This window comes from Narcine bancroftii, chromosome 12 (genome assembly GCF_036971445.1).
Source record: "Narcine bancroftii isolate sNarBan1 chromosome 12, sNarBan1.hap1, whole genome shotgun sequence".
Taxonomy (NCBI): Eukaryota; Metazoa; Chordata; class Chondrichthyes; order Torpediniformes; family Narcinidae; genus Narcine; species Narcine bancroftii.
Genome location: NC_091480.1, coordinates 13,795,352 through 13,867,440, shown reverse-complemented (window position 1 = coordinate 13,867,440; position 72,089 = coordinate 13,795,352). Strand labels below are relative to the sequence as shown.

General features: G+C 42.1%; 1 long non-coding RNA gene across 1 annotated transcript; it reads left to right on the top strand.

Moving 5' to 3' along the window:
* Positions 1-22,653: 22,653 nt before the first annotated feature.
* LOC138747100 (uncharacterized) lies at positions 22,654-56,943 on the top strand. The gene is made up of 3 exons (XR_011347306.1): positions 22,654-22,819; positions 38,204-38,263; positions 55,972-56,943. It is a non-coding gene; the product is annotated as an uncharacterized lncRNA (long non-coding RNA).
* Positions 56,944-72,089: the final 15,146 nt, after the last annotated feature.

Here is a 72,089-nt window from a genome sequence, read left to right as displayed (position 1 = left end):
GGATTGGAACTGCTGGCATTGTAATAATGTATTGCTAACCCCAACAATAACCATGCAGTCTGAACTGGCTACTGCTTTAATATTCAGAGACCTGGACAATTCAACTGCAAACATGAGCTCTCAACCCATTATGGCAGCCAGACATTTCAAATTCAAGTAACTAAATAATGAAAGGCTGCTGCAAAATAGTTGAATTGTGATATTTTGCCAATCATCTTCATTCTGTTGTGAGAGCTCTGAGATCCAGCATGTGCCAGATATGACAAATACTGATTAATCGAATAGAGAAAAATCCTCGTTATCTGGAATTCGAGTAACCGACAGCCTCAAGCAACTGGCAAAAAAAATTGTGGAAAATAAATAGGTCAAGAATACGTGGATTTAAAATAGGTGCCCCCTAGCTGTTAGTTTGCCAATCCACGTTACTCACAATCTCAAGCACATGGAAAATTCACTGATCTACCAAGCCCGAGAGGTGCTGGATACTAGGGGTTGTACTGTACACCAATTAAAAAAAGACTTGGATTGGGAGCATCCTCGTCCTTCTCCTCTGGGACAATTGTAATTGTAATTTTGTAGTAATTTTGCACCTCGTTCTGCACTATACTACTGCCGCAAAACAGCAAATTTCATGATGTATTTTCTTGGTGCTAACTCTTCTTTGTCAGCCGATCCACATTACAAAAGCTTCTCGTCATTCGGAATCATTTTGGTAAAGTACGACTTCTACAGGTGCATCTCTGAAAGTATACTCTCCCCGAGACTGGAAGAAGCAGCTCAGAACATCTGGAAATCTCCATCTCCACTACCAACTCCATCGAATGAATAGGATTTGCATATAGGACAACCCTGGAATTTCCACCTAAAATGTTGGTTTTGAGTGATGCCCTTTGTATAAGACGACATCAAATCTGGCACTTACCAATGACCAGTGGATGCTGTTATAATAAGCATATTACTATATTTTAATAACAAATGATCATTTAAAGTTTAAATTTTTTTTGGATATTTTAAAATAAACTACTGTCCTCTCCTGTCACAGGCACATGTAAGGAGTCGACAGCAGTCAAACTAGGCAGATGGACCCCGTCGTAGAGGAACGCTGAGACTTCATAAGTTATTAGCGGAGCAAGCACAGGATTACGTTGGAGCTGGCAGGTGTTGAGATGTCATCGTCTAGGTAAGAATTTTAAACCCTTTGTATAGGACGACCCATTGTAAGGGGAAATTTTTGTTTTGGATCATCCTATGCAGTGGCATAAACAGTGCATCTCACTGAAACACCGAGAACATTGCTAATGCTTCATTGATAAGTATATCTATTTCTTCCCTCACATACTGCTGTCATTTTGAATTATATATCCAGTTTTGTACAATAAGCTACTGACATGTAGGAAATGGTATGAGTCAGAAATAAGCACAAATTTGAAACATATTCATCAGCATAAATAGGCATCTGTGAGTCGTGCAGTGGTTGTCGACATTTCCACAGCTTTTCCATTCTGAAGTAATCCGAATTTTCAGCTCAATGCAAGATATTTTACCTAACCGGTTTAATCAGTTTATTAACAGCAAATCCAGAAACCACAGAGCAATGGTAAACACCACAAGCATTTCCACAGAGCCAGTGCTGTCATGCAATGTACGGTAATTGGAATAAAAGTGTGACACATAGACAGTTTAGGATCTAGGTTAAATGTGTGTGAAATATGGAATAGGTTCAGTGCATTGTAAGCATGTGCTAAGTTTCAAATTGATTATATGCTAAAAAGCAAAACAAACAAAATCTGTACTGTCTTTGATGGTTAACAAATAAATGTAGATATATTGTCTGCTTGAACTGCCGAGAAAGTGTCCACATTCCTCAGTCTATTATATCTCTTGTCATGGGCAAGTAAAAATGGAGAATACGTTGAAATTTTCAATCATAAATGTGTCTGCATCACACTTATGAAATGTGGACGAGCTATAAATAAGACATCCCAAATTTCCAAGGCTCATTGACCGTTCCACTAATAATTTCCAATTCACATCAGCACAGCCCCACCAAATGGGGGTAAAACAACAAAACAACTGTAGCGGTAACAATCAAAATATGGGATATGCAAATCAGGCAAATTACGGTGAAGGAAGTGGATTGCTGCTATAAATTTAGACACAACCTGCGTGGATCATAAAAATCACTAGGGGCTATTCCTGATGATGTGAAGAAGAGAAGGCATGAAACTTCATCTTTGGACCATTGCCCACCCAAGGACTCCTGCTCCGACAACTGTCTGAAATGGAACCAGCCACCTGAAGGCAAATCTGACCTTGCGTTGTCCAAATCACCAATGCTATGGCCTCATTTTCACCTCAGTAAATCACCTTCCCTCAGCTGATCTGCTATTTCTTACCCCTGGATAATTATTCAAATGTACTTCTGGCAAACTAGATTAATTTCCCTTTCCATAAACCCCAGGTTATCCAAGATCATCACGTGCGTACCAAGTCCTATTACCATCATCTCTGTGCTGGCTAACTGACCTTGCTACCAGTTTTAATTATCTCACCTTTTACCATGTCCACGCTCTGTCGACTTCAGTAACTTCCATTGTCCCCATAACCCTCCAAAGTATCTATTCTTACCCCAATCAAGCCAGGCAAGCATTTCCAACTTTAATCGACCCAACATTTGCTGTCATGTCATCTGATGCCAAATCAGATCTTGAAATTCCAATTTCCCACCCCCCCCCCCCATTTTCTCCTTTCCACAGTCCTTCTCCATTAAAACTTATCTTTATGTTTTCCACTCCTCCTACAGCCTTGAAGATTACTATTATTTTTGTTGCATAACGCTCCTGTGAAGTGTTTTGAGATAGTTTTGTGATGTCAGTACTCTGTAATAGCCCCTGTAATGCCGGAGTCAGTATCAGCCTGGATCTGTCTTTACGTTTACTGAACTTGTAACGATCAGCTGAGCCACGGTTTTCATTATCTTCCCTTTGTCGTGGAATTCACTTGAGAGCATAGTATATCCCTACTGTTTGGTTGTCCTGCACTGAGTTGCAGGGGGCTGTGGAACAGTCACCTTTATACAGGAGACTGTGGGGAGGGGCCACAAGTCCAACCAGCTAATAGGCATGCTTGACCAGATAATTATACATTACAGTGGTTTATCACAATCAGTTTGCTAATTGATCTGTTGAATGATCACAAAAATCATACAGGATGGAAACTATTCATGAATTTGTCTATGCCATACCAGTCCAATCACATGATTGTTCCTGATTGTGCAACAACTAATGCCTTTTCATTCTCGGCTCTTTTTTGAATAAAGTTATATTTTGAGTTTCACTAAGAGCGGAATCAGAATCATGATTTCCTTTATTTAAGGAAAAAGGCCAGAAGCCACTGAATTGACTGAAAGCACACGAGTTTAAGTGTATTGGGAGAATGTATCCTTAGTTTGCCTCAAGTGGGCAAACTGTAAACATACGATTTTCATTCTGACAGATTTGCTGCTCTAATGCAAAAAGTAGATCCTTTCCTCCACAATATGACTTCTTCTGCTAACTACATCTTTAATGTCATCAACCGCAGCTCCTCTGCTGAAGTAAAATATCCTCAGGGAAGGAAAAGCAACTCACTAACTCTTGCACCACTGCAGCAGCTTGTGTGTATTGTATCATGGGAGCCACTTCAGCTACAGTAGCCCAATTAGGCTCTATGAACATTATATCAACTCAGTGGTGGGTGTTAGGATGAGATCAGTGACTGAATGTTTCCTCAGGGAGGGATTTGGTGTGAAGAGATGATAAAGCAACATTAATCATTGATCATGACGCTGGGTAATATGGAAGGAAACTATGTTACTGAAATGGACTTATTTGGGATTGGTAGATGCCTGATAAGTATATTCTCTGGTTGTTGAGACTTTCTCATACAGTCCCTAACTAATACACCTACATTAAAAATAAAGTTTAAAATACAAAAATACACTGAAAAAACTTCACTAACGTGAATATATAAACCTTAAAGTGTTTACTTTATTTTCAGTCACATTCTTTGAAAACTTTTAACCATCGTTGCATCTGCAGGTTCCTCCACCTCCACGGACCTACCAGAAAGATGAAAAATAACACTATAGATAGTTAACCCACCTCCCCCAAGTTTACAGATAGAGCCCCTGACTGGGGCAGCTCTTACTAAGCAGAGTTAAGGAGACATTTTAAGAATCAGAATTTATTGTCATGAACAAGCCATGAAATTCATTGTTTTGCAGCGGCGTCACTGTGCAAACATTCATATAAACCACCTTACAAAAATTAAATAAAAATAGTGCATGAAAAGTCAAAGTAAGGCTGTATCTTTGGTTCATTGGTTATTCATGAATCTGATGGCAATGATGAAGAAACTGTCCTTGTACCATTGAGTGCTCGTCTTTAGGCTCCTGTACCTTTTTGCTGATGGTAGAAGAGTCGAGAGAGCATGGCCTGGGTGGTGGGGTCCTTGAGGATAAAGGCTGTTTTCTTAAGACACTGCCTCTTGTAGAGTTGTGGTGATATTGCACAGCAGCACTCACAAGGGTCCTCGATGGAGTGAAGTCTGGTGTCTGTGATGACATAGGCCAAGTTTATAATCCTCTAGAGTCCATTCTTGTCCTGAGAGTTGATGCAACCAGCCAGAATGCTCTCCATGGTAACCTGTAGAAGTTTTCAAGAGTCTTTGGTGGCACACTGAATCACCTCAAACACATCACAAGGTATAGCTGCTGGTGAGTCTTCTTCATGATTGCATCGGCATGGAGGCTCCAGGACAGTTGCACGGAGATGTTGATAGATCCTCTTCACTACTGAGCCCTCGATGAGGACTGGATTATGTTCCCCTGACTTCCTCCTGAAGTCTACAATCATCTCCTTGGTTTTGCTAACATTGAGTGCACAGTTGTTGGTGCAGCAGAGAGTTAAGAGAGTCATCCCAATGGCGAGCGGCATCAAGCAGCTCTTCATCCTGGGCGACACCATGGCTGTTTCACGCAACTTTATTCAAACAGCTGCTACGAGCAAAGCACGACCAAGGCCCTTTGTTGGCTGAATATTTGCTCCCATCTTCACCAAAGGCTGATGTGTTACTTTAGAGAACAGTTACAATTTTAAATGTATATTTTTTACTTATTATTTTAGAATTATTCTAATTTAATAAATTTATTTTTCTCAATTTTTGTTTGCAAGTTGCTTAAGGCAGCCAGGTTGCTTGAATTCTAGATACCAGGGGTTTTACTATACTGTATATGAATCTATCAAGAAGTTAAGAGAGTGAAGCCCACATTGGACAGCCATAGGGTTTCAAGAGCAAGGATGCTGAAAGGCGATTAATGTTATATCTCGTGTATTAGTAAACAGCATGCTACCCTGTAAAATGCTGAGAGACCAAATCCTTGTATTCTTTGGACATGGGTAGGATCATGCCACATTAGAGAAATGTGATTAACTCTTAGTACTTTGGAAAGACTTTCCTTTATCTTGCTAAACAGAGGTAACACAGGATAGAGCATTCCAGGGTGAGAAGGCTGGAGAAAGCCTATAGGAGGAACACTTATCCAGATTTCATTTCTTTTCTTCTTTGGCTTGGCTTCGCGGACGAAGATTTATGGAGGGGGTAAAAAGTCCACGTCAGCTGCAGGCTCGTTTGTGGCTGACAAGTCCGATGCGGGACAGGCAGACATGGTTGCAGCGGTTGCAGGGGAAAATTGGTTGGTTGGGGTTGGGTGTTGGGTTTTTCCTCCTTTTGTCAGTGAGGTGGGCTCTGTGGCCTTCTTCAAAGGAGGTTGCTGCCCGCCAAACTGTGAGGCGCCAAGATGCACGGTTTGAGGCGTTATCAGCCCACTGGCGGTGGTCAATGGGGCAGGCACCAAGAGATTTCTTTAGGCAGTCCTTGTACCTTTTCTTTGGTGCACCTCTGTCACGGTGGCCAGTGGAGAGCTCGCCATATAACACGATCTTGGGAAGGCGATGGTCCTCCATTCTGGAGACGTGACCCATCCAGCGCAGCTGGATCTTCAGCAGCGTGGACTCGATGCTGTCGACCTCTGCCATCTCGAGTACTTCGACGTTAGGGATGAAAGCGCTCCAATGGATGTTGAGGATGGAGCGGAGACAACGCTGGTGGAAGCGTTCTAGGAGCCGTAGGTGATGCCGGTAGAGGACCCATGATTCGGAGCCGAACAGGAGTGTGGGTATGACAACGGCTCTGTATACGCTTATCTTTGTGAGGTTTTTCAGTTGGTTGTTTTTCCAGACTCTTTTGTATAGTCTTCCAAAGGCGCTATTTGCTTTGGCGAGTCTGTTGTCTATCTCATTGTCGATCCTTGCATCTGATGAAATGGTGCAGCCGAGATAGGTAAACTGGTTGACCGTTTTGAGTTTTGTGTGCCTGATGGAGATGTGGGGGGGCTGGTAGTCATGGTGGGGAGCTGGCTGATGGAGGACCTCAGTTTTCTTCAGGCTGACTTCCAGGCCAAACATTTTGGCAGTTTCCGCAAAGCAGGACGTCAAGCGCTGAAGAGCTGGCTCTGAATGGGCAACTAAAGCGGCATCACCCTCCGGGCGAAGGGTAGGCGACGGCGGCCCCGATCCGGGCAGGAGCAAGGGGGAGACGGCGGCCCCGGCCTCGGTCGAGTGGGGCAGGCGGAGGCCCCGATCCGGGCAGAGAGTGGGAGGCGGCGGCCCCAGTCCAGGCACAGGGTCATTTCTTTTAACTTTCTGCCAAACTCACGATTCACAGTATCACGTTGTGATAGTACAGATTCTATCACCAATGTGTATATGTACAGATTGTAGTGTAGGATGACTCTGATCGTCTGAGAGTGTAGCCACGCCTACTGGCAGGTCTTAAAGGATTGCTCCTAGCCAGACCAGGTCATTCTGGACTGGTCGACCTACTTGTGATATGCTCCAGTCTTTTAGTTAATAAAAGTCTTGGGTTGGATCAACGTCTTTGATTCTTTCGACGCGCTCTACACACGTTCTGCTGTCAGCAGAGCACTTAAGCACTGAACTTCCAGAATAACATTGCCAATATATTGCTTAATCCCAACATTCCACTCTTGTTAATGGATAGCAGTACATAAAATAAGCTCCTGCTGTAACACTGCTCCATCTAACTAAAGTTGCAAGATATTTTTACCTGGAATCTCAAAGGACATGTTACACAATGCTTTAAGATAAGACATTTGCAGATGCCTGGGATTTAGATGGAGCACAAATGATATGTCTCTTAAGAATGTGCACAGATCAGAACCTACATTGTCAATGTATTGAAAGCAATGAGGTCAAAGAAATATACAATCATTACATTTCTCTGTTCTCTACAATGTTACCCTTAAACCCATGTGCTTCATCTACACCTGAGGTTCTCAACTTTTTCATCCCACTCACATACCACTTTAGTATGCCATAGGTGCTCTGTGATGAGTGAGGGGTTGCTTAAGATGGGAAGTGGGTGGGAAGGGAAGGTTGAGAACCACTTTTTAAATCATACCTCATTGACCCATTATGTGCACGGTTTCATAACTCCAAAGGAAATGGGCCAATGACAATTTTTTTCAAGTAAAATATTTCAGTAACAATTGGGTCTAGAGCTGTTAATCTCAACCTTCCCTTCCCACTCACATACCACCTTAAGCAATCCCTTACTTACAGAGCACCGATGGTATAAGGATTATTTAAAGTGGTATGTGAGTGGAAATAAAAAGAGTGAGAACCACTGGTTCTCAATGTTAAATTAAGATTTAACATTGTGCTTCTAAACTGTGGTACCCGAGAAGATGTTCTTCACTCATAGAAGAGGAATTTTTCATGAAACTACAGCAAAGAGTAACACCAAAGCAAAGTCTGCATTTCAGACCGAAAGATGTTTATATCAGGACTACTATTCTTCCAGGAAAAAAAAATGAAAAGGCATCAATACAAACAGAAGTTCAGTTTCACAGACCCTTACATTTTGCTGTGACAATCCCATGGCAACTCAATCCATAAGGATGGCGGGTTCCAGGGGAGCAGGGCACCAGAGTGGGAGAACACGCCTCACTGAGAAGGTGAAGACTATGTTTTGACAATAACCCCACCAACAGTGCGAGTATAAGACAGCTTTAATAAACTAATATGTACACTAAGAGGTCTCTTCTCTCTGCAAGACAAACATGGAAGGCTCGACTAGCCCTGGACTGCTTTACATACAAGGTCACCGAGATGACCCCTGGTGACCTAGTGGTTTAATTACATATCACCACAGACTAAACAGAGTCAGACACCAGAGCAGTGGACCAGTGAGGAGCTTGGCGCCCAAAGTACACACACAGGCCAAGAACTGCCTGCAGACTAGCTTGAGGCTGGGACTCGCGGGGGTACCCATGGAAAGTAGGGCTCCCAGAGGGCCTCTGACATTAACAACTTTGATTCAGATGCAAATCACTGAGGCGGGAGGGGTTCAGAGGTAGGGGCTGAAGAGGGTGTCTAGATGCCTGGATCTCTGGTTCATCACTGGAGCTGACAGAAGGTCGTGCGGCTATGGAGGTTATGGGAACACGAGGCAATGACTTTAGAGGAGATGGTGGGATCCGCGGACACTCAGTCTCTGAAGGAACTCACTTTTGCTTTTCTTTCTCTTCTTGGTCAGGATGCTGGACTGATGCTGCCTCTGGGTCCCTTTAGGAGCAAACAAACAAATTTAATGTATTCTGTACATGACAATAAAGACGCCTTAATATGAAAGGAACAATTATCTCATTGAACATTATTCCTTGGAAAAGGATAGGAAAAATAAAGCAAATAAACTCTTCTCATTCGTGAATTTTCTTGGCATGATTTTCAGGTTTGATGTTTCCTTGGTTTTTTTTTTGTTGACATCATTTTAATTTTTTAAAAATTTACATAAATCACAGTTACAAGCCATTTCAGCCCTCGAGTCCATGCTGCCCAATTACACCTAATTGACTGACAACCCCCCCCCACAATATGTTTTGAACACTGGGAGTAAACTGGAGCACCCGGAAGAATCAGTACACACAGTGCGGGATTCAAACCTCAGTCCCGATCGCTGGCGCTGTAACTGCGTTGCGCTAACTGTGCCATTTCGCCCACTCTCCAAACTTCCTAGCACAAAAGATTGAGAAGGATGATTGTCTGGAGGAATGCTGCAGTCGGTAATAAAGCACTTGATAAAAGATATTTAAAGAAGTCGAAGAGCTCATTAGACTTGGACTCTAGCTGAGATGTTATTGCCCTGAGCTGTCACTCAACTGAAAATTTTGATGATTCAATTATTGCTGTCAATACCATTCAGGTCACTCTGTGGAAGGGGTCCTACACTGGGTGAAATCAGTTCACACATTGTGTCCTATTTGTTCAGTACTTTCTGGTGTGTGAAGTTGCTGAGCTGGGTGGAACAGCAGTTTCACTGAGTAGCTCTGGGAACATCAGAGTAGTTTAAGTGCCGCAAAATCAAAACCAAAAGCAAATTAGTAGCCTATTGCTTTATAAAGGCAGGAACGTCTCTGACAAATTTCCCACCCGTGGTTTCAAGACTCACCTAATCTTAGATGATCTGTTGAAGATTAAAATAATTTGAAATCTTGACATTCCTTCCTGTGAGCATGTTGCTTCTATTATTAAATGTCCTTGCTACATTTCTTCTTTGGCTTGGCTTCGCGGACGAAGATTTATGGAGGGGTAAAAGACCACGTCAGCTGCAGGCTTGTTTGTGGCTGACAAGTCCGATGCGGGACAGGCAGGCACGGTTGCAGCGGTTGCAGGGGAAAATTGATGGGTTGGGGTTGGGTGTTGGGTTTTTCCTCCTTTGTCTTTTGTCAGTGAGGTGGGCTCTGCGGTCTTCTTGAAAGGAGGTTGCTGCCCGCCGAACTGTGATGCGCCAAGATGCACGGTTTGAGGCGAGATCAGCCCACTGGCGGTGGTCAATGGGGCAGGCACCAAGAGATTTCTTTAGGCAGTCCTTGTACCTCTTCTTTGGTGCACCTCTGACACGATGGCCAGTGGAGAGCTCGCCATATAACACGATCTTGGGGAGGAGATGGTCCTCCATTCTGGAGACGGGACCTACCCAGCGCAGTTGGATCTTCAACAGCGTGGATTTGATGCTTTCGGCTTCTGCCATCTCGAGTACTTCGATGTTAGGGATGAAGTCGCTCCAATGAATGTTGAGGGTGGAGCGAAGACAACGCTGGTGGAAACGTTCTAGGAGCCATAGGTGATGCCGGTAGAGGACTCATGATTCGGAGCCGAACAGGAGTGTGGGTATGACAACGGCTCTGTATACGTTTATCTTTGTGCGGTTTTTCAGTTGGTTGTTTATCCAGACTCTTTTGTGTAGTCTTCCAAAGGTGCTATTTGCCTTGGCGAGTCTGTTGTCTATCTCGTTGTCGATCCTTGCATCCGATGAAATGGTGCAGCCGAGATAGGTAAACCGGTTGACCGTTTTGAGTTTTGTGTGCCCGATGGAGATGTGGGGGGGCTGGTAGTCATGGTGGGGAGCTGGCTGATGGAGGACCTCAGTTTTCTTCAGGCTGACTTCCAGGCCAAACATTTTGGCAGTTTCCGCAAAACAGGACGTCAAGCGCTGGAGAGCTGGCTCTGAATGGGCAACTAAAGCGACATCGTCTGCAAAGAGTAGTTCACGGACAAGTTTCTCTTGTGTCTTGGTGTGAGCTTGCAGGCGCCTCAGATTGAAGAGACTGCCATCCGTGCAGTACTGGATGTAAACAGCGTCTTCATTGTTGGGGTCTTTCATGGCTTGGTTCAGCATCATGCTGAAGAAGATTGAAAAGAGGGTTGGTCCGAGAACGCAGCCTTGCTTCACGCCATTGTTAATGGAGAAGGGTTCAGAGAGCTTAAAATAATTTGAAATCTTAACATTCCTTCCTGTGAGTATGTTACTTCTATTATTAATGTCCTTGCTACATACATTGTGGCCAAATGACTCAGCTGCATTTTAAAAGGAATCAGTAAGTGTGAGAAAATTCCTTGATACTGAATTCACAAAGAAGCATCTTCTCAGAAAGAACACTGAATCTTGAAGGTTGAATTTGAAGTAATTCTGCTCTGAATTCAATTTAATGTCTTAAAAGTGAAGGCAGCTAGATTGGACAGCTTGCCCAATTATTGGAAGGGACTGAGATTAATTTAACGCACATTGAGCGATTCTGCACTCATTGCATTTTCTGACAAATTCACTCATCTTTTATTTGAAGAACTTTCTGCTTTCTCGATTCCTTAAATGGTCTCCTTTCTTTGAGTGAATTGACTTGGTTTGGGGCACAATAAACTGTGAATCAAATGCTCAGTCTCATTTCCAACCCACTGGCTCACACACTCATCAATATCTTCCAGGGCCCTGGTGAGACCTCACCTGGAGTATTGCGTCCAATTCTTGTCCCCATATTTAAGAAAGGACATACTTGCTATCGAGGGAGTGCAACGCAGATTTACAAGGTTAGTTCCCGGGATGGCAGGATTGACATACGTGGATAGGTTAGAAAGACTGGGATTATATGCGATGGAGTTTAGAAGGATGAAGGGAGACATGATTGAGGTATTTAGGATTATCAAAGGGCTTGACAGGGTGAAATCAGAGCAGATGTTCCCAATGATGGGAGAGACTGGGACTAGAGGGCATATATTAAGAATACAGGGAAGGCCATTTAAGACAGAAATGAGGAGAATTCTTTTACCCAGAGAGTTGTGGATCTGTGGAATGCATTGCCACAGAGCGTGGTTGGAGGCAGATTCGCTGGATAGATTTAAGAGAGAGTTGGATGAGGCACTTATGGGCAGGGGAGTTAAGGGTTATGGGGATAAGGCTGGGATTAATTATTGAAAGAGAAAGATCAGCCATGATTCGATAAATGGTGGTGCTGGCTCGTTGGGCCAATTGGCCTACTCCAGCACCTATTGTCTATCGTCTAATTAAAATCCTAGGAAGCAAGAAAAATTAATGCCCTCTGCATGTAACAGGCTTCTTTGTCCCTTGACTAGACACAAAGACAGCAAACATTGCAGTCAGGAAGATTTGGTGTGCCACCAAACACTCAAATTTCTACCAGGTGTTCTGTGGAGAGCATTCTGACTGGTTGCATCACTCTCTGGTATGGAGGCGCCAATGCACGGGACAGGAAAAAACTCAACGGCGGCGCAGTTGGCGTAGCGGTTAGCGCGACGCCTTTACAGCGCTACCGATTGGGACCTAATTTCACACTCTTCAAACTTCTCCCTGACTGTAGAAGGAATAAGAGCATGTGTCTGGGGTGCAATGGGTCCTTCGTTATGTTGGCTGCATTTTGTAGGTATCTGGAGGTGTAGGTGCTGTTGGAAGGCAGGGAGGCGCTCGTGATGTTCTGAGCTGCATTCACCAATGTCTGCAGCTGCTTCCAAACTTGGATCACACGGTGATACATCCAGCTAGCATGCTTTTCGTTCATTATTATAATACAGTTGTATAAGTACTACTGGATGTAACTGGTGTAAAAACATACCAACACATACATAGACATAGCACACATATTTACTAGTGATTTTTTTTCTTGCCTAGTCCCACTGACATGCACTTAATTCATAGCCCTTCAAACCTCCCCCCTCCATATACTTTCCAAATTTCCCTCACCAATGTCTTATACAAATTTAACATGACATCCCAACTCCTTTACTCAATATTTTGATTTCTGAAGGCCAATATGCCAAAAGCTTCCTTTAAACCCCTATCCACAGATGATGCCACTTTCAGGTAATTCCCAGATCCCTCTGTTCCACCACACTTCTCAGTGCCCTACCATTCACCGAGTACATTCTTTCATGGTTTGTCTTTCTAAAATGCAACATCATCTCGCATTTGTCTGTATAAAATTCTATCTGCCATTTTTCAACCCACTTTACCAGCTGGTCCAGATCCCTCTGCAAACTTAGAAAACCTTCTTCGCTGCCCACAACACCACCAATCTTTTTTTTTTTTTTTTTTTTTTATTTTTTTATTTTTCACACCATAAATCACAATAGCCATGCTATACACTTTTTCTTTTCCACACATTTACAGTGACTTTTTCTCCCTCCCCCCTCCCTCCTCCCAAGCCACCCCCCCACCCCCCCCCCCTCTCATCCATTTTAGGTATACAATCTAGGTTGCATTAATTCAGTTAGACAATGTTATTATTCAACAAAAATACACCAGAAATTCTACTGAGTCCATTCTTTTCTTTTCTTCTCCTTCCATCAACTTAGGTAATGTTTGTTCCCGGTAGGTTTTCGCTATTGTATTTAATGTAAGGCTCCCATACTTGTTCGAATATTTCAATATTATTTCTTAAACTATATGTTATTTTTTCTAATGGAATACATTTATTCATTTCTATATACCATTGTTGTATTTTCAAATTATCTTCCAATTTCCAGGTTGACATAATACATTTTTTTGCTACGGCTAGGGCTATCTTGACAAATCTTTTTTGTGCATCTTCCAAGTCAATTCCAAATTCTTTATTTTTTATGTTACTTAGGAGAAAGATCTCTGGATTCTTTGGTATATTGTTTTCTGTTATTTTATTTAATATCTGATTGAGATCATCCCAAAATTTTTCTACTCTCTCACATGTCCAGATTGCATGAATTGTTGTTCCCCTTTCTTTTTTACATCGAAAACATCTATCAGATACTGTTGGGTCCCATTTATTTAACTTTTGCGGTGTAATGTATAGTCTGTGTAACCAATTATATTGTATCATACGCAGCCTCGTATTTATTGTATTTCTCATCGTTCCAGAGCATAACTTCTCCCATGTTTCCTTTTTTATCTTTATATTTAAATCTTGTTCCCATTTTTGTTTAGTTTTACCATTTGTTTCCTCATTCTCCTTTTCTTGCAGTTTAATATACATATTTTTTATAAATCTTTTGATTAACATTGTATCTGTAATCACATATTCAAGGTTACTTCCCTCTGGTAAACTCAAGTTGCTTCCTAATTTATCTTTCAAGTAGGATCTCAGTTGGTAATATGCCAGCGCTGTATCTCCAGTTATATTGTACTTATCTCTCATTTGTTCAAAGGATAAGAATCTACTTCCTGAAAAACAATTTTCTATTCTTTTAATCCCTTTTTTTCCCCATTTTCTAAAGGCAAGGTTGTCTATTGTAAAAGGGAGTAGCTTATTTTGCGTCAATATTAGTTTTGGTATTTGGTAATTTATTTTATTTCTTTCTACATGAATCTTCTTCCATATATTGAGGAGATGGTGTAATACTGGAGAAGTTCTATGTTGTACCAATTTTTCGTCCCATTTATATAATATGTGTTCAGGTATCTTTTCCCCTATTTTATCTAATTCTAGTCTCGTCCAGTCTGGTTTTTCCCTTGTTTGATAAAAATCTGATAGGTACCTTAATTGTGCGGCTCTATAATAATTTTTGAAGTTTGGCAATTGTAAGCCTCCTTGTTTATACCATTCTGTTAATTTATCTAGTGCTATCCTCGGTTTCCCCCCCCTCCATAAAAATCTCCTTATTAATTTCTTTAACTCTTTGAAGAATTTTTCTGTCAGTTGTATTGGCAATGCCTGAAATAAGTATAGTATCCTTGGAAAAATGTTCATTTTAATACAGTTTATCCTTCCTATCAGTGTTAGTGGTAGCTCTTTCCAATGCTCTAAATCGTCCTGTAATTTTTTCATTAGTGGATTGTAATTGAGTTTATATAATTGGCCTAGATTTTTGTTTATTTGCACACCTAGGTATCTTATTGCCTGCGTTTGCCATCTGAATGGGGATTCCTCCTTAAATTTTGAGAAATCCGCGTTATTCATAGGCATTGCTTCACTTTTATTTACGTTTATCTTGTATCCCGACACTTCTCCATATTCCTTCAATTTCTTATATAGTTCTTTTATTGATAGTTCTGGTTCTGTTAAGTACACTATCACATCATCCGCAAACAGACTGATTTTATATTCCCTGTCTTTTATTTTTATTCCTTTTATATTATTATCTCTTCTTATCGATTCTGCTAGTGGTTCTATAGCTAGCGCAAACAATAATGGTGATAGTGGGCATCCCTGCCGCGTTGACCTGCTTAAGTTAAATTGCTTTGATACATGTCCATTTACTGTCACTTTCGCTAACGGTCCCTCATATAATGCTTTAATCCAATTAATAAACTTCTCCGGTAAACTGAATTTTTGCAATACTTTGAACAATTAATTCCATTCTACTCTGTCGAAGGCCTTCTCTGCGTCTAAAGCAACTGCTACTGCCGGTGCTTTATTTCCTTCTACTGCATGAATTAAGTTAATAAATTTACAAATATTGTCTGTTGTGCGTCTTTTTTTGATAAATCCAGTTTGGTCTAAATTTACCATTTTCGGTACCTGTTCTGCTAATCTGTTTGCTAATAGTTTAGCTATTATCTTATAATCTGTGTTTAGCAGAGATATTGGTCTATATGACGCTGGTGAGAGTGGATCTTTCCCTTGTTTTAGTATCACTGTAATTATTGCTGTTTTACATGAATCTGGTAAGTTTTGTGTCTCATCAATCTGGTTGATTACATCCAGGAGGGGCGGTATTATTAGGTCTTTAAATGTTTTGTAGAATTCTATTGGGAGTCCATCCTCTCCTGGTGTCTTATTATTTGGTAAATTTTTTATTATCTCTTGTATTTCTACTGTTCCAAATGGTTCTGTTAATTTATTTTGTTCCTCTATTTGTAGTTTTGGTAGTTCAATTTTAGTCAAAAATTCATCTATTTTCCCTTCTTTCCCTTCGTTTTCGGTTCGGTATAATTGTTCATAGAATTCTCTGAAGTTTTCCTTAATTTCTTTTGGATTATATGTAATTTGTTTGTCTTTTTTCCTTGTTGCCAATACCATTTTCTTAGTTTGCTCTGTCTTAAGCTGCCATGCTAAGATTTTGTGTGTTTTTTCACCTAGTTCATAATATTTCTGTTTTGTCTTCATTATATTCTTCTCCACCTTATATGTTTGTAATGTTTCATATTTTATTTTTTTATCCGCCAATTCTCTTCTTTTGGTTGTATCTTCCTTTATTGCTAATTTTTTTTCTATGTTTATTATTTCCCTTTCCAACTGCTCTGTTTCCTGATTATAGTCCTTCTTCATCTTGGTTGCGTAACTTATTATTTGCCCTCTAATGAATGCTTTCATTGAACACCACCAATCTTAGTGTCATCTGCAAACCAATTTACCACATTACCATCCAGATCATTGATATAGATAACAAACAGTGATGGTCCCAGTACTGATCCCTGAGGCACACCACTAGTCACAGGCCTCCAGTTAGAGAAGCAATCTTTCACCACCACACTCTGGCTTCCCCCATCCAGCTATTGTTCAATCTGGTTCACTACTTCACCATGAATACCTAGTGTCTGAACCTTCCTGACTAGCTTCCCATGCAGGACCTTGTCAAAGGCCTCAGTAAAGTCCATGTATATAATTTCCAAACCCTTTCCTTCATCATCTTTCCTGGTAACCTCCTCGAAAAACTCCATAAGATTGGTTAAACATGATCTACCATGCATTAAGATATGGTGACTATTCCTAATCAGTCCCTGGCTATCCAAATATTTGTATATCCGATCTCTTAGAACACTTTCCAATAATTTACCTACTACTGACATCAGGCTCATTGGCCTATCATTTCCAGGGTTACCTTTGGAACCTTTTTTAGACAATGGAACAACGTGATCTACCCTCCAATCCTCCAGCACCTCGCCCGTGGCTAAGGACATATTAAAAATTTCTCTCAGAGCCCCTGCGATTTCTACGCTCGCCTCCCTCAAGGTCCGAGGGAATGTCTTGTCAGACCCTGGGGGTTAATCCATCCTTATTCACTTTAAGACAGCAAGCACTTCCTCCTCTTTAATCTGTACGGGTTCCCTGACCTCACTGCTTGTTTTGCTTACTTCCCACGATTCTGTGCCTCTTTCCTTAGTGAAAACTGAGGGGGGAGGAAAAATTTAAGATTTACCCCATCTCTTTTGGATCCTACAAACCCGACCACTCTGATCTTCAAGGGAACCAATTTTGTCTCTTAATATCCTTTTGGTGTTAATATTCCTGTAGAAACCTTAAGGATTTTCCTTCACAGTGTCTGCCAAAGCAACCTCATGTCTTCTTTTAGCCTTCCTGATTCCTTTCTTGAGGTTTATCCTGATCCTTCAATGTTAAATACCCCATGAAAATAGGTGTCTATGTAAATTGAGGTAAGTGGCACAACATGAATAAAACATCTTTCCCAAGGATTTTGCGAAATGCACTTTGTAATTTGAAGTACCATTATCCTGAAACAAAAAAGTAATTCCATTTCAGGGAGCAATCTTAAATCTGAGAGCTTGGTGTTCAAAAGAAATTATATTTAAACAAAAAATCTCGAAATGAGAATGGAAATGCTTTTATGTTAATTAGAACATAAACCCTGCTATTAAATTGTTCAAAACTGTATTGAGATTTTTTTCCATTCTTCTGTAAATTAATTAATTAACAATGGATGCATTTGCACCTGTCCATGCTGACTATAACGACAATTTAAACTAATTCCATTTGCCTGCATATAGTCTACGTCCTTCCATTCCCCCACCCCCGACCGTGCCTGCCTAAGTGCATTTGAAAAGGACTTTACAACCCAAAAAGGCCATTCAACTCATGATGTTGTGCTGACCTATATAAACCTACTGCACAACAATCAAATCTTCCCAACCACACATCCATAACCCTCTATTTTTCTGACATCCATTGGAGATATAAGAATCTTTTTAATGCCCCTATGAGGAAGGCAACATCGGGGAATTTGATTTTTCGCTTTGTTGATCATATTGATTTTGCTGCAATTGAACAGTATTATCTCAGCTATTGGTGGTGTTTCTGAAGATAAACTGAGATTTAACTGTGCTGGAACTTCCATATGGTGTACACCATGCTTGTTGTTGACATTTTCAGACAGACCTGTAGAAGAGTGGCCATGGCATTATTTGTAATAAATAATGGATCTGAACACATTATGATCAAAACAATAATCTCACCTTGAGCACATCAGGTTTGTTTTTGGTCAAAGAGGGCTCTTGGGACCAAAACATTGGTTACCCTTGATTTCCTATAGATGCCAGCCCCCCACCTTAAATCTATGCATTCCAGTTATTGACATTTCCACCCTGGAGAAAACACCCCGACTTAAGCAACAATGAGGAGAATTTCTTCAGTCAGAGGGTAATGAATCTGTGCAATCTGTTGCCCCAGATGTCGGTGGAGGCAAAGTCATTACATAACATTTAAAGCAAAGGTAAGGGTGTCAAGGGTTATGGAGAGAAGAGGGAAAATTACACCAGCCCACTCTCCTGTCAAAATTGGCTGATTTGGTCCAGTTTCAGTGCAGAGCTTCATGGGTCACATTCACTTCATCGTCATTTTCGTCACTTGAAATATTTTCAGATACGGAGGAGCCGGGCTCTGTAGAGATTCAAGGTAATTTTTTTTGCGATACCCTGATCGTCTCTGTCAACAAAGCAGTTCTTGGCGATAATTTGGGATGTTGTGTGGGTTAAGACATCATTATCACTCCTTCTTCTTCATCTGAAATATTTGGTGCTGAATGTTTTTTAAAAAAAAGCCAGCCTGTTGCAATTTTTAAGGCACTGGTGTAAAAGTCACCGTCTAACTGGCATGAACAGTCCTAGGACCTTGAATTGGTGGAGTGGCAAGAACTGCAGTTGCAGAACAGGTGGGAATTGGAAGAGAGGAGGACACTTTGTAGGTTGCAGGACTAAAGATATGTCATTGATCGGGAGAAGGAAAGTGAAATAATTTGGGGGAAAAATCAGAATTTGAACTTCAATTTACAATGAGTTGAATCTCCACATTTTCATTACTTTCAGTGTGGATGTGAACAAACTAACATCCATCATAACATAAGGGCAGGAGTAAACCAAAGGCAGAGCCTCCACAGTCTAGCCCTACACCTAATCTTGAGGCTTCTCCATCATTTAATAAGAGGTGACCTAATCCTTGGCTTCAACTACACCTTCCTGACTTTTCCTCAGAATCTCAAATCCCCCTAATGTCTGAAAATCCCTCTCTCAGACTGGAGCATGTTTAGTGACTTGGTCTCCAAGCTCTCCACACTACAGAATTCCACGGATCCACCACTCTGTGAAAGGAGACACTCTCCATTCTTATCTTAAATGAGGACCTTTTATTTTCAAAATACTAGATTCCATCAACAGGCAAAACATCTTCGCAACATCCACTCTGTCCTCAGCAAAATATTGAATGACCTTCTCTGAGCTTATGAATGAATGACTGTTCTTTCTGGCTGTAGTCTTTCCCACACTTATGCACACAGGCCTCCCTTTCTCTGTTGCTCACTGTGGCAATCTCTGCTTCGATAGACTTCGACCAGACCAGCTTCAGTGCTAACTCTCAATAGAGATCTATCCTCCTCCTCCTCCTCCTCCTCTCTCTCTCTCCACTTCTGCACAAATCTTCCACGGATTGTTTCGTGATGTGAAAAGGTAGAAGAGACTGCCATATCCACAATAATGTCTCTATTTTGCACCACTTCTTTGAAATCCTAAAATATCTCTCTTTGCTAGACAGCCTCGGAAGCAGCCTTCCTTGAGCAAGCCACATATGTTGGTCCAGATAAACAGAGAAGACCAAAAGCCCCATCTTCCTTGCACAGACCATGAAGATGTTAAAGAAATTTCATTTGTTCTACACATCCTTCCTCCATTCCTACATCTCCTGAAAGCTAAATCCTATTTCTCTTTAACTTGCAGATGACCTTTTACATGTTTCACACACCTTAGCTAAATGTTAGTGAAACCCCTTTTTATCAGCCGATATAAATCTTCGTCCGCGAAGCCAATCCAAAGAATGTGATGAATGTAATGAACAATAGCTATGTTAATATTCCTGAAGTCGAGGAATTTTGCTGACGATGTGGAATATTTAGCCCCTGAAGACTCTGATTGGCATTGGCACTTTTCGTGACTTGCATCCTCTGGTAAAGAAAACATAAATTTTAAAAATCTACTGAAGACAACAGAAGGGCCTGCATTGTGCAGGCAGTGACCAAACGATTTATTATCACATCTGATGCTTAGACTGAACAGAAACCAGAACAAAATGCATTCAGTCCTGATATTGAAAAATACTTCAACACGTACTGTATGATTGATCTCTGAAGGTCTTTCCTTTGATGGAATGGCAATTGCATTTGCTGTTTTGCCAAGAGTAAAAATAAGATATACAAACTAATTATTTTTATTTATGAATTATGCATGTGACATTTATTGAAACTGATGAGAACAGAGATTCTGGTTTACAACGTGTTTATATTCATATTCGGCAAATTTGGATCAAATAAATAGTGTGGTAGTAAATAAAAAGCTTGGTTATGATACCAGCAAGCAACCTAAAGGCTGATACTTCTCCGACATAGAATCACATAGAATGACATCAAAGTTACAACACAAACACACAAGACAGTGAACTGGTCAAATTAGTGCTGCTTTTCCATGTACTCTGACAATATAACTCATTTCTTAAATAGCTATCTAGCTTTCCCCTTAGTACATCTAAACTCTATGCTCAGTTACCACATAACAGACTATACTTAATAATACTATATACAGTAAAAACACTGATATCCAGCAACTATGGAGAATGGTAGATGCTGAATAGGTGTATTTTCCCATTGTTTTACAATGTTTAACTACACCATCTACAAATTTGTCGACGATACCACGGTAGTGGGTTGTACAAAGGATGGGGATGAGTCAACCTACAGGTTGGTGAATGAAAACTTGGCTGAATGGTGCACCAACAACAACCTTCCACCCAATATCACCAAAACTAAGGAGCTGGTTGTTGACTTTAGGAAAGGAAAGCCAGAGGTATACCATCCCGTGATCATTGGGGGATCAGAGATGGAGAAGGTGAACACATTTAGGTTCTTGGGAGTGTCTATCTCTGAAGATCTTTCTTGGACCCAACACAACAATGACATCATGAAGAAAGCACATCACCACCTCAACTTCCTCAGGAGTTTGTGGAGGTTTGGTATGACACCAGAAACCCTGGCAAATTTCTACAGAGGTGTGGTGGAAAGTGTGCTGACCGGCTGAATCACGGTCTGGTATGGGGACACCAATATCTCTGAGTGTAAAGCCCTCCAAAAGATAGTGGACACAGCCCAGAACACCAGAAATTACAAGGTCAGTTCCAGAAGAGAGATCCACAAGGAATCCGTACAGTTCTGTGAACCTCAGCTGAAGTTGTTGCTTTTTATGCGACTTGTCATGCAATTGTTCGCTGTTACTTTGTATAAATTGAATTAATCTTTCATTGCAGCTTATTTGGGTTTCACCAAATCTTCTTTATCTATAATTAAGATGAATCATGATGGGGGTGACCCTGTGGTTAATATTCAGGACTAGCAAAATGTGCCAATGGGACTGATGTGAGACCAAAACAAAAATTATACCCCAAGCCAAACTAACAAAAGAGAGGCACAACCACAAGTAAATAGCAAACTGGAATTTCAATATGTAGCATGACATCAGGATACAAATGCACCTCTGTAGTAAAAACACATTCTACATATGGACGCACACAGGCAAAATGCAAGCCATGTGTACAATAGACATGTACACTTGTCATTTATTAATATATATTTTTATACACAGAATTATGTAGTGATTTTAACTGCAGTCCAACCACTGACTTCCTTATACTTTAATATTTTAATTCCTTTATTTGATAAGGCAATGGAACTACAGATACAAATTCTTTTATTCAAAGTTCTGTAAACCGAACCCCCCCCCCCCCCCCCATTTTCATGTTTGGTGTCAAACAAGACCCGACACAGCTCATGTTCAACTCACACTTGAATATCCTGTGTTGGTAATTAGTGGTACCCAAGGGAATTGTTACTTTATAGGTGCCAGTGGAAAAATACAGGCTCCAGTGCCTCCGATTTGCCTGATTTGTCATAGATGGGCCGAGGCCACTACCCCGCACCTCTGTCTAGTGCCACCTCAATTCCCCTCCCTTTCCAGCGTCACTGCCAACCCCCCTTCCAGTGCCATCGCAAAATCCCCCCCCCATCCCGCAATGCTGCCACCACCCCATTCAGCACCACCGCCAACCCCTGTCCAGTGCCGTCGCAAAGACTCCCGTCCAGTGCTGCCTCCACATCCCCATCCAACACTTCCACAACCTCCCCAGATCAGCACGGCCGCCAACCAACCCATCCAACCTTCATCCAGCACCACTGCAACTGCCCCATGTCCAGCGCTTCCGCCACCGCCTCACGTCCAGCACTGCCGCAACACCCCCCCCACCCCGTCCTAGTTGGAGTGTGTCATTATTTTGCATAAATCTGAAATCAGCTCAATTACATAATGAAGCGCCTTTATTACTATTCTACTATCCGAAAAATTCCAAACTCCGAAAAGTGACTGGTCCCAAGGGTTTCAGATACCTGTAATAGATTTTGTCTGATCTTGTTACCTTCATTTCTCCTGAGCTGATGTTTTTAATTTGCCAAAAACTCAATGGTTTTTTTGTTCCATGTTCTATTCTTTCAGATGTTCAGCTCATTAGTTCTCCTTGAGGTCTGTTGTTCGATTTTTTGTTCCACACTTCCCTTCATCTCAGCAAGGTCTGCAGAGGTGTTCTGTAGCTGAAATCACTTGACAAGGAGCTGCCTTGTAACATTTTCTCTGCCGATCGATAGATTCTTCAGAATCAGTAAAGCCGAAAGTTGTAAGTTCATATCATTTGTTTAACTATCTTATAGTGAGTTAACAATTACGAACACTCTAAGTGCATAAAATGATTGTTATTCAAGCATTTTAAAGTATCACTGAAGTGTTTCCTGTGATTAAATTAATGCATGGAAATGCAGAGTCTCAAAAGAAACATAAATATTATATCCGGAATTCAACTAACCAGAAACTCAAACAACTGGCAAAAAAAAATGAGCCAATAAATAAATTAATAATATTTAAAATAAATAAAAATTTAAATAGCAGTTTAAAATTGTAAAGGTAAATGCTCTCTGAGGTAAGACTCAACCCCCTTGGTGAAGATGGGAGCAAACGTTCAGCCAGTGGAGCGCTCTGGTCATGTCCTGCCCATAGCATTTGTTTGAATAAATTTGTGTTTGAATAAGATAGCAGAGCCCAGGGTAAAGAGCTGGCCGATGCTGCTTGCCGCTGGGGCGACTCTCCCAAAGTGTCTCCCGATCCCCCTGCCTGGTAATATTTTTTTATTTTTATTCTTATTAGGTATATTATTAGGCTTTAGCTGTAAACTTGGGGGAGGGAGGGTTCATTGAGATGGCTGCACGGTTAGTGCAACGCGGTTACTGCGCCAGAGACCAGAGTTCGAATTTAAAGTTGGTAAGTTGCGGGAATTACCTGAGTTTACATAATTAAATGCTACAATACTGATTTTTTTTTTCAAATCACTTTACATTTTGCACTGTTTTTTCTCTTTTAAACTGTACATTCTTTTTTTAAATTTTTTTTATTTTTCACACTATGAACCATCCTGACCAAAATACACACAAACATTTCCCTCTTGAATATACACAGTGTCATTTTCTCCCTTTTTCCCTCCCTCCTTCACCCCCCCTCCCCACCCACTCAACGTTCAACATGTACAATACATTAAACCCATTAAACAATGTCATCACACAATAAAAATAAACAAGAAATTTGTGTCATCTACTTTTACACACTGGGTCAGTTTATTCTATAATTTTAGGGGGTGGAGGTCCACGGTAGGCCCTCTCTGTTGTGTTCCATGTACGGTTCCCAAATTTGTTCGAATACTGTGATATTATTTCTTAAATTATATGTTATTTTTTCCAATGGAATACATTTATTCATTTCTATGTACCATTGCTGTATCCTCAGGCTATCTTCTAATTTCCAAGTTGACATAATTTTTTTTTGCTACAGCTAAGGCTATCATAATAAATCTTTTTTGTGCTTCATCCAGTTTGAGGGAAACAAGGGAAAAACCAGATTGGACCAGATTAATTCTTTACTTCTTATTATTACTTAGAAGAAAGATCTCTGGATTTTTTGGGATGTTGCTTTTTGTGATTTTATTTAATACCTGGTTTAGATCTTCCCAAAACCTTTCCACTTTCTCACATGCCCAAATTGCATGTACTGTTGTTCCCGTTTCCTTCTTACAGCGAAAACATCTGTCTGATACTGTTGGGTCCCATTTATTTAACTTTTGGGGCGTGGTGTATAGTCTGTGTAACCAATTATATTGTATCATGCGTAACCTCGTGTTTATTGTATTTCTCATAGATGCGGAGCATAGCTTTTCCCATGTTTCATTCTTTATCTTTATGTTTAGATCTTGTTCCCATTTTTGTTTGTGTTTACAGCTTGTTTCCTCGTTCTCTTTCTCTTGCAGTTTGATGTACATGTTTGTTATAAATCTTTTAATTATCATTGTGTCTGTAATCACATATTCAAAATTGCTTCCTTCTGGTAATCTCAGCCTGCTTCCCAATTTGTCCTTCAAGTAGGTTTTCAGTTGGTGGTATGCAAACATTGTACTGTGAGTTATACCATATTTGCACTTCATTTGTTCAAAAGATAATAATTTATTTCCCACAAAACAATTTTCTATTCTTTTGATCCCTTTTCTCTCCCATTCTCTAAAGGAAAGGTTATCTATTGTGAAATATATTAATTGGATTAAAGCATTATATAAGGGACCATTGGCGAAGGTGACAGTAAATGGATATATATCAAACCAATTTAAATTAAGCAGTTTAACTGGGCAAGGATGTCCACTATCTCCCTCACTGTTCGCTTTAGCAATAGAACCATTGGCAGAATTGATAAGAACAGAAAATAAAATAAGAGGGATAAAAATAAAAGAGAAGGAATATAAAATCAGTCTATTTGCAGATGACGCCATAGTATACTTAACAGAACCAGAATTATCAATAATAAAGAAATTGAAGGAATATGGAGAAGTATCGGGGTACAAGATCAACGCAAATAAAAGTGAAGCGATGCCAATGAATAATGCGGATTTCACAAAGTTTAAGAAAGAATCACTATTTAAATGGCAAACACAAGCAATCCGATACCTAGGTATTCAACTAGATAATAATCTAGGCCATCTATACAAATTAAATTATCAGCCATTGATGAAGAAATTACAAGATGACTTAGAGCATTGGAAAGATTTGCCACTAACACTGATAAGAAGAGTAAATTCCATTAAAATGAATATCTTCCCAAGGATACAATACCTTTTTCAATCGTTACCAATTCACCTAACAGAGAAATTCTTCAAGGAGATAAAAAAAATAATAAGGAACTTCTTATGGAAAGGGGGAAAACTGAAGATAGCGCTAGATAAATTAACAGAATGGTACAAACAAGAGGGCTTACAGCTACCAAACTTTAAGAATTATTATAGAGCAGCACAATTAAGATACCTATCAGATTTTTATCAAACAAGGGAAAAACCAGATTGGACCAGATTAGAGCTAGATAAAATAGGGGAGAAGGTACCTGAACATATACTATATAAGTGGGATGAAAAGCTGGTGCAACAGGGTAATTCACCAGTACTGCACCATCTGCTCAACATTTGGAAGAAGATTCACGTAGAAAGGAAAAAAACAAATTATCAACTACCAAAATTAATATTGATGCAAACTGTACATTCTTAATGCAGATGTATTAGTTAGGCATTGCAAAAGTGCGTTTCAGTCAACCAGAAAAACTCGCATATCTGGCATCCACAATCCCTGCAGGTGCCGGATAATGGGGATTCGACAGTATTATTTATGGGATGTTGAGAGAATTGTTGCAGAGAAGGAGACCATTCAGCCCAACTTTTCCATGGCATCCCTTTAGAAGTTAAAACCCGATTAGCCTCACACCATCGCTGAGTGTAGTTACTATCTACATCAGGGGTGGCCAAACTTGTTCAATGTAAGAGCCACCAACCATGAACTTCAGTTGGGGTTTGAGAGCTGAAGATCATGCAAAAATATTTCATACATATTTTTACCCTTTACATGTATATTTTGTGACTAATTATTTATATGAATATTAAGAAATACATGTGCATAATAATATTTACTCATGTATGTAGTTTTTAAACTGCTAATTTGTGTTAGTTTCAACAATCAAAAAGTACACATTTACATTCCAAACATTTTCAAAATCCTGACTGATTTACTGTAGAAATCTCTGCCCAAGGAAGCAGTAGAAGTTGCCTCATTAAATATATTTAAGATACAGTAAGATAGATTTTTGCATCATAGGGAAATCAAGGGTTAATGGGGAAAAGGTGGAGCTGGGTCCACGGCAAGATCAGCGGTGATCTCACTGAATGTGGGAGCAGGCTTAATGGGCCAAATGGACAACTCCTGCTCCTGTTTCTCATGGTTCTCTTCAGGAACGCTGCTGCCACTGGTCTCTGCAGATACCTGCACCATTGCAGCATCCACAGCCAAGCACACAATGCGGGAAGTGACCCGGTGGAAAGCTGCCTCCTGCTGAAGGGCCAAGCCAGGAGGCCCACAGCTCAGCACCTCCCCGTCCCACCCTCCGCTCCCCTCATCCCAATCGCCAATGGGATCAGGGAGTGGCTCCTAGGTGTGGAGGCTGGGTTATTGTCTGCGCTGCCTGGTGCTGACTCTCCATCTGGTGAGGCCAGGACTTGCCCGTGGCCACTGACAGGATCTTCACTGCTGTTGCCAGCTCCAGCTCTGTCCTGTCATGGTGTCAGGATGAGGTCCTCGTTGGGGACCCCCTCCAGCCTCTTCTCCCCGTCTCCATCATCTTTCTTACCCCCTGCCTAAGTAAATGGGCAGATACCCTGCCTCTGGGGCAGGCCATGCCTCATTGGAGCTCTCCTGGCCAAGCCTCGGCTTCCTGATCTCTGCGGCCACTCCCTGCAGAGGGCTCTCATTTTTGTCTGACCCTCCTATTGCACACCCTACGTTGGCAGAGCTCTGCTATGGTGAGGCCCAGTCTGAGTGAGGAGAACCTGACTCGGGCTTGCTTTGCTCCTCACAGGGCCACTCTTCTTGTCACACAGCCCGGGTTGTGACCGTCTAGGAAGCCCCCCCCCCCCCCCCGACCTGCCTGCATGTATTCGGACCATCATGGCATGGCTTCGGGAGCGCCGGCATTTCCTCCAGCTAACATATTTCCGCAGGCCGCACATTAGATGTCAAAGAGCCACACATGGCCTGTGATCTGCAGTTTGGCCACCCCTGATCTATATACAATATGCCCATTGCGTTGAGGAACAAATGTTTATAAACAAAATAGATGGGAAAATCCCACTGCTGCACAAATGGTGTGCATCTCAAACACCCTCTGACAACCAAGTCTAACTCCTTCACTTGGGCCATAGTTCTTAGGCCTGGTGGAGCTGTTCTCACTGACAGGAGAAGGGGAAAAGGTGGCCCACTGGTGCCTTGAAACCAGTTGCTCCAGACAGATAGGGCTCCTTAACTGCGGATTGTAACACATCTAGGAGAGGGAAAACTCCAATTTCAAACCTCCGCTGCCTTGTGGCTCTACCCGCTCAGGAGAAAGGCTCTGGGAGTAAATCCCGAAGGAAAATCCGGAGTCAGAGTCCAAAAGTGGCTGACTGCTGTACCCAACAGAGGAACAGCAACCCCTGCGATGCTGCTTTGGATCTGGCATGGTGGGTGTGGGGTGGGGTGGAGGGGGTCCCACTGCATGGGTAACAGACAGATCTCCATATCAACTCTGCCCTGGTTTGCGCCCTGAAGAGGCCTACTACCAGAGGTGCAGTACCCATGGCCGACATCCACATCCAGATGTGAACAGAGCAACATTCTCCAGTTTAGGATTGTAAATCTGGGGATTTTTTTTTACTGTGGGTGTAATTGTCCTTTCTTCTGACACCCTAGTTAGAGTGAGTACCAGATACAACATAACATGTTTATGCTGTTCACAAGTCCACAGAACAAATGGTGCACAGGCGGGAGTGTTACACTTCAGCACCTGCTGATCTTTGGTTCCTTCCTGTTCAATTTGCTCAAAAGCTGGCAAGTAGATGAGCTGAAACACCCAGCCGCCATCTCAACACAATAGGTAAGGTTTTTGAAAATAAAAGCAGCTGCTGTCATTTAATATATTGGAGGGAAACATAGTTATTATGCAAATATGTGTAAGAGAAAGGGTGATTTTTGCATAATTACTCCTCCAATTGTTTTTGCAGGATTGGAACAGGTTTAGTTTTCTGCTCCAAGATAGCAGGTGGTGGGAGCAATTATGGACCAAAAAAAATCACAGCCATTAACCACATTGGCATCATCAGTCTTCATCCTCAAAGAGAATGATATTATTTACAAGTAATAATTTCCATGATAAATAGGGCAATCCTTCTCCAATCCCACTTATTGGGTCTGTTCCATTTAGATCCTCTTGCATCACATAAACAAGGCAACAAAGAGTAGAGGCAAGTTCACAGTCAAGTTATTCCCAGTGATCACTTGCTTTTAAATGAAAGATTCCAAGGTCATGGGTACTGCAAACAAAGCTGGCACATACCCGGTTTTAAATAAGTCCTGCCACAGCCCACCTTGTTTCCTCCAACTGTGCTGGGCGCGGTTAGTGAAACGCTGCTATGGAGCCAGCATCTGGGGTTCAAATCCGGCACAACCCGTAAGGAGTTTGTACGTTCTCCCCGTGTCTGCTTTGGTTTCCTCCCACCATTCAAGTACCAGGCCATTTGGGTGTAATTCGACAGCACGGACTTATGGGCTGGAAAGGTCTGTTACCTTGCTGTAAATTTAAAAATTCCCAACAACTCACCCCATTTTTGACCACATCCACACACTGACCTCCCCACCTGCTGACTTTTGGAGGGTGCGAGGAAACTGTAGCACACACATTACCGGAAAGGACGTGCCAACCAGAGGTGAGGAATGAACCTGGGTCGCCTGAGATGTGACTGCGCATCTGGGTTTCCGATGGCTGCTAATTTTAATTGACTGTCAGGCAAACTCACAGAACCTTTACAGCAGCCCATCATGGCTGGGCTGACCCTTTACAATTTCTCTTTTGTCCCCTGCTCTTTCTCTTTCATGAAGGATAATTCACAGCCAATGAAATATGCATCAGAAAAGTGTCCAAATCAATGTTCTCATTGGAAGAGATGTTAGCAGGAGTCAAATTATATCAAAATTCCCAATGGAGAGCTGTGGGGAATGTTTATGCATAATTTCAGATATATCCTTGAAAGAAAATTTCATTGCTCAGCAATTTTCATTAGACATTTCATTATATCTTTTTGCAATCTACTAGAATTCTTGCTGATCGTGCAATGCTGATTAATGAATCATACTTCACACTTTCTACCCTGTGGCAACACATAATTCTTGCAGGACAGGCAAAGTGAAACTATCAACTCCCTCTACATTGGTCTCCTAAGCAGAATTACTGTGTGGAGCTGTTCCTGTGACAATAAAGTGAGACCATTCTAAGACTCAAAACAGAAACCAGGAGATTAATCGGTGGCCGAGTGATTTTCCAGTAACAATGAGTGGAAACAACTTTGGCTACAACAGAACAAAAATAACTGCCAATATTGGAAACCTAAAATAAAATAAAAGCCTCTACTTCCTCAGGAGTTTGAGGAGGTTTGGTATGACAGCAGAAACCCTGGCTAATTTCTACAGATGTGTGGTGGAAAGTGCATCAGGGTCTAGTGCGGGGACACCAATACCCATGAGTGGAAAGCCCTGCAAAAGATAGTGGACTCAGCCCAGGACATCACAGGCAAAAACCTCCCCACCATCTACAGGGAACGCTGCCATCAGAGGGCAGCAACAATCATCAAGGATCCACATCGCCCAGAACATGCTCTGTTCTCACTGCTTCCATCAGGAAAGAGGTATCGGTGCCACAAGACTCTCACCACCAGGTTCAAGAATAGCTGCTACTCCTCCACCATCAGACTCCTCAATGACAAACTCAGTCAGGGTCTCATTTAAGTACTCTTACTTTGCACTTTATTGATTTTTTTTCTCTCTCTGTATTGCAGTCAATTGTTTACATTTCTTTATTGGTTTACATGTGTATATTGTGTATAGTTTTTTTGCACTACCAATAAATAGTAATTCTGCCTTGCCCACAGGAAAAAGAATTTCAGGGATGTGTGTAATGTCAAGTATGTACTCTGACAATAAATCTGAAAACTAAAAAGATTTATTTCTTTATCACCCCGCTTCTACCTTTGTCTCTCGATCTTTCCAAAATCCTAACTATTTCTCCAACATCTTATTTTTCCTAGTAGTGAGGGACAAATGTCGCCCTGAAATAATAACCCTGTTTCTGTCTCAGCTGATGCTACCTGGCAAACTGAGCATTTCCAGTAAATGTTGTACAGTGCCAGCATTGATTGATTATAGAAGGAGCAGAGATGCAAAATGTGAATGCTTAACCTGAGATGTGGTATCAGGAATGGGTCAACTATGGTGTTGAAGGTTTCCTGGGCACAACAGCCATTCATTGAGTTTAAAGTGGAGCAAGGAAACAGTTACTGAGTGGAAATGACCACAGTTTAATTCTTGTTTACTGAAACTGTCAAATATTGCCCCTGCAATTGTTACTGTGCCTTTGTATCTTTAGCTGCTTTCAGGTGGCCAAAATACCCCAATGAAAAGCCGCTTAAAATACTCAAATGTGGCTGTTGGGAGGCCACCTGAAAGCGGAGAACCCTGACCCGAGGAGTACTTACCCAACCCTCCTTGGATAGGCATATTCTCCTCTTCTGAGCACTCCCCCTGGGCACCTGAAAGTGGGTGGGACTACGGGCACAGTTGACAGGAGCCGGTGTTTGATCTCCACTGCGGACCTTTCAGGTGTCAGAACAGCGCCTTCAGCGCGGCCACCTGAATCTCACTTCACGCACACCCACAGCTGGCTCCAGAGCCACATTCTCCCAGCTGTTCCACCTGAAAGCGGCTAATGAAAGTAAATCAAAGGGGGAGATTTTAACCTCACCGCCCATTAAAGAGGCAACAGCCATCAAAGTGACTGACAATATCTCACTTCTTTGATCCTACAATGCCTGTATCTACCAGTTGAAACATTAAGGCAAGGTCTCAGCTGCCCTCTTACTGTTTCTTTATTATTTTATAAATAATAAACTGTTAATCTCTTCATGCCACGATCATGAAGAAAGGTAAAATGTTCCCAGTAAACTGGCCATTATGCATGTGGTGAAACCACTATTGTATATGTAAATGAGATGACCTTTCCTGGTTGACCCTGCTCTCACTGGCCGGCTCATGACTCCTCCCCTTTCTACCCCCATAAAGGCCTGCCCCCAGTTCGAGCCCGGGTCAGCGTGAGCCAGCAACACAGGGATGCTGTCCATCTCTTGCCAATAAAAGCCTTCAGTCTCAATTACTTCAGTCTTCGTCCAATTGATGGTGCCTCAATGCATCCCATATACTACTGGAAGCAAAGCAGAAGATGCAGGAAGTGATCAGTAGGTCAGGCAGCATCTGCGGAGAAGTAGGAGTAAGGCTCTTTCTAGTTCAGACTGATGTTGATTAATACGTCAAATACATTTACACCTAAATTAATTAGTAAATATGAATCCATAAAAGCAACTTGATTAATGCTCATGCTGGGATGATGCAGGATGCCTGTTGCCAGGCAACGACAGCCAAGTTGAAATTTCACTAGCCCTGACCAAAGACAGCGAGAGCCTGCAGAATGTGAGTTTCCTGATGACGACAGTGTTTTAAACCACTGTTTTGCCATGATAACAGGAAGGGACGGTTAGCAGGCTGGACAAGACCGATCCTATCCATAGCCCCTTGCATGCACCCCCTTTCTCTTTGCTTTGATCAGTCAGTGAGGTTGATGGTTGTTCCCATCTTTAGTTAATAAAAGCCTGATAGTTTCACAACTCCAGCCTTTTGTGATTATTGATGGCACATCAAACAGCCTGGCTGATAAATTTCCAGCAGTTCCGTTTCTCTCCAGAACAGCCATTCTCAACCTTTATTTTTCAGCCATGCCCCTTCCCCCTTCCCCCTGCCACCCCAATGGGTCCTTGCTCAAAGTTTTCTTGGCCCCTTCCCTGTGAAGCAGTCAGGTTTTGGTTTCTTCTGTACTCCCTCCTACCATCCACATTTAAAAAAACAAAGAATATTTATCTTGCATGAGGGAAAAGAAAACAAGGCTTCTACTTAAATGTGATGTGGCCACCCCCTGGAGTGGAGGGGGGGTGTGCAAAGGCCCCGCATTGAGAATGGCAGTTCTAGAATCATGTGACTTACAAGAATTAGGGGAATCGTAACCCCAAAAATCCCTGAAAGGAGAAGATGGTGCACCATATGGTTATATGGTTATATAGATGGACATTACATAGCTTAATGCCGATAGGATAATGCTTGCCGTCCAGAGGTAACTGCTTTCAGATTGGTTAATGTCAGATAGCATTGGAGAATTTAAACCCATGCATTTGTATGTTCGAGGAGATCCTCAATCATCTGTTGAGGTGACAAACCTCCCAAGACTTGTGTAGCAAATAAAGGGAATTGGCCACAAGAAAGTCCTTTTATTCCTCAGGAGAGTAAACTGCTGATTAGAACCTTACTGCTGAACCTGGATCGAGGATCGACACCAATCCTTCACAGAAGGAGAAAGAGAGTTAAACCTTACTGCTGAACCTGGATCAAGGTTCGACACTGATCCTTCACAGTAGGAGACACAGAGCTAAACCTTACCGCTGAACCTGGATCGAGGATCGACACCAATCCTTCACAGAAGGAGAAAGAGAGTTAAACCTTACCGCTGAACCTGGATCAAGGATCAACACCAATCCTTCACAGAAGGAGAAAGAGAGTTAAACCTTACCGCTGAACCTGGATCAAGGATCGACACTGATCCTTCACAGAAGGAGAGACAGAGCTAAACCTTACCACTGAACCTGGATCGAGGATCGACACCAATCCTTCACAGAAGGAGAAAGAGAGTTAAACCTTACCGCTGAACCTGGATCGAGGATCGACACCAATCCTTCACAGAAGGAGAAAGAGAGTTAAACCTTACCGCTGAACCTGGATCAAGGATCAACACCAATCCTTCACAGAAGGAGAAAGAGAGTTAAACCTTACCGCTGAACCTGGATCAAGGATCGACACTGATCCTTCACAGAAGGAGAGACAGAGCTAAACCTTACCACTGAACCTGGATCGAGGATCGACACCAATCCTTCACAGAAGGAGAAAGAGAGTTAAACCTTACCGCTGAACCTGGATCAAGGTTCGACACTGATCCTTCACAGTAGGAGACACAGAGCTAAACCTTACCGCTGAACCTGGATCGAGGATCGACACCAATCCTTCACAGAAGGAGAAAGAGAGTTAAACCTTACCGCTGAACCTGGATCGAGGATCGACACCAATCCTTCACAGAAGGAGAAAAAGAGTTAAACCTTACCGCTGAACCTAGATCAAGGATCGACACTGATCCTTCACAGAAGGAGACACAGAGCTAAACCTTACCACTGAACCTGGATCGAGGATCGACACCGATCCTTCACAGAAGGAGAAAGAGAGTTAAACCTTACCGCTGAACCTGGATCGAGGATCAACACCGATCCTTCACAGAAGGAGAAAGAGAGTTAAACCTTACCCCTGAACCTGGATCGAGGATCGACACCAATCCTTCACAGAAGGAGAAAGAGAGTTAAACCTTACCGCTGAACCTGGATCAAGGATCGACACCAATCCTTCACAGAAGGAGAAAGAGAGTTAAACCTTACCGCTGAACCTAGATCAAGGATCGACACCAATCCTTCACAGAAGGAGAAAGAGAGTTAAACCTTACCGCTGAACCTAGATCAAGGATCGACACTGATCCTTCACAGAAGGAGACACAGAGCTAAACCTTACCGCTGAACCTGGATCGAGGATCGACACCAATCCTTCACAGAAGGAGAAAGAGAGTTAAACCTTACCGCTGAACCTAGATCAAGGATCGACACTGATCCTTCACAGAAGGAGACTCAGAGCTAAACCTTACCGCTGAACCTGGATCGAGGATCGACACCGATCCTTCACAGAAGGAGAAACAGAGCTAATGTTTCAAGTCTGAAATCCTTCTGCTCATCAAACTCTTGATTATGCCAATCCTCCAGTGCATTTCTAGAGTTGCCTGGAACTCCCCACATTCTCATCAATTCCTCCCAAGTTCTACTGAACAATATGCCAGGGGAAAATTACAGGTTATTAAACCACCAGCCCATGTGGCATGTGGGAGGAAACAGGAGCACCTGGAGGTAACCCATGGAGCCACAGACAGAGTGTGCAAACTTCTCACAGTCAGTGCCGGAGATCAGGAGGGAGCCTGGGGCCCAGAGACTGCAGCCTATGTGCTGCGCCACTGTTTGGATGCGTTTAGATTGAGGCTGTGGCCTCGAGAAATAAAATGAAAGCTGTTATTTAAAACAAGTTCCATCCTGACACAAGTGTACTAGGCCAGGCAATGAAACTAGGGCAATTCTGGTCACAAAGGGACATCTTGTTAACATATTCCATTTCCTCTTGAAAGATGCTCTTGCACGTATAGTACCATTATAATGTAGTCTCTGCTCCTTATATGTAGGTTGATGGAATACATTTCAAAAGTTTTTTTTACTTAACAAATTCTACACTTTTCCTATTTTTCATCCTTTTTTCAGTACAACACCATTAAACATCAGCAAGAAGTGTATTAGGAATTCTTGAACTGAAGGTACATCACTGAAACAAGGAACTTGGTAGGGAAGATTTGGAGGGTCCAAGTCTCGGGCCTGTAAGTATAATGGACTCACTCATTCATCCCATCCAGAATGTACAGGGGCAATTTCAGGTTGAGACCCTGCATTAGGACCCTGCTCGTTGCTTATGAACTTGCTAAGTTCTTCCAGTAGTTTATAACTTTGCTCCAGATTTCAGCATTGTGTCTCCAAAGACGCGAATGCTTGCACCAAATGTTCGTGTAAAACACTGCCTACTGTCAACAAATCCATGACGTTGATTAAATTGACAAGCAATTTAAATCATGGAATCTCAGAGAAGCAGGCACAGTTCGTATGACGTGGTCATGGGAAAACCTTATCAACTCCTTGTGAATTTGAGTCAGTCAGCTTATCAGGAAAATTAGTATGCATATTCACCCCACACAAATACACACAAGTGCCTACAGAAATAAAATTGTAATTCTTGATGTAATCTGCAAACTACTTGAAACCAGATTCATTTCAGGTCTGAAACCCTGAAGGGTTCCTGTGGATGTCCCGTGACAATCCTTGATCCAAGGTTCTGGGGTGAAGTCCAATCAGCAGTTTACTCTCCTTAGGAATTAAGGACTTTTTTTTATTTAATTTCATCATACAGCAGAGCCACAGGCCCTTTGGCCTTTATGACTAATGACCAGTAGCCCTTATATCAACAATGATGAAGTGTTTTGAAAGGCCCATGTTGAAGCATATCAACTCCTGTCTGAGCAGTGATGTGGAAAGGTTCCAGTCCACCTATCGTAGCAATAGGTCTATGGTGGATGCCATCTCACTCTACACAAAGCCAGTGAGATGCATTCATGAGGATGGTCTTTATCGACCACAGTTCGGCATTTAACACCATCAGCCTGATCAACAAATTCCAAGACTTGGGACTCAGGATCATGGATTTCCTCACCTTCAGACCACAATCACTGAGGATTGGTAAGAACATCTCCTCCACAATCTCCATCAGTACTGGAACACCACAGGGCTGCGTTCTTAGCCCCCTGCTCTACTCACTTTACACCTACGACTGTGTCGCTTGGTACGACAATAACAACATGTACAAATTTGTCAACGATATCAATGGTAATGGGTTGTATAAAGAAAGGTGGTAAGTCAGCATTCAGGAGGGAGGTTGAAAACTTAGCAGATGTTGCATCTTGCACTCAATGTCACCAAAATTAAGGAGCTGATTGTTGATTTCAGGAAGAAAAAACCAGAGGTAAACAATCCAGTGATCATTATGGGCTAAGAGGTGGAGAGGATGAGCAAATTTAAGTTCTTTAGAGTCACTACCTCAATGATCAGTGAAACTACAATCAAATCACTCATTACTGACTTTATTCCTTAGAATGTAGACTTAGTAATTCCACCAAAAAGTATTCCCTTCTTTTGATACACAGAGCACCTTTACCAGTCTTGGCCTCCAAATTAACTGATAATTTTGTTGTTAGACATACACTGAGAATCTGATTTCAATATTGGAAACATTTTGGGTACCATCGATTCTTATTAATTAGTCCTATTTTAGGTAATTCCTTCTTTTTACCTTCGGTTCAAGATATTGGTTACCATCATTGGTCAAATTTAGGTATCCAATCCTTTTTAGATATTTTTACTGACCAAAATCAGTAATCAGTTTGTGTTTGAACAATTATCGACCACATTTAGAATACTTCGACATCACTTTTTTTTCAGATTAGGAGCTTTTTGAATTCTTTAATTTTGAAACTCCCTGAAGACCTGGAACCTAACATGACAGGGATGATTTATATTTCCAACCTAATTATAAAGGGGTGGTATCTGGCCTTTATCGAAATTCCAGGGATAGTTCCCTGGACAGAATAAAAAAATTATGGGAAGAGGATTTTCAACAGTTATTTTCTGAAACTACATGGGACTCTATTCTGAAGCATGTGCATTCATCTTCTCTTTGTGCTCGATACTCATCATTACAATTTAAGGTTGTACACTGGGCCCACTATTCCAAAGTCCAATTGGCTCAATTCTATTCTAATCTCTCTTCTAAATGTGACAAATATATGACTGAAAAAAGGTTAACTGTGTTCTGGTTATGTCCTTCTCTTTCCAATTTTTGGGAAGGTGTATTTCGTACCTTGTCTTTAGTTCTTAACATTAATTTGATTCCAAATCCTTTTATTGCTCTCTTTGGAATAAATTTGCAATCTGGTTTAATTCTGACTGCTTCACAATTCCACGTAATTGCCCTCACCTCCCTTGTCACAACACAAGCCACTTTAATGAGATGGAAAGACGCTGTCCCTTCCAATCAAGGGTTGTCCAATAGGATGGCATGGCTGAGTTTGGAAACAATTAGATGTTCCACAACTGAAATGAATCTTTGTCTCTTTATGAGGTTCCTTTCTTAATTATTTTAAAAATTTGTAAGATTAATTAGTTTCTGATGTTTGACCTCATTGTTTACCTTTTTTTATTATTAGTGGACTGTTTGTGTTAAGCCAGTAGCCTCCGAAGGGAGGGGATTGATTATTAGACAACTCATATAGTGTATCAATGTATCATAGGTTTCAATATCATTTTATTACTATATAAGATTTGTTAATATTTTATTTTATTGTAAAATATCTATGAAACTATAAAAAGAATGTAGACTTAGTTTCCCTAATCAATCTTCATGGACTTCTTGGAAACCAGGTATCATTTGAGTGATTCATCACTGTGCCCTTCCCCCAATGCCATGTGTTAAGACGTGGTGATCAGAAACGCTCACAGTACTCCATCTATGGTCTAACCAGGGTTTTGCTTCACATGACATGACTTTTGTCCTCTTTTACTCCTGTCTTCTCGCTAGAAAGGCCATTGGTTTGGTTTAAGAGGTCTCTTTGGCCAATCACATTTTATTGATTTTAATAAAGAACTTATACAAACAAAAAGGGTACAATTTAATAAGATAATATGTACAGTTGCACAAATTAATAAGACATTCTGTATATCACTGACATTCTTAAATTATAAATCAAATTTTAAATAGTATATAACTTTTTTGGAAAAATAAATAATATTTAAAAAAAGAAGAAAGAAGAAAACAGTAGAGGAGAAAAACTCAAACCCCTTTCCTACCTGTGTTGCCAGATGCAATATATGACTTGAATTAAAAGAGAAACAAAGGTTAAAAAAAAAAAAATAAATATAAAGAATGTGGAAAAGATACAAGTCAAACAATTTAATTATATTGGAGTAAAATTATAAATTAAGATAGTGAGTCATAAACAACCCCATAATTTCTGGAATATCATGTCTGAATTATTAATTGAATAATAAATCTTTTCCATGTTCAAACAGGACACGATGTCACACAACCACTGATCATGAATAGGCGGGACAGCATCCTTCCACTTACATGTAAGTAACATCACACGTCTCACCAAAAAAAATGGCGCGACTCTGAACCAAAGATAAGGAAGAATAATCCCGGTTGTACCGTAGAGGGCCACCAAAGGATTCAGTGTTAAATTTATATTGAAAAATTTTGATAAAGTATGGAAAACCTCTCTCTAGTATTTTTCTAGATGAGGACAAGTCCAGAACATATGAATTAATGACACTTCTCCATTCTTACACCTGTCACACCAGAGAGTCATATCAGAATAAAAGCAAGACAATTTAGCCTTCGACAAATGTGCCCTATGTACCACTTTGAATTGTAATAGACAATGTCGAGGACATAACGAAGAGCTATTAACCAATTTAAGAATTGTTGAGCTACTGATATCTGTAGTAGTCAGGTGAATTCCTGCTTTGCTCATTCTATTACTTCAAGTTCCTTCGACTATTTTATGTTCAGTGGGAGGTCCTCGAAAAGTATTTGTTTTCACTTTAAATAGCACTTCATGACTCAGGGAAGAAAAATTATCAAGCGGCATAAGGTAATTGCATGTGTGTAAAACAGTCTTGTTCCAAAATATGTCTTGGTTGAGATCATTATGTGGAAGCAGAGCTAAGGAATTATTTTGTGGCCCAGACAACATTTACTTCTTGAACAGATAATCTTGCTGTTATCACGTTACTGTGTGTGGATATTTGCCTTTAAAAAAAAACTGGCCATTACATCCGCACTTTAAAAGTACCTCCAAATGACTTCATTGACTGTGAGGTATTTAAGGACATCCTGTGGTTGAGAAAGATGTAACGGAAGTACAAGTTCTTGCTACAGTGTCCATCAATTATGAAAATTACATGTGTCACTGAACACCCCTTACTTCCTCCTAGGTTAAGAAGTCCAGATACAGTGCAACCATTTGCAGGACAAGACGTTTGATAAGTTAAAAAGGACAGTTAATGGCTCAAACAGTAGCACTAATCAGTTATGATTCAATGGGAGTTAAAAAGTATTGATCTCTGTCTTTGAGCCAGAGATCACATAATTGACATAAGCAGATTTGCCTAAGGACTACATTGTTCACCCAATGTATATGAATAGGTGGAACTGAAGCCCAATTATGTGCTGGTAACAGATGTGGAATAATTTTTCCATAAATCACAATTGCTTGGTATTCTAAACTAAATTAATGCCAGTGGGATCTCACTGTGTGTCAACTTCGATTTCAAAATAAGAAGAAAAATATTTTTTCATGATTGGCTTTACGTAACTTGGCTTAAGGGAGTTTTTAAATAGAGGAAAAGTTAAAATGATGGAGCAGGCACATTGAACAGCACTCTCTTCAAGAAAAGCAATAGATTTTAAAACTTCCCTTAATGGCCATTAAAAGGCCTCTGATATTTCAGAACTGATAATTCCATCAATTCTTTGCTGCCTACAAAACAAATCATGATAATTGACATTGTGTCTAAAGATGCACTGTAAAGTTATCTATTCTATTCTGTCTTGAATCTCGCCGAAGCAACCAGGCTGAATCATTATCATTTATCTTCAAGGCCTGCTTTATTCCTCCACTCCTTGGGATAGAGTTTTCTGAACTAAAAGGTCCTTCACATTTTCAGTATCGTCCATTGTTTACTGCCCTCAGCTGAAGAGAAACAGCATGGGAACAAGCCCCAAGCTCACCATGTCTATGCTAACCATCAATCACTAATCTTGCATTAATTCCAATTTATGATCCTCGCATGTTCTTCGACACCTCCCAGATTTTATCACTCACCTATACACTTTACAGTGGCCCACCCATCTGCATATCCTAGGGATGTGGGAGGAAGCCAGAGTGCCCATAATCGCAGAGAGGATGTGCAAACTGCACATGGAGAGGAGCCAAGGCCAGAATTGATCCTGGATCTCAGTCACTGTGAGGTAGTGGCCCGACTAGCTCCATCACTGTGCCACTACTTGTCCAAGTCAATGCCACTTGTCCAGGTCTATCAAGTCAAGTTTATTGCTATCTGATTGCACAAGTACAACCCAACAAAAAAGTGTTCTCCTGCCCTCAGTGAAAAACAGGTAGACGACATAACACAGACAAACAATACATATGCAGGAGAAGTATTCATATATACAAATAAATAAATAAATGTTGCTTCATGAATATGAGAGTCTTGGATGGTTAGTGAGCAGTTCCTTTGGTCTTTCGGCCCATGGGAAGAAGCTGTTCCTCAGCCTGGTGGTGCTGGCTCTGATCCTCTTGTATCTCTTTCTTGATGGGAGCAGCTGAAAGATACTGTGTGCGGGGTGGAAGGGGTCCTCAATGATTTTGCACACACTCTTTAGACAACAATCCCAGTAGATCACATCAATGGAGGGTGGTGGGGAGGGGGTGGAGGGGGATTCCAGTAATCCTTTCTGCCACTCTTATGGTCCTGTGCATTGACCTCCATTTCTCTGTAGCAACCATACCATTTGTCCTCAGTACCTCAATACCACTTGTCCAGACTTTCCATTGGCATCAGTTTGGCTGAGTGCTCTTTCTGGCCTTGAGAGAAGAAAGTCTAGTCACACTGCCATACTCCAGAGGGTGTGCTGCTCCATCAGAGATGCATCTGTCAGGTAAGACATAAATAAAGGCCACTCTGCCCTCTTTAAGTTGACTTTATAGGAACCAACAGAGAATCTTTCCAATGCTAAGTTATATATTCTTGAAACAATATCACTGAAGGGCAAGCTAACTATGATTAGCTCATGGATATTTCTGGAAAATTTTGTGTGTGCTAACTGGCAGATGATTTTCTTAAATATTACCTCTAATTATACCTCAAAAAAGATTTTACTGGCTGGAAGATGCTTCAAAATGAAACGAGACTACAAAAATTGCTAAATATAATTGCAAATGTTTTCCTTCACCCTTGGCCTGACATCAGCATTTGCATTATTGTATTACTCGAGGATTACAGGTCTCTGCAATACTGAATGAAGGGTTCTCCCCTGTGATCAAAGTATTGGCTGTTGCTCAACACTCTGTTCAGGTGCAGTCATGGCCTATTTGAAGTCTCTCTCCTGAACAACAATCCTTCCTTCATCTGCTTCCAAAGACGAGCAGATTAACAAGCTACTGATCTTTTTGTTGTTTGTGGGATTCAGCCAGGTCAGCTGGCATAATAAGGTAAAGTGAATGAACTCGGGGCATGGATTGATGGACGAACTGGGGTACTGTAGCCATAACAAAAATATGGCTGAGAGAAGAGCAGGACAGACAACTGTGTTGCAAGGTACATAATTTCATGGGCAAGATGGAGCTGGAGACAGCAAAGGAGGATGTGAATGTTTGAGTCGGCAGAGCATTATGGCAGTATGAACTGAGGCTGTGGAAATAAGAAGGTGGTGATCACTTTGATGGGGTTGCAAGATATGCTCCTCAATAGTCATTGAGAATTAGATGAGAAAATGTATCGGAATGTCGGGGCTATAAAACGAGGTGATGGCAACTTCCCACATATTGACTGGAACTCTCACAATGTAGAGGGTTTGGATGGGGCAATGTTTATTAAATGTGTCCAAGAAAGATTTCTCAAACTAGAAGAGGGTGCGACATTTGGGAAATGATCAAATATCAGCAAGGGAGCACATTGGGACCAATTACTATTAACTCCATTAGTTATAGGAAAAGATAGGACCGGTCCAGAAACTGGAGCAAGGCTGAATTTGATGGCATTTAACAATAACTTGCAAAGGTAGATGGGAGAGGCTGTTTGCAGGTCAAAGAACATCTGGCAAGTGGGAGGCTTTAGTAAGAGAGGTAGAAAATGTTTAGATTCCTATTAAAATGAAGGGGAAGATTGGCAAGATTAGGCAACTCTGGGTGACCAGAGGATTTTGGCTCTGTGGTAGCATTCCTGTCTGTTTTAAAGGTTGTATGGGTAGTAAATGCAATTCGAGGTAATCCAAGACAGGGGTTTCAATTCAACACACCTCAAACCTTGTCTCCGTTGCATATATGGCAAGTAGACTGACATGGATACCCATGTGTCCAGGTGTTCCAGGGCTGAGAGGAAATCCAGGGAGATAGCATCTGCCATGGACCTGTTTACGGGAGGCAAATTGAATTGAATCATGGCTGCCGAAGGTAAGAGTTGATGAGAGCCAAACAACTGAAAAAGGCTGTGAGCCGGAAGGGGCAACCAGTGATGATGCTTCTAAACCAGTGGTTCTCAAACAATTTTTTCATACATATACCACCTTAAGTAATCCCTGACCAACCACAGAGCATCTATGTCATAGGATGCCATAGGTACCCTGTGGTTATTCAACCCACTGCTCTACTCACTATACACCCATGACTATGTGGCCAGGCACAATTCCAATGCCATCTATAAATTTGCTGATGACACCGCAGTTGTTGGCAGAATTACAGATGGCATTGAGGAGGTGTACAAGAAGGAGATAGATCAGCTCGTTGAATGGTGCAATGATAACAACCTTGCACTCAGTGTCAGCAAAACCAAGGAGATGATTGTGGACTTCAGGAGGAAGTTGGGGGAATACAACCCAGTCCTCATCGAGGGCTCAGTAGTGGAGAGGGTCAAGAGCTTCAAACTTCTGGGTGTCAGCATCTCCAAGGATCTGTCCTGGAGCCTCCACGTTGATGTAATCACAAAGGAGGCTCGCCAGCGGCTAGACTTCGTGATGTGTCTGAGGAGATTCACCATGTCATCGGAGACTCTTGTGAACTTCTACAGGTGTACTGTGAAGAGCATTCTGACTGGTTGCATTACAGCCTGGTATGGAGGTGCCAACTCTCAAGACAAGAATAAACTGCAGAGGATTGTTAACTTGGCCTGCACATCACAGGCACCAGATTCCACTCCATTGAGGACATCTACAAGAGGAAGTATCTTAAGAAAGCAGCATCTATCCTCAAGGACCCCCACCACCCAGGCCATGCCCTCTTCATTCTGCTGCCATCGGGGAAAAGGTACAGGAGCCTAAAGACGACCACTCAGCGGCACAGGGACAGCTTCTTCCCCACTTCCATATTTTATGAACCAATGACACTGTCTTACTTCTTGTTCAGTAATATTAATTTTTTTTACAGTGATGTAGTAAGATGGTATAAAATGAATGTACAAGCACGATGCTGCCACAAAACAGTGAATTTCATGACTTGTTCATGGCAAATAAATTCTGTTTCTGGAATGTGAGTGGAAAGAAAATGGTTGAGAACCACTGTTCTTGACCAATGAGCATTGTCAGCTGCCACATGTCAAGATGTCAAGGACGCAGTGCAGACCTTCTAACTGATATCTCACGATCAATCACCAAGAATGTCAAGCTGAAATGTTGGTTGTGTATCTTTGATACACATTGACTGACCTGCTGAGTTTCTCTAATGTTGTGTTTTTACTTCAACCATCGTGTCTGCAGACTTTCATGTTTTACTACCTAGAGTGTACTCTTAGTCTTTCTGTGAGTTTCTAGCAAAAGTTGCTCGTTGCTCCCAAAGACTTCAGTTGACATCAGCAAGAGAGGCCACACGTGGTCTGTGGACAGTGACATTGATACATTGATGCTGGGAATGCACTGGATGGATTAAACTGAACAGCCAAGTGACGTGTGCCTGAGCCAATATTCAAATGGGCAAATTTTCAGTTAGAAATGAACGTGAACAGAATCTACATTTGGGGCATAACAAGTGCTTGACAGAAGTATGCTGAGAAATACAGTTTCCAGTCTTGAATTCTTTGTTCAAAATCCCAGTGTGGCTGGTCTCTCTTCAAGACACTGACTTCCCCTTATAACACACACTTGCTTCAGTTCTCCATTCACTTGCTACGATCACAATTCACCTCCCTCTGGGCATGAGTTGCTATGCACAGATTAGGCAATGATTTGTGTTCATTGAAACAAAATAATGATCAGCTTATCCAGGATCGGAAAGACAACTATCTTTCCACCGAGCCAGACACTGCAAACAGAAAATGATGCCTGCAGTTAATCTGGGATTCTCTGGCGAACCAATCAAAACTGGCAACTTGTTAGCTCTCGCAACAACCGCTAATTAATACATTTATTAGGGCAGCCGATTTAGTGAGATTACAGTAATGTGCCTAGCTTTGGATGTCAATGGCATTTGAAGTTCCGACCATTTTCAATTATTATTTGGGTCGTGTGCTTGTGATGAAGAACCTTCCCGAGAATTTAATGCACTCAAAAAGCTAATGCAACCCTGAAAGATTTCAACAGTTCAGGCTTTATGCCTCTCTCTTTTGTCAAGCCTACAGAGAAACTAAATCTGTATGCATGCTACCTGATAGACATGGAGCATTACAGCACAGTACAGGCCCTTCAGCCCTCAAGGTTTTTTTGTAATATTTTATTTATCATTTTAAATATTTTTAACAATCAACAATCACATCCTAAATTTTCATACCAAAAATACTAAACCCTTCCTACCCTCTATTTTCCTTTCATCCTTGTGCCTAAGAGTTTCTTAAATGCCCCTAATACTTCCACCACCACCCCTGGCAAGGCATTCCAGGTACCCACCATTCTATGTAAAAAAACCTATCCCTGATGTCTCCCCTAAATTTTCTTCTCTTCCCCCTGTACAGACATCCTCTGGTGTTTGCTATTCCTGCCCTTGGAAGAAAGACTCTGGCTTATTTATGCCTCTCAGAATCTTGTAGACCTCTATTCTCATCTTTCTTCACTCCAACGAGAAAAGTCCAAGCTCTACTAGCATTGCTTCAAAAGACTTATTTTCCAATCCAGGCAACATCCTAGTAAATCTCCTCTGCACCTTCTCCATAGCTTCCACATCCTTCCTGTAATGAGGTGACCAGAACTGAACACAATACTCTTCCATGTGGTCTCATCAAAGATTTGTAGAGTTGCAACATGACCTCTCTACTCTTAAACTCAATTCCCCTATTAATGAAGCCCAGCATCCCATAGGCCTTCTTAACTATCTTATCAAACTGCATGGCAACCACAAGAGATACATGGATTTGGTCCTCAAAGTCCCTCCGTTTGTCCAGGCTGCTAAGTATCCAACCATTAATCCTGATGGCGAGAAGATCTGATTGCCTTTGTCCTGTGGACTCCCAAGTTGAGAGGAATTTAGCACTTGCCTGGAAATCTTGTACAATATCCCTCGAAATGCAGGAGAAGCTTGTGAAAATCCTAAAGCGGAAACTGTGAGTTGATGAAAGACCAGTAAATCTGGTTCCCCCTCCATAGATTCTGCCCGACCTGTCGAGTATTTCCATCATTTTATGTTTTTATTTCAGATGTTCAGATTCTGCAGTTTTTCAATTGTAAGAACCAAGATTACGGAATGGCATTAAAATGATCAGCCATCATTTAATTGAATGGTGGAGTAAATTATATTAGGACATATAAAGAGCCCATTCTGTCCATTAAGTCCCTACCAGCTCACAAAGCAATTCCATTCCCCCACTAATTTTCCCTGCATTCTATTCTCTCAGCAGTCACATTAACTCTCCTCATTTCTTACTCCTCACCAACTCCCTTGGCTAAGTATAGCAGCCACATGTCATCCATTCGCATGCCTTTGAGATGTGAGTGGAAGCACAGGGAGTACATCTGATCTCCAGATAGTAATAAAAACACACAGAAATGCTGGAGGAACTCAGCCAGTCTCGCAGTATCCATTGGAGGTAAAAATATATCACCAACGTTTCGGATCTGAGAGGTATAAGCAAAGACCAGGCGTCAGAATAAAGACTGAAGACAGGGAGAGGAGTCCAGACCAACAAAAGGTGTAAATTGGATATGATAAGAGGAGAGGTGAGAATTTATTTTGGCTCTGTGAAAGGAAACCGAGGGAAATGGGAAGAGAGAGACAGAGCTGGGGAAAGGGTGACAGGGGAAGAAGAGGGAGAGGTGTTTAACAGAAATCAGAGAAGTCGATGTTAATGCCATCTGGTTGGAAGGTACCTTGATAGAAGATGGGGTGTTGTTCCTCTATTTTGAGGCTGGTCTCAGTCTGTCAGGGCATGAGTCCATGGACAGACACGTCAGCAAAGGAATGGGACGGGGAATTGAAATGGGTGGTCACTGGGAGATCCACGTTATTGTGGCAGATAGAGCTGAGGTGCGCTGGAAGATCCCTGCTATTGCGGAGGCAAAGCTCAAGTACATTGGGAGATCCACACTATTGCAGTGGCCAGAGATAAGGTCCCGCCTTCAGCACCAGGTAGTAAGATTGAAAGTGAGAGTCAGTGGAGCTATGAGACAGGGGCTGAGGCACTTGAGACCCCAGGGGCTGATGGACTATTTCCCATTATCAGCTGCTGACATTTCAGCAAGTTTCTTTGTCACTATGATTCACAGCAGTTCAGAAAGACAATGTGCTCTGCAAAAGCATGTGTGGGAGCCCAGTGGCACTGACACATTCCATTCAATATCATGGTAGCTTCTTCCATTCATTTGGTCCATTAATTACCATCAGGCTCCATCAAGAAGTTCCCTGTGCAGTGGAGAATCGATGCAAAGCTCCTGAGGATCCAAGGGCCTTATGGCAAAGAGACAAGCTCCAGATAAGATAGTAATTGCAGTAAGTCAGCTCAGCAGCTGATTCTCAGGAGAACTGAATGTGTCACAGTGAGGTGTAAAAAATATCAATAGCCCAAAAATCTACTGGGGAAAAAAGGGAATTATTTGAGAGAAAATAAAAGCTTAGCAATGGGGTGCTGTGAGAAGTCAGAGCATTTGGTGATTCAATGCAGGAGCAGAGATCCTGGAGAAAATTACTGTGAAAAATGAGAACTTCATAACAAGCCACGGCAGACAAGGAACTTCAATGAGATGTCTCAGCAGGGTAAAAATGGCAAAAGGCAGTTCATTCATTATGCAGTGACAGGCCTCTGGAAAACAAAATGGAATCAAAGTGAGTTCAGTCTAATGGTGTACAAACTGAAAACTTTGCCAGGGATCTGCAGTTCAGGATTGGGTCATGTGCAAAGAACCTGAGGTCATTAGAGAGTTAAAGGGTTTAGAACCTCTAGGAAGCAATGATCATAACATCATTGAATTTAATTTCAAAACATGAAAAAATGTTATTGGATGTATCAATTTTTCAGTGGAATAAAGGAAATTACGGTGGTATGGGAAAGGAACTGGCTCAAGTCGATTGGGAAAGCAAACTAGTCGAAGGAACAGAGCAGGATTGGAAGATATTTTTGCAAATAATAAAAAGCATGCAGGATACATATATTCCAAGGAAAAGGAAATTTATCAAAGGAAAGATGGTACCAATGTGGCTAACAAAAGAGGTGAACGCCAAGATAAAAGCAAAGGGGAGGGCGAAGGAGGAAGCTAAACTAGTGGAGGACTGGGAATCCTTCAGAAACTTACAGAAAGAAACAAAGAAAACCACTAGGAAAGAAAAAAATGAGTTATGAAAGGAGATTGGCAAACAATATATAAAAAAAAGATACTAAGAGTTTTTTTAAATATGTAAAGGATAAAAGAGAGGCATGTGTTGACATAGGACCGATAGAAAATGATGCTATGGAAATTATAATGGGTTATAAAGAGATGGCAGAAGAAATAAATCGATATTTTACGTCAGTCTTCACTGTGGAACACATGAGTAATGTCCCTGATAGAGTCTTCAGGGAGTGGAGTTAGATATAGTTAAGATTACAAAACAAATTGTGCTAGGTAAACTGAATGGATTAAAGATTGTTAAATCTCCTGGAGCAGATGAGGTGCACCCATGAGTTCTGAAAGAGGTGGCTTTGGAGATTGTGGACCCATTGGCAATGATCTTCCAGAAACTCTGACTCAAGGAAACTATAAGCCTATTAGTCTGATGTCGGTGGTTGGGAAGATATTAGAGTCAATCCTCAAGGATGAGATTATGAAATGAATGACAGGATAGGTCCAAGTCAGCATGGTTTTTTAAAGGGTAAATCCACCCTGACCGACCTATTAGAGTTTTTGAAGAAATCCCAAGTAGGATAGACAAAGGAGAGGCTGGATTTTCAAAAGGCTTTTGATAAGGTGCCACATGTTAGACTGCTTAATAAGATGAGAGCTCATGGAATTACAGGGACAATATTAGACTGGTTAGAAAATTGGCTGATAGGCAGGAGGCAAAGGGTTGAAATTAAGGGATCCTATTCAGGTTGGCTGCCTGAAACAAGTGGTGTTCCGCAGGGGTTGGTCTTGGGGCCACTGCTGTTTACAATTTATATTAATGATTTGGATTATGGAATGAATGGTTTTGTGGCCAAATATGCAAATGACACCAAGATAAGTAGTGGAGCAGGAAGTGTTGAAGAAACCATAAAGTTGTAGAAGGATATAGACAGATTAGGAGACTGGGAAAAAATATGGCAGATGAGATACAACATTGAGAAATGTACAGTTCTACATTTTGGCAGTGGAAATAATTCAAACCTCAGAAGTGCAAAGGGACCTGGGTGTCCTCGTGCAGGGAAACCTAAAAGTTAATAACCAGGTGAGATTGGAAGTGGAGAAAGTCAGTGTTATGTTGGCATTTATTTCAAGAGGAATAGAGTATAAGAGTAAAGAGGTGTTGATGGGGCTCTATGGGGCACTGGTGAGACCTCATTTGGAATACAGTGTGCATTTTTGGGCCCCCTATATTAGAAAGGATGTGATGTTGTTGGAGAAGGTACAAAGAAGATTTACTAGGATGAATTCTAGAATGCAAGGGCTAATGTATGAGGAACATTTGGCAGCTTGGGTTATATTCATTGGAGTATAGAAGAATGAGAGGGGATTTCATAGAGGCATTTTGAATTTTGAAAGGTTTTGACAGAGTGGATGTCGATAAGATGTTTCCCTTGGTGGGTGAATCAAGGACAAGGGTTCACAGTCTTAAAATTAGAAGTTATCCATTCAAAGCAGAGTTGAGGAAGAACTTCTTTAGTCGGAGGGTCATAGATCTGTGGAACTCACTGCCGCATTCAGCAGTGGAGGCCAGATCATTGGGAGAATTTAAACTGGAAATTGTTAAGTATATAATTAGAAAGGGTATCAAGGGATATGGGGAAAGAGCTGGAAAATGGAACTAGGTGTGAGCATAGTTCAGTTTAGTGTAGAGTCACGGAACAGACGATGGGTCTAATGGCCTACTTCTGCTCCTTTATCTTGTGATCCTGTGAAAATGAATCCCTGAGGGTCACCACTGATCTCCCTGTGAGAAAGTGAAGAGATGGCCAGAATCAGCCAATGCGCAAGGTTTCTCCTTTCTCTTTAGCAGCCCATGGAGATATGGCAGTGGGCATCTGTTTCTGACTACTGTCTGCTCCCGAGTGGCATTTGCTCTGGAGTGGCATCTCCTCCTGAGTGGCATCTGCTTCAATGTGGCATCAGCATCTGAGTGGCATCTGCCTGTGAGTGGCAACTGTCTGTGAGTGGCATCTGCCTGTAAGTAGCATCTGTCTGCGCGTAGCATCCTGATTCTGAGTGTCAGTTCCTCCGGAGTCGTATCCTGTTTATGAGTGACATTTACGCCCAAGTGGCTTCTGGTCCTGAGTAGAATCTACTCCTGAGTGACTTCCACTTCTGAGTGGCATCTGCTCCCGAGCCCTCTGACAGCATCACCCACCTTCTGGAAGGGAGAAACTCAACCTGCAGGTCCACCCAACACATGGCTTTGGGACAAGAAGCAAAATTTGTCACCATTCTCATCCCTCTGTGGCAGAAGAGGGAAAATCCAAGCTCAACAGTTAACAGTGGAACTAATGGGTTCCTCCCAATTTCTTTTCTTCTCTTCCCCCTATTCTCCAAGTCTTACTGGTCTCTATTGCAAGGACCAATGGCCATGCCTTGGAGACATGTTCACAATGAATTGTGGAACTGAAGACCTTATCCCACGGGAAAGATTAATCAAAATAGGCTTATTCTGTCTGGTAAAAACACCATAAAGGCTGGAGGAACTCGGCCGTCTCGCAGCATCCATAGGAGGTAAACATATATTACCAACAGTTCGGGCCTTCTTCAATGTATAAGCAAAAAGCAGGCAGGTGTGTTCAGAAAATGAAGCCCCATGGAACAGATGAGATTTTAAGGATGTTTAACGGGGTAGATGCTCCAAGGATGTTCTGCTAGAATTAAGGAGCATTGTCCCAGGGTGGGTATCGTAGCACCATGACATTAAGTTGCAGAAGAATTTCTTCACACGGAGTGTTGGAACACTGCACTCCAGAGAACTGTGGATGCAGTGTCTTTAAGAATACTTAAGGCTGATTTTTGCACTACAGTTGGAGTGAGGATTATAGGAGCTGACATGGGAAGTGATGCCAAGGAACAGAGTGTGGTGAAGTAGGCCGGAGAGTTCACTTGTGAACTCTTTTCTAAATATGAACTATTCCAACTCCAATAAAAGGTCGTCAACCACCAGGAGTGACTTGCTTTCTCTCTCCTTAACTGTTATCTGAACTGCCGAGTCCATCCAGTATCTCCTGTGTTTAATTTGAAGCTAAACTGTACTAATATGAAACACAGGCTTTGATAATAAGAGCAACCATTTAAAATGGGCAAGAAGAGTTGAGAGCAGGGTTTCAGTCAGTCGCAGGCCACGGGGTGTGCAAGCATATCTCACAAAATGTTTTCATAGAAGCCTTTGGTGGAGCAGTTAGCGCCATGCCTTTATCAGCACCAGCAATTGGGACCGGACCGCGATTCGAATCCCGTGCTGTCTGTAAGGAGTCTGTACGTTCTCCCCGTGTCTGCGTGGGTTTTCTCCGGGGGCTGTGGTTTCCTACCACCGTTCAAAACATACCAGGGACATCAGTTAATAGGGGTGTAAATTGGGCGGAAAGGACTCGTGGCCCAAAAAGTCCTGTTACCAAGCTGTGTGTCTAAATTTTTTTTAAATTGTATAGTGGTAGGGGTTTTGAATTAATGGGTTTTTTTTTCTTGTAATTTGTATTTCTATATATAATAGTATTGTTTCATTTTTGTATTATTGCAAGCTTCAATAAAAATATCTTATAAAGAAAGAATAAACACATGCTCATGGCTACCCCATCAGAGACACAGAAATTGGAAACAACACAAAATACAGTAAAACCTCTGGTATCCAGCACCTATGGGGATTGGTAGATGCGGATCTGTGAATTCTCCAGTTGCTTGATATTGTGCGTTGAGTAAACGCTAGGGGAGGTGCCAATTTTAAACTTCCATAATTTTTGCCTGCTTATTTTCCACATATTTTTTGCGGGTTCCTTGAGGCTGCCAGTTCAGTGGCGGATTAACTACCACCCGGGTCCTAGGCTGAGCTTTAAAAAGGCTCCGCCTGACCTTGCCCCACATCTCCCACCCTTCCTTGAATGTAATAAAGTAAAATTGTTCCATTGATTAGCCTTTGTGCATGATGCCCTCACATATTTTAAATATATCCACCAGATCTGTGCTGGGGATGCACCAGTTGGTGTTTGGTTAGAGGAGGGGAGGAAAAACTTCATTAAAATCAACAAAACTTTACCTTACAGCATGGCCGGCATCATATGGGGGGGGCATTCGTGGACCATGCCCCACCAGTGAGTTACTCTGCCTCCCCCACCCCCCACTCACCCACCCACAGGTTAAGCCTTTGGCACAAAACTTTGCATGGGTGAAGGGCAGCTGCCCGTGGAATTCCTGGAGCTTGCTCCCAGCTGGCGGCGCTCTTCAGGAAGCGGATCCCCCACCTCCACATTGATGAGACCAGCGCGACCCCCCCCCCTTACCGTGAAGCTTCGCTCCCACCGCCTGCCAGTCAGGATGTTGGAGAACACTGCGCATGCTCCTTAAGTCACTTCCAAGTTGTGACTGCACCCTCGGAGATGAGGTGCGTTCTCGCCATGGTGGCAATGAAACTGGAAGCTGCACTGTTTGGTGTTCTGCGATGTCCACCCCAGTCACTTCTCATTGATTGACAGGTAGTATCGGGACTTATTGATAGATGGGGCTAAGACCCCATTGCTGATTGACCCGTTAACGCGGTGCTTCCATGAGCCTTGATTGATGGGTGGTCCCAGGACTAACACGAGCCCATATTGACAAGAGGTTACATTGGTGTATCAGTGGTTGTGACAGGCCCCCTTACCTTCCAGGCCCTTAGGCTTCAGCCTACTCAGCCTAATGGTTAATCCGCCAGTGTGCCGGTTCCTTGAATTCCGGATAACTGGGGTTTTACTTTATCAGTTTGTTAACCGCCACAAAGTGGTGAACTGTATGCCAATTGCAACTGGAAGAGATGAATGATTTTATTGCTTTTATAATGCATAGAAATGTCGACATTTTAACAACATACCAGTTCTCTTGACACGTTTGCAACTCTTATCATGGTTCCCTTTTCTATGTGAACAAAGATAAGTTAGAGGAACTCAATGGGTCTGATAGCATCCATTGAGAGAAATAGTTAGTCACTGTTTTGGAACAAAGCATTTTTATTGAGATTTGTATTCAAAAGCTTCTGACTCTGAGGCAAGAGTGCTACTAGATTAGAAATTACAGATTTATTGTCAGAGGACATACATGACATCACATACAAACCTGAGATTCTTTTTTTTCCTGCAGCCGAGGCAGAATCACCACTTACTGGTAGTGTAAGAAAAATTGACCAAAATGGTCACATATAAACAAATCAAGAACTGTAAACAATTTGTGCAATATAGAGAGGAAAAAAATGATAAAGTGCAAAAGGAAGAGTCCTTAAGTAGGTCTCTGGTTAAATTTGTTGTCGAGGAGTCTGATGGTGTAGGGGGAGCAGCTGTTCCTGAACCTGGTGGTGCGAGTTTTATGGCACCGACACCTCTTTCCTGATAGTAGCAGCAAGAACAGAGCGTGTGCAGGGCGGTGTGGATTCTTGATCATTGCTGCTGCTCTCCGACGGCAGCGCTCCCTGTAGATGTTCTCGATGGTGGGGAGGGTTTTGCCTGTGATGTCCTGGGCTGTGTCCACTACCTTTTGCAGGGCTTGAACCTCTGTCAAGTAAGGGAGGAAACGGAAACAAAAAGCAGGCAATCAACACTGGTAATCTCCCCACCGAATCACAAACTTACATTGGACATTCTTCTGGCACCCGAATCTGTATCGCAGCCTACAACCCAACGCACAGACACTTATAATAAGTAGTTTCTGTACCTTGACAAGGATGGAGCGAAGGCCTGTCATCACTTATTCTTCCCACCAAAGACAAGTGGCCCTGTTATTATTATCAATCCAGTCTAAATAAAAAATATGCAAAATCTCAAATATCAGCTAAATTTCAAAAGATCTAAAGATAGAAGGATTCAAATTATATGTTGCTGCATTCTCTCAACAGGAATATTCTGAATGCCACTATTTTCTTGATGGGACCCCAGCAAGGGTTTTGATCATTATGGTTGACACAGAAATTACTAGTCACATTGCCTGCAAATAGTTACTGAAATATAAAATAAACATGTCGGCTGTCAAAATCACATTGATAATAGCATCCATTTTTACTGAAAATAGCAAGTTTATTATTATTTTTTTAATTTGCGAACTTGAACGTGAGAAATGGGAGCAGGAGTAGACCATCTGGCCCGTCGAGCCTGCTCTGCCATTCACTGATCTGATGATGGGCTCATCTCCAGCTATCTGCCTTTTCCCCATATCCCTCAATTCCCTTACCATGTAGAAATCTATCCAACCTTAAATATATTTACTGCTTCAATGGTTAGCGAATTAAACAGATTCACCACCCTCTGGGAAAAGCAGTTCCTCCCCATCTCTGTCTTAAATCTACTACCCTGAATCTTGAAGCTTTGTCCCCTTCGTTCTGGTCTCCCCCACCAATGGAAACAACTTATCTACCTCTATCTTATCCATGCCTTTCATAACTTTATACATTTCTATAAGACTCCCCTCATTCTTCTAAATTCCAATGAGTAATTTATAATTTTTCTTTAGATCACAGTGTCTCTTGTGCCTCAATTTTACTATTCCCCTGCAAAGTCTCTTCAGTGATTGACCACTGAATTAGCCTTCCTCTTCTCCTCGGTGGGAGTTTGGTGAGACCCTCTCTCACTGCTCCTCCTCTGTGGATTCTGTCTACGCTTCTGCCCTTTGACTCCACTTTCTTATATAATAACTCCCAACTCCTGCTTCACCCCATCCTCTCTCATCTTCACATCCTCTACATTCTCTGTCTTGATGCAGGGCCTTGGCCCAAAATGTAGACAATCACTTTGCCTCCACGAATACTGCCTCATCTGCTGAGTTCCTCCAGCAGTTGGATTTTTGCTACAGATTCCTGAGCTTCCTGACGGCCAGTGATGCTGCACTCATCCATGTAATTGGTGAATAATTCCCGACTTCTGCCTTGTAGATATCGGGAGGGTTTTATGGTGTCAGGAGTTGAGCCTCTGTCCAAGCATCTGAATTGTTGAATGATTTTCTATAAGTAACCTAACCTGGTAAGGCTACTCAAAGATTTGGTCCAACTAGGCACTCTATACATGGTCCAAATTCTTCCTACAGTACATCTGGCTGGATTATACCTTTTGGGGTCTTCCAGCCAATGAGAGAGTAAAATGTGGATTCAAACGAAGCTCTACAGATTTTTACAGTGAGTGCCACAGATAAGCAAAAATCCCTGTTACCAAATTACCAATACAGTAAATCCCTGGTATCTGGATTTCAAGCAACCAGCAAAAAATCGATGAAAATAAATTTGAATAAGAAAAAAATAATAGGTTAAAAAATTTGTAAAAGTAAAATATTCTCTGAAGTAACACATAGCTGCTGGTGAAGATGGGAGCAAATATTCAGCCAGCGGTGGTCCTTGGTCGAGCTTCGCTCGTAGCAGCTGTTTGAATAAAGTTTCATGAAACAGCAGGGTGAAGAGCTGGTTGATGCCACTTGCCTATGAGGTGAGTCTCATAATGTGTCTCCTTATCCCTACTTGGTAAGATTCACCCCAGTCAGAGGCTTGGTCATATCTCAGAGGCTGTTGAGAGAAACCATATTCGAAGTTCAATGCTAATACCTACTTTATGGCCGTGCAAATCTCTTGGTGCCTGCCACATTGACCACCGCCAGTGGGCTGATAACGCCTCAAACCGTGCATCTTGGCGCCTCACAGTTTGGCGGGCAGCAACCTCCTTTGAAGAAGACCGCAGAGCCCACCTCACTGACAAAAGGCAAAGGAGGAAAAACCCAACACCCAACCCCAACCAACCAATTTTCCCTTGCAACCGCTGCAATCGTGTCTGCCTGTCCCGCATCGGACTTGTCAGCCACAAACGAGCCTGCAGCTGACGTGGACTTTTTACCCCCTCCATAAATCTTCGTCCGCGAAGCCAAGCCAAAGAAAAAAGAAAGAAATGTTTGACCACAAGATAAACCTCTCCCCCAGTAAACTAATAAAAATATCTTGCTCCCAATTTTTCCAATACAGCTACCAAGCAAAATCTCTGATTGAGTAATTATTCAATACTTGCTGGAAATGATTATTAGAAATCATTATATAGGAATCTGCCAATAGTTCCTGAGACAGGGACACACATACATTTATATTACTTAATGACAGCTCAAGGTCAATACTGAGCGAGGACTCGTGATTAATATCCTGATCAACCATCAGGCTGAGATTATGTTTTCCTCATATATTCTAATGAACTAGCATGCCTGATGCACAGATCAGTGCCAAGGTGTGACCTTGTGATTTAATTTCTTGGCACAATATAAATCCAATCACGATGTTCTTTTCCTGCAGGACAGCAGAAAGAAGTCATCCAAAAATCGGGAATGAAGTCAGTTCTCCTCGCGATGGTGGGTGGATTCTTGTGCTAATACTCCCCTCTGCTGGAACACTGAAGCAACCCACTGCCTGGAGCGTGCACAGCGAAATAGAGAAAGTGATGGCATTTGCTGGAATTTGAGTTTTCCCTGGAGAAACCCTTCAATATGCCATGGAGGGAAGCTTGTTTCTGCACTTCTGTGTGATGCAGGGCTGCCTGTCACTCAGAGCAACATTGGAGGGTTTAGCATTCCATCCACTGACACATTACAGATCAAATCCACTGAATCCCTCCCCTCCCCACACCCATTCGATCCTTCCAACTTGCTGATTCCAAGCACTATAATAAACTGCAGTCTAAACCTCCTTTCATAAGCCCTGTTTTGCCTTGTTCCTGGAGTGCAATGCACATACAGTAACTAAAAAGCCCACAAATGGACAGAAAATTATGGCTGCAAAATGTAAGCCTCGTGGACAAAATATGAAGATATGCCAATCCCAAAATATTTCCATCGGTGGGGATTCGTCAAAGGAAAGACTAATCTCTCCACCCAGGCTTGGAGGAGGCACTCCACGTTGGCCAGCATTGCCCTCTTAGGAAGAGGGATGATCCTTCTGCATGGGAAAGGTGGGGATGCCAGACTGTGGGGAGAGAGTTGAAAGGGAGTTTTTTTTTTACTTCCAGTGTAAGAACTGTGTAGTATTTTTGTCTTTTAAATGGTCTCAAAAACTGATCTACAACCCCCAGTGGGAAGAAACCGGAACACCCAGGGACAAACCACGCACACCCAGGGGAAGACGTCCAAACTCCTTACAGAATTCGAACCCTGGTCCCAATCACTGGCGCCGTAACAGCTTTGCACTAATCACGAGGCTAACCGTACCATGGAGTGCTGGTCCATTTTGGAAAAGAAGACGGGGACTTCAACAGCATCCAGCTTCCTGTTCTCACGCAAACCTCTCAGGTGAGAAATTGCTTGACATTATAGTAAAATCCTTGGTTTCAGAATCAGAATTTATTGTCATGAACATGTTGCGAAATCTGATGCTTCGCAGTAGCATCACGGTGCAAACATTTATATAAACCACATTAAAAAATAAATTAAAATAGTGCAAGATAAAGAAAAAGAGGTTCATTGTTCATGTAGGCATCTGATGGCCGCTAAGTTATCTGGCACCTTTGGGGATTGGTAGATACTGGAGAAGTGTGGTTGCAGGTTGCTTGTGAATGCGTGTTGTGTGATTGGTGAACTAACCGAGAGTAGCGCTAATTTTAAACTACCGTATATTTTACATATTTATTTTCCGCAGTTGCTTGAGGCTGCCGGTTGCTTGAATTCCAGATAACGGGGATTTTATTGTATAAATTAAATGTGTTTGGGTTCTGGAGTGTGAATTGGATGGGATTATCTCCGCTGAATTAGGAGTAGGAACACAAGTTGGCCATACAAGCCTACTCCACCTTCAATAAGTTCATGGCCGATCAGATTTTAGCTTCATTCCCCCTTCCCATGAGCCTAACTCCCAAAAGGACCAAATCTTTCTCTGACTCCATATCCCAACTTCACAGCTCTCCAGAGCAGAAAGATTGAAAAGATTTCTAGCCACTTTTTTGCTTTTAGATTGACTTTAATGTCTTCATTGAAACAGATGTTTGATTGAATACAAAGGCTAATTACGCATCATATTCCAAAGATGTAGGGGGGTTGGTTGGTTAATTGGTCACATGGGTGGTGCAGGCTCATGGACCGAAAAGACCTGTTACTGTGCGGTACCTCTAAATTTAAAAGAATAAATTCTGATTTTGTCCCGCCCCCCTCAATGTCCTTCAATTCGCTTAATCAAGTCAATCTGTTCCCTCCCCATAAAAGCCACCAATCCTCATTCTTCATTGCATTAAAACTGCAGGTAGTCCCCAGCTTACGACCATGTTCCGTTCTGACCAACCGGTCATATCTCGAAATGGACACAAGTCGGAAGTATTTACACGTGTAATGTAGATATTGCAAATCCAGTCATTCAATCACATTTTTCATCATCTGAACTTGGTCCCTTAGGCGCATTTGCACTTGGCTGTGGGTCGTCACAGTCTTCATGTCGGTGGGTTGAGGGGCAGGGGGTTGTGGGGAAGTCACACATTTGAAGAAGATACTTCAATTTGTTTGGATTGTTCGCTCCATTTTTTTTCCTCGTAGATCTGACGATAGCCATTTAAAGCTTCCTGAATTTGTTGATCGACTTTGGCGCACCTTTCAACATTCTGGTCCATGCTTTCCAAATCAGCAAGGGCTTTATTCACTTGTGAAGACACATTTCCCAACCCCTTTACAGTGAACCTTGCACTTACCAAATGGCAACTGAGTGATGGTTACCATCTTACGCAAGCGCAGACTTTTTTCCCAGCTGCAAGGAAGTCGTATAGGTCAAAGGTCAGGGACTACCTGCACTTGAACCCGATTCTGCCTCTCTGTTTAAAACATTGACATCAAACTCCTCCCATCTTCACGCTGACTTTCCAACTCTTTCAAAACACCAGCTTCCCCATTCCCACCATCCAAACCAATCTCTCCTCCTCTTCTGAGTCCTTTCGTCCTTACTGCCAGACTTTGGTTCCACCTCCCCACCTGCACGCAAACTGCTGGTGTCCAATGTCCCTCTGCCCCCATTCAAGCAGCCACCCTCCCAACCGCTTTGCCCAGCAGCTGCTCCCCAAGCCTTGCTCGCCTCCTGAAACCTTCTTCCAAAGCAGCGGACAATGTTGCTGAAAATGCCCTTCACTCTGTTAGTGGGCCCCAGGCCTGGCCCCCAGGTTAACTGGTACCTAGGGTTTTGTCCTGAGAACCCCTCACCTTGCCACAAAAATTGGGGTCTTTATGTATATATACATTGAAAACAGGAAAGGCTTTATTTCTGTAACATTTTTCTGCATCCAGTGAAGAAAAGTCCTTAAATTCACAGAAAGATTAAGGCACATTGGGCCTTGTGAACTGCTAAATTTCCCCTGGAAAAGGACTCAATTACCTGTAATGGACCATCTGACCAAGGCAGCTTAGGAGACTGAGCAATTTCCAGGCAAATCTGTTGGTATCAATACAGTGGACGTCCAAAATTCCAGACCACCTGAGAATCCACCAGTCTTTTCAGAAACTCACAAACTTTTTAAATTTAGCAGGCTTTTGTGTGCATGTGTAAGCGTTCCAGATGCACAGCGGGATTTTTTTTTAAAAACTGCTCATTTCGATTAATGACGCAGGCTGTATTTGCTCATGCATAAACTTCAAAGTTTACCTGTTCAACTCTTCTTTATTCCTCTTTAAATTGAATTTTAAAAGTCCTGCTCGAGCACCTGGATAATGCACAAATCCGGACTGACCCAGTTGCCAAGCGGTCCAGATTTTTGGACTTCTACTTTATTTTCAGAATTACACTGTGGGATCTTTCGGGAGAGCAGGTGAACCCTTGGTTTTACATCTTTTCAGACTGAATTAGAATCTCCATTCACTAAGTGCTGTGAGAAATTACATTTGAAGGCATTAGCAAAGTTATTGTAGCGATTAGCATGACGTTATTACAGCGGCAATGACCGGGGTTCAAATCTGGCACTGTCTGTAAAGAGTTTGCAACATTCTCCCAATGTCCTGGGGTTTTACCCAAAGACCCCATTTTCCTCCCACCTTTCAAAATATACAGGGTTGCAGGTTAATTGGGTGTAATTGGATGGATTTAAATAGCTGGAATTGCCTTCTACCGTGTTGTAAATAAAAAAAAACAGATACATAATGGTCATCCTACACAAGGATATGGTTGTTACAAATGGTTTTTTTGTAAGGCACCCATTATTCTGAGAGGCAAACTCCAACTGGCATCAAAGTGAAAAGGAAGGCCATTGTGGCTGTGTTGCCATAGCATCACATAGGCTCTTTAGCCCACCCACATCATATTGAACATTGCAAATCTATTTCATTGCCTCCACAATCCCTTCAACATCCCCCCAGGTTCTACCACTCGCCTGCACACTACGGGTAATTTATGGCATCAGTTAACTCACCACTCCCAAGTGGGGAAATGGAATGAAAGAAGAGGACATGGAAGAAAGCCGCATAATCGCCAGGAGGATGTGGAGTCTCCACACAGTTAACACCAGACACCAGGGCTGAACCCAGGCGTTTGGAACCATGAGGCATAATCTCGATCACTTTGCCACACTGCTGTCCGAGAGGGGAGCAACAACCCAAACATAGACAGGTCGAAGAGTCTTAATCTAAGACGCCATAGAAAGGGAAAACCCAACAGAGTGAATTATGGGCAACTCTTGAATGGCTCCCAATTCTTACTATTTTTTAAAATACAAAGAGCAAGAATCAATCAGAATTAGGATTTATTGTCATGAACAAGTCTGAAATTTGGTGTTTTGCAGTAGCATCATAGAGCAAAGGTTCATATCATAACCATCTTACCATATTACGATAAAAAATAACAATCACAGAGCATGAAAATTAAGGCAATGTCTTTGGTTCATTGATTATTTAGGAATCTGTTGGCAGCGGGGAAGAAACTGTCCTTGTACCGTTGAGTGCTCGTCTTTAGGCTCCTGAACCTTTTTCTCGATAGTAGCAGAGCGAAGAGGGCATGGCCTGGGTGGTGGGGGTCTTTGAGGATAGAGGCTGCTTTCTTAAGACACCGCCTCATGTAGATGTTCTCAATGGAGTGAAGTCTGGTGCCTCTGATGTCGCGCAGGCCGAGTTAGCAACCCTCTGGAATTTATTCTTGTCCTGAGAGTTGGTGCCTCCATACCAGGCAGTGATGCAACCAGCCAGAATGCTCTCCACGGTCCACCTGTAGTTTACAAACCGCTTCAGAAACCTCAAACTGCTTCAGAAACCTCAAAAAGTATAGCTGCTAGTGAGCCTTCTTTGTGATTGCATCAACGTGGAGGCACCAGGACAGATCCTCGGAGATGCTGACAACCAGGAATTCAAATTTCTTGACCCTCTCCACTCCTGAGCCCTCAATGAGGGCTCATGATCCCCCAATTTACTCCTGAAGTCCACAATCATCTCCTCGGTCAAGACAAGGAACCAAGTGAGGAGGGTTTTGTCTATACCATTTGTCATTGTGTGTGTGTGAATCAAAAGTTAACAAATTACTTAAACATATAAATACATTGATAATGACTGGGGAGAAACAAGCCAAGCATTCTGATGAAATTATTTCTTTGTTTATCCTTTCACCAAGCATGAAATGTTGCTCACTTTTTTAAATCACCGGTGGCTCTGAATGGAGGTCTCAAATTAAGTTTGCTCCATCAAGCCACGTAATTATCATTTGACTGTTGTGCTTGAGATGGTAATTGAAGGTTTATAGTGACAGTGAGAAGCCAGAAAATAGACACATCAATTCAGAGGAGAAGAATCCAAGGGATAATTTGTTGAGTCTTTGCCGTGCTTTGGCCATTCTCTCAGTTGTCTCCGTTAGGTTCCCAGAGTTGCTCAGGCTCCAGCCGGATGGCATTAACATCAACTTCTCCGGTTTCTGCTAACCTGCTCTCCCTTCCCCCTCCCTTTCTTTCCCCCATCTTTTTTCCCTTAGCTCTCCACCCCCTTCCCTCTCTATTCACCAAGCCATCCTGCTCATCCTCCCTCCCTTCCCCCATTACCTTTTTGTTTGGATGCCTGCCAACATTTTTCCATACCTTGATGAAGGGCTCAAGCCCGAAACGTCAGTTATATATTTTTACCTTTGCTATGTAAAGAATACTGTTTGACCTGCTGACTTTCTCCAGCGTTTTTACTTCAACCACAGTGTCTGCAAACTTTTGTGTTTTACTGTTGCCTGGTCTGTAGCTCCCGAGTATCTGGAGGCCTCACTTAACCTTGAAGGGGTGTTTAGCAACGCTCTAGCCCTTTTGTCACTGCAAGCTCAGGTTGTTTATTGTGGTCCAAATTCTCTTGATCAAATGTCATTCAGCAATACTTAATCAATTCACGACAACGTTGTGTTAAAACACCACCAGCCACTCAACTTTTCTGTTTCGCTTATTCAGCCCAAAATGGGAAGGTAATGAGAACAGAAGATTTGAGAAATGCTCAGCATTCGAGAGAGAACCACATGAACAAGTTTCAGATTTATTTATTGTCAGAGTACATGCATGACATCACATTCTTTTACCTGCGGGCCAGTCAGAATTACCACTTATTGGTACTGCAAAGAAAAACTGTACTCAACATACGCATGTAATCAAATCAAGAAATATAAACAAACTGACTGTTCAAAGCAGAGACAAAAAAAATCAATAAATGCAAAAGTGAGAGTCCTTAAATGAGTCCCTGATTGCGTTTGTGGTTGAGGAGTCTGATGGTGGAGGGGGAGCAGCTGTTCCTGAACCTGGTGGTGCGAGTCTTGTGGCACTGAGACCTCTTTCCTGATGGCAGCGGCAAGAACAGAGTATGTGTGTTGGCTGATAGGGATCCTTAATGATTGTTACTGCTCTCCAACAGCAGCGTTCCCTGAAATTCTCGATGGTGGGGTGGGTTTTGCCTGTGATCTCCACTACTTTTTGCAGGGCTTTACGCTCAGGGACATTGGTGTCCCCATACCAGACCATGATGCAGCCGGTCAGCACACATTCCACCTGACATCTGTAGAAATTTGCCAGGGTTTCCAATGTCACATCAAACCTCTGCAAACTCAGATAGGAAATGGAGGGGGATGGAGACCATGTTCAGACTGATGTGCAGTTTAGGTTGAGCTCATGGTTAGCAAACACATCATGGTCAGAATGACTAACTCCCGTGCTGTATTGTTCTATGTTCCCTGCACAACAGTGAAAAACTATAATTATGCAATTGAAATATAGGTTACTTCCTCGTGACTCCTGTGGGTTTCATTGGCAAAGGAATGTAATTACAGACATGGCAAGTTTACAGAGCAAATTTCCATTGAAAGAGCATTTCATAAAAGCACCCTGCTTTATATTAGACAGAGGAACTTAAAAGTCCATTTTTAATTCAATTTATTGACTCCACGTCAAGAGTATCTGGAGGCCTCACTGAATCCTCTTTAAATGCATTCCATTATTGCAATGGCTCAACAATGAGCTGCTTCGATCCTGTCAGAAACATTTATCACATCTCTAGGTCTAGCAAGAACTACAAATCTATTAAAGATTTATGAAAAAAAAACTCATGCTCTCTTGAAGTTAGAGTAAAATGCTGGAAAGATTCTTGACCCCAAATAAATGTTGTATCTTGTCCTTTACTTCTCTCTTGGCTGGACGTGCTGGACCACTCAGGTGGAAGGAAGCCGCCCCACCTACCCATGCTCAGTGGCTGAGAGATATTAGGTTTAGAAAAGATTTGGTATTAAATTAATAATTCTAGCATAAGATTCCAAGTGTTGTGGGGACCATTTTTAAATTGTTATCACAGTCTTTGGATATATTTTGCAATCTGAGTTTTGTTGGCTTTTTCTCATTCACCTTTAAGAGTGGAGATTACTTTCTGCCATGCAATGTTGTTAAGGGGATGGGGTTTTGATTAACTTTTGTTTGTTTTCCCTTTCATTTTTTTTTGTCTTTGTATATTATATTTATTTTTGCTATGCAAAGCAATATGTTGATTTGTGTCATTTCTCATTGACATTTTGCATTCCATATAAACTGTACTGGCTTAATTTTTTATATATAAAATAAGTCAAAACATTTTAAAAAGAAAAGGAAAGATTCAGTAACATTGGAGGGGGAAAAATGAAAGAGGGGATTCATTATTAACGACCTTGGGATATCCCAAGATGCTTTACAACCGGCTGCATCACAGCACGGTACGGTTGCTGCAGAGAAACGGATCAGAGGTCAATCCAAGGGACCACACGAATGGCAGAGAAGCTCGCTGGTGTCTTCCTCGCTCCCCCATCAGCGTGATATTCCGCAATCATGGTCTGCAGAGCGTGCACAAAACCCCTCCTTAAATATGAGGGAATCAGTTAGCAATGACATTGTATTGTTCTCTGGTTCTATCATAGCCACACAAGCCTTGAGTACAATTGCAGATTTTAGGGCTCCTGTTTTCTGTTTTGTAGCCTTCAGATTTCCATATTGGAGTCTTCGAATCCCAGAATCCTAAACTGGCTCCAAAACTATTTGCCCCCTGTCTCCTTCCCTCTTGCTCTCTCTCTCTCTCTCTCTCTCTCTCTCTCTCTCTCTCTCTCTCTCTCTCTCTCCTCTTTTCCTTCTGTCCCCTTTCCCAGATGCAAAATCAATTCTCACCTTTCCTCTTATCATATCCAATTAACGCCTTTTGGCTGTTGGTCCGGACTCCTCCCCCTCCCATTCTTCCCCCTTAATCTCTTGTCTTGAATTAAACTGCCTGTCTGCTTTTTGCTTATTCCATGAAGAAGGGCTCAGACCTGAAACATAAGTAATATGTCATTACTTCCAACGGACGCTGCAAAACCAGCTGAGTTCCTCCAGCATTTCTGTATGCTTTTACACTGAGCAGTTGTTTCCTTTACTTTATGAATGGGTTACCTTGCTCGACAAGAAGCACACGTTTAGCCAGAGAAAAATGTTCTCCCTCACATATAGCCTCATAAAATCTTCTTTCAGGGTATTGCCAATCTCTAGACTTCTGCCTGTAAAATTGCCAACTTATTTTTGAAATAGAAGCAGAAATATGCTGTAAATTTGCAGCAGGTGAGAACAGAATTTGTGATTAGGAATACACAGTTAATGTTCTGACTCAAAGACCTGGGACTCAACCCCCACTGAGTAATTGGATCATGGATTTCCTCACCTCCAGACCACAGTCAGTGAAGATTGGTAAGAATTTCTCCACAACCTCCATCAGTACCAGAGCTCCACAGGGCTGCGTTCTTAGTCCCCCGCTCTACTCACTTTACACCTACGACTGTGGGGCTCCGAACGACAATAACACCATCTACAAATTTGCCGACGATACCACGGTAGTGGGTTGTATCAAGGAAGGGGATGAGTCACCCTACAGAATGGAGATTGAAAACTTGGCTGAATAGTGCACCAACAACAACCTTGCACCCAATGTCACCAAAACTAAGAAGCTGATTGTTGACTTCAAGAAAGGAAAGCCAGAGGTAAACAATCCAGTGATCATTGGGGGATCAGAGGTGGAGAGGGTGAGCAAATTTAAGTTCTTGGGAGTCACTATCTCGAAGGATCTTTCCTGGCCCCAACACACCAATGGCATCATGAAGAAAACGTAGTAAGAGGAGGTAGGAAAGATTTATCAATAGAGGATGAGCAAATGTAGGTTCTTGGGAGTCACTATCTCGGAAGATCCTTCCTGGAACCAACACACCAATGGCATCATGAAGAAAGCCTCTACTTCCTCAGGAGTTTGCGGAGGAGTTAGTGGAGTTGTTCAAGTGAACCGGTACGGACTTGAAGGACCGACATGGCCTGTTTCCGTGCTGTAAACGGTTACAAGTAGAGGTGCTGACATGCTTTTTACAGAGGGGCGGTGGAAAGTGTGCTGACCGACTGTGTCAGATCACCAATACCTCGAGTGTAAAGCCTCTAAAAGGTAGTGGACACAGCCCAGGACATCATAGGCAAAACCCTCCCCATCAATGAGAACATCTACAGGGAACGCTGTCATCAGAGAGCAGCAGCAATCATCAAGGATCCACACCACCCAGCACCCTCTCTGTTCTCGCAGCTGCCATCAGGAATGAGGTATCAGTACCACAAGAGTCTCACCAGCAGGTTCAGGAACAGCTGCTCCTCCTCCACCATCAGACTCCTCAGTGACAAACTCCATCAGGGATTAATTTATGAACCTCTTACTTTGTTTATTACTGAATTTTTTTTTAGTATTGGCACACTCAGTTTGTTTACATTTCCCTCTCTTGCATATGTATCGTTCCTCATGAGTACAGTTCACATTTACCAATAAGTGTAAATTCTGCCTGGCCTGCAGGAAAAGAATCTCAGTCTTGCACATGATATCGTGCATGTACTCTGACCATAAACTTTGAATACCCAGGGGAAAACATGCAATCAGCATCCACGCACAAAGTCAAAGTCTGCTCTCCAGATCTGCGAGGCAGCAGCTCCACCAGTTGTGATACTGTGCGGTTCCCCATTACTTCGAAGTGAGAGCGATCCCACTGGACCACGAGTATTGTAAAAACATGGATTTTGAAATGAACATGCTGGTGGACTCAGAGTCACTAAAGGGCCCATCTGGACAGGATCTGGTTTGAGGAGCTCAGAACTTTGAGCGAGTGAGGACTGTTGTTGAGTGGAGGAACTGAAGCTTGAGATGATTCAGGAAGCCTGCTGTTCCAACATCACACTCATGTGGGCACATTGAAATGATGAAGAAGCTGCCACAGTTTGCTCATCCAAGAAATGAGCACAGTGGCTTTGAAAATCGTTCAGGTTACAATGCAGCCAACATTATTACATGGTTTTGTTGAGCTGCAATAACCTTCTCAAGCACGACATCACCCAACATTAATGTTCAATTATGGATACTACATAATTCACATCCAAGCTACTCCATGGGTTTATTTTATTGTGTAGATTATTTCCAGTGTTTTAATTAAAAACCTCAAAAATTAAAATTGATGAACATAACCATCAGAATCACATTTTGATTTGCCAATTAATGGACTATTAATCGGTGCTGTGATCAGTGTCGGCACTGCGCAATTGCTCAGCAGAAGGAAGTGTAAGGCGCTCCTTCTGTCCAATAGCCTACAGGTCACCCTTGGGCAAGGTGTAGGACCTGTTTAGCTTCCCAATCAGGGTCTCGTGAAGCCATGGATTGCAGAAGGCGGATGGTTTTTACAAGCAGATTCAACAAATTGGAATTTATGGTGGTAAAACTAAAAATGCTGGACAGATGAATCTGCGGATCCGAGGCCAGGGTTTCTCGTCCAGTACGGACACTGCATCTGAAGAAGGCAACGGAAAACCACTTCAGTATTTTTTCCCCCTTGCATTATCATGAACTCAACATCAACTACGGTCTCAGCTGAAAGATGGAGCCTTCACCGAAGGGGAACAGGGGAGGCAACAACTACAATTCAGAGGGTCAAAGATCATGACGAATGGAGAGACATGATCGCCCACGCCCAATGGCGAGGCACCTGAATGAATGACAAAATACCAATAAAATAGTATTACATTTGAAAAGGTGGTGTGCCATGTTATATTATGGGCTCGAGCCTTTACATTGCACACTGAGATGTTTTTCCATGAGGTGAGAGATCACAGGGAGTGAACATAGTCTGGAGTTGGAGGGGGAAGCTCATGGGTACGGTCTGATCTTCAACGTGCTGGTTTATTGAGAGCACAATTGAAATCCTAATAGAGTGGGAATCATGGTAAGAATTTGGTTGGCATGGGATTGCCAGTGGTTAATGTTTGGCCTGAAGTGGACCAGTCACCGTGGGGGGTGAGTGGATGATTAAGTTTTGAAGGGAGTGTGGAGAGGGGAGCCTGAGGCTTTCGAGGGTTCATGCCAGAACTCAACTGAGAGGGATTTTACTAATAAAAGACATGCTTTAGGTGGGGTCCCAGTGCTGGTCTCAGGCACTGCCCAAGACTTAAACAGGCTGGATCTCTTTAAGGCACTGTGGAAACTATTCCAAGGTATCATTTACACCCCATGGGGGCACGATCAAAAATTTGTCAAATGCACAGAGGTACTCCAGAAGGAAAGCTGTGAACTTCATGTTCACAATTTTCAAAACAAGTGATTTTTTTTTATATATTGAAATTGAGTCACAGCCCAATTTTTAAACAACCAGCGATTATTCTCGTTTGAGATGGCTTCCCTCGTGTTTGAAGATGAGGTTTGAAATGCAGCAGTGTCATTGTTTATCTGGGAATGAGAATGGCGGCTGAAGTGTGAGCACTGTGTGGATGGGACTCGATGCCAGGCACTGCCTCAAGAAGTGACGACATTGTTTAACAGATTTAATGTATCTTATAGATTGAACTTTGAATAAATGAGAAGGGAGGGAGAGGGAGGGAGGGATGGGAGGGTGGAAAAAGGGGAGAAAATGACACTTTATATATTCAAGAGAAAAATGTCTATGTATTTTGGTCAGTATGGTTTATTGTGTGAAAAACAAAAAATTTAAAAGAAAAGACAGCTGACATCATAAAGGGTCCTCATCACCCTTGTCATGATCTCTTCTCACTGCTACCTTGTGGAAGAAGGTCAGAAACCCGAAGTGCAGCTCTTCTATGTTCCGGATAGTTTCTTTCCTGTCGTGCTCCTGACCCTCCCCTTACTAAGAAAATACTGTAAGAACAAGAAAAGAACAGCACCACTTGTAACACCATTTAGTTTTATTATGCCTTTGTAATTTAATTTAATATAGTTTATTTTGTGAAATACCTGTGAAGCTTCAGCAAGTAAGAATTTCAGTGCATCTGTCTATTATAAAACCCCTGGTATCCAGCATCTACAGGGATTGGTTGATGCCAGATATGCAAATTTTCTGGTTGCTTGAGACTCACTCTTACGATGCCTAACTAATACACCAGCATTAAGAATAAACAGATTAAAAGACAAAACAGCGCAAAATGCAATTTAAAAAAAAAAATAGAATTGGAGACCTTAATTTATGTAAAGTTCACTTCGATCAGGTACAAAATTTAAATTTAAATTCGAACCCCGGTCGGTGGCACTGTAACAGCATGAGGCTAACATCCACACTCACCGTGCCGCCATCATAATTAACCCCCCCCCCCCCAAAGTTTACAGATGAAACCTTACTAATATAGTTAATTATATACTAATAAAGATAAAGACTAGTACTAGGCCAGGGTTAAAGGTGATGCCATTTCATTCAAACACAACATTACTCAAACAACTGTAACAAGCAAAGCACAAACAAGGCACTCGGCAGGTTGTATATTTGCTCCCAGCTTCAAAGTTTTATGGGTTACTTCTGAGACCGACATCAACCACACGAAACAGAGCAAAGGTTAAATGCAGGCTTTAATAGAGAGAGATATAGAGCTAGGTCTTGCCTCTGTGCAAGCCCAGGTCAGAAGGAGCATGAGCTCCGATCGGCTTTATATACAGGGTCGTCAGGTGGTGCCCCCTGGTGACCTAATGGTGTAATGGCATATCCCCACAACTTTCGAGAACATTTACAATTTTAAACTTTTGTTTAAAGTTTTATTTATTCTTATTTATTTAAAATGCATTTATTTATTTATTTTCCTCCAGGTTTTTTTTAACCGACTGCTTGAGGTTGCCATTGAGTGCAGGGGTTTTGCTGTTTATGACATTAAACCCATTATCATTCTGGCAGCCTCGGAGTGAACAACCAAGCATGCGGTTCCTTCCAGGGAGCATCAAAGGGCTGAAAATATTTTTCACGGTAAGTGATATTCCAGAGTTAAGGAGAAAATATAGCAGCACAGAATTCTCATGCTGAGTAACCGTGTGGTTCAATGGGAAAAAAAACCATTGATCTTGCTGTGACAGAGAGGGTGCAGAAATTGATGGAGTATTTTAATTCAACTTTACTTGAAATTCTAGTCAGTTACTTGTTTGGTATGAACAATCAGAGAGCTGGAGAAATAGTCTTTTGCTTTGAAGGGGAGATGTGTGAGTGGCCCTGAATCACAAGCAGAATCTGTCCAAGTTATCAAGCAAACTGAGCCAGCTTACAAAATTGCAATTCCAATCTAAATGGTATCAAAAATTGCAAAGAAACTTGTTCCATCACCTGAAAAAAATTACTACGCATGTCAGAACAAAATTCATTTATAACAGAATGTGAATCCTGAGAAACACAAGGTCTGCAAACACTCTGGAATCGATGGGAAAATAATGGGAAGAGGGAGGGACTCAGTGGGTCAGGCAGTATCCATGGTGAGAAATGGTCAGGTCGTGTCTTCATTGAGACCAAAGTGATAAACGGACATAGAAGGTGAGTGGGGGGGGGAGGAAGGGGGCAAGATATTTGGACATAAGAAAATGGTAGAGGTGGAAAGACAGATGGGGGGAAGGGGAGAGAAATGGAAGAACAGGAGCAGGGAACAGTTGGAAACAGTAGAATGGGATTGGGGTATAGTGTGTTCAATGTACAGCCCATAGTTAGATGTGCCCAGACCAAGATGATCAGTGCAATCTTCTCAGAAAAGGGAAATGTCCTAACAGGTAGACATGGTGAAAGTATCTTTTTAACTTGGTTGAACCAGACTGCATTTTTACAGCTTCAGTTACAATATAAGAGCCAAGTCAAAGTGTGGTCCAACAAACCATCAGTTCATGTGGATCAACAATCAATCAAACTATCACAATACTGGCCACGGCAGTGGACCAGCGAGGGATTCTGAAGCTAAAGAACACACAGGCGATGGGCTGTTGATGACTCAAGGCAAGGAGCCCACGGAGGCTGTGGGCTGCTGGCGACTGCGGTCAAGGAACTCGCAACAGCCTGCAGACTTCTGGAGATTGGCTCGAGTCTGGCTGAAGGGGAACTGAGAGGGTACCGAGGGTGCTGAGAGCTTTCTGATCATGTCAACGGTTTGGATGTGCAGCTCAGGTTGCCGATGGTTTGGTCTGAAGGCTGTGTGGTGACAGAGGCTGCAGAAACACTGGAGGCAAATCCATGGTCACTCAGTGACTCTGGAAGGGAACTGTCTTTTATTTCTCCTTCTCTGACTGTAAGGGGCACCGGACAATTTATGCTGATGGCAAATCTTTGCCTGTCTTACTGATTAAATTTTTAAGTTTAGACATACAGCACGGCAACAGGCCATTTCGGCCCACGAGTCTGTGACACCCAATTAACTTTGAACAGTGGGAGGAAATGGGAGTCCCCAGGGAAAATCCATGCAGACATGGGGAGAGCATACAAACTCCTTACAGGCAGCAGAGGATTCGAACCCCACTCTCAATCACTGGTCCTGTAAAGGCATTACGCTTACCGCTATGCCAACCCAACAAAGCAGCAGATTGTCCCAATAGAGATAACCACAGAGAAAGTTCAGCCATCCACCTCTAACCAAGTGCACCAATGATCTGAAAACATATTCAGGTCAAGTGAGCTGTACAGGGTCTTCGAAAGGGCAATGGTTAAACTGCAATAGTGATCGCTATTAAGCAAAGATTGGGTCAGGGAACTGAAAATCATTTGGAAACATGTGCATGCATGTCTGCATACATCTTCAATTATTCAAATGTCAGATTTATTGTCAGAGTACATACATGACACATCACATACAACCCTGAGATTCTTTTTCCTGCAGGCAGGGCAGAATTTCTACTTATCAGTAATATAAATTGTATCAAGAAAAAGATACATTTACAAAAGAGAGAAATGTAAACAAACTGACTATGCAAATACAGAAAAAAATATTCAGTGATAAATAACATGCAAAATAAAACTCCTTAAATGAGTCTCTGATTGAGTCTGTTGTTGAGGAGTCTAATGCCAGAGGGATAACAACTGTTCCTGAACCTGAGGGTCTTTTGGCACCTGATGGCAGCAGTGAGAACAGAGCATGTCCTGGGTGTTGTGGATATTTGATGATTGCTGCTGCTCTCCACGTAGATTTTCTTGGCAGTGGGGAGAGTTTTGCCTGTGATGTGCTGGACTATCCACAAGCTTTGGCAGGGCTTTCTGCTCCGAGGTATTGGTTTCCCAATACCAGGCCATGATGCACACACCCCACTACATGTGTGTAGCAGTTTGCCAAGATTTTCAATGCCACACTGAACCTCCACACTTTCCTGAGGAAGTAGAGTTGATAATGTGCTTCCTGCGCAATGATATTAGTATGTTGGGTCCAGAAACAGGGGTACAGTGCTGCTGGAGCTCACCAGAGCGCCATTCCAGTACTTCATCAGGGCTGCTCCAGGCCACTCTGGCACTACATGGGGCCGCTCTGGGTGGCATTTCCACCCCCTCCTCCCACCACTGAGCAAGATTCTGGACGTATAAGGTACCTACCTGTTACTTCCACAACCGGTCATCCTCATTCCTCGTCCTTCCATTTGCTCTCAATTATACAACGCCAAATATAACATGGAGGCCACCAAGGCCAGGTCTCGCAAGACCGTTTTTGGTGAGTATGGTCCTCT